General features: G+C 45.3%; 4 protein-coding genes across 5 annotated transcripts in view; 1 reads left to right on the forward strand and 3 right to left on the reverse strand.

The window, feature by feature from the left end:
* Positions 1-5933, reverse strand: part of LOC149331758 (protein toll-like) — a 7254-nt gene extending 1321 nt beyond the window's left edge. Inside the window, exons 1-5 of the mRNA XM_089557407.1 lie at positions 5890-5933; positions 4568-4800; positions 1493-2058; positions 1069-1207; positions 665-992 (exon numbers count right to left, since the gene is read on the reverse strand). Of these exons, the coding sequence (XP_089413533.1) occupies positions 665-992; positions 1069-1207; positions 1493-2058; positions 4568-4800; positions 5890-5933 (1310 nt within the window). The remainder of the gene's footprint in view (positions 1-664; positions 993-1068; positions 1208-1492; positions 2059-4567; positions 4801-5889) is intronic.
* A 16570-nt stretch (positions 5934-22503) lies between these two features.
* Positions 22504-29676, reverse strand: LOC149331759 (uncharacterized). Of its 2 annotated transcripts, none has more exons than XM_089556851.1 (6): positions 29559-29676; positions 29035-29116; positions 28601-28732; positions 26206-26302; positions 24153-24385; positions 22504-23517 (listed from the first exon to the last, which is right to left on the reverse strand). In XM_089556851.1, exons 3-6 carry the CDS (start codon positions 28706-28708, stop codon positions 23089-23091), a joined length of 867 nt encoding a protein of 288 aa, XP_089412977.1. In that variant the 5' UTR covers positions 28709-28732; positions 29035-29116; positions 29559-29676; the 3' UTR covers positions 22504-23088. The 2 variants fall into 2 exon arrangements, with proteins under 2 accessions (XP_089412977.1, XP_089412978.1); XM_089556852.1 differs by having other exon boundaries at positions 29595-29675.
* A 4721-nt stretch (positions 29677-34397) lies between these two features.
* Positions 34398-48479, reverse strand: LOC149331760 (uncharacterized). The gene is made up of 5 exons (XM_089556853.1): positions 48355-48479; positions 47976-48053; positions 43618-43714; positions 35993-36222; positions 34398-35274 (listed from the first exon to the last, which is right to left on the reverse strand). The coding sequence occupies exons 2-5, from the start codon at positions 48027-48029 to the stop codon at positions 34885-34887; spliced, it is 771 nt and encodes a 256-aa protein (XP_089412979.1). The 5' UTR covers positions 48030-48053; positions 48355-48479; the 3' UTR covers positions 34398-34884.
* Positions 48480-57966: 9487 nt separating this feature from the next.
* LOC149331761 (uncharacterized) lies at positions 57967-62404 on the forward strand. The gene is made up of 4 exons (XM_089555562.1): positions 57967-57997; positions 58314-58365; positions 60622-60812; positions 61519-62404. The coding sequence occupies exons 2-4, from the start codon at positions 58338-58340 to the stop codon at positions 62038-62040; spliced, it is 741 nt and encodes a 246-aa protein (XP_089411688.1). The 5' UTR covers positions 57967-57997; positions 58314-58337; the 3' UTR covers positions 62041-62404.
* Positions 62405-70986: the final 8582 nt, after the last annotated feature.

Here is a 70986-nt window from a genome sequence, read left to right on the forward strand (position 1 = left end):
GCAAATTTAGCATTGAACAATCGAGTCTCGTAAATCTGGATTTCTTTTTGTCATTTTAAAATTTTACAAGAATTATTATGGGAGCGCAAGAAAAGACGAAGAGCAGCAGAAGACTCACGCTTTTATAGTTGGGCTAGCGAAACCTGAGTTTCCTCGAACTTAACTTTTTTTGTGGTATGTCGAAATGTAAAAATTTCAGGGGGCACTTTGACTGTCTAACGTGCGTAGAGGCGAAAGCCGTTCCCGCGCCACTTCGACTACCTCTGTTGTTGATTAATGACTAATTACAAATTTATACCTAGTTACAAATTAATACCAACCACTAAATAGTGAGTAATTACTAATTATTACTAATTAAGGATTAATTACTACGCAATGTACTTTATGACCAAGACATGAGTATTCATGGCTACGACATACTACACCCCCGATGATGTCATCAGCTTGATTGAGAGCTGTAGTGTGATAGCACTAGGCTAACGATTAAGTAAAATTTCAAATTGTTCCTTACAATTGTCTCTTACAAACCGAAAAACAAATTCCCGCTACAAAATTGCTGCAATCCCGGCTAAGAACATGGTAATCAGGCAGTTGAGTCCATCCGCAGCGCTCAGTTTCCGCCATGTGTATACGGACCTATACCCATTAAATGGGGCATTCTCACTTTGTGACGAGCAACAACGTTCGCCTGGAGCAGGCGACAGCGTCGCGGATGATGTCCTGCAGAAGGAATCCGCCCTTGAAGTTCCGCTCGTAGGTGCAGTACGAGATGCCGACAGCCTCTAGTCCCGGAAGGAGTTGCTCGTGAACCCACGCTGCGTCCTTACTGCTGAACGAGAGGAACACGTCGAACAGCTTATCTGCGTCCACGTCCCCCTCTGCGTTGCAGTGGAGCCAGCGGCAGACACCTCGCATGTGCAGCCACAACTTGAGCTGCCGTTCACCGTGCAGGTAGGCAACCGAGACAGCTAGAATGACCACCACCACCACCCCTGTGGGCGAGAGAAGAAAGTGAACACGCTGTACCCATGATCTAAAACTACATAGTGGGCAACCACCGGCACGCACCGAAGAAGGACAGGAGGTACGTGATGTACGCCGGAGAAGATATAGCACAAAGTTGGTTTGGTCCCAAGGTCATGAGCGCCCTCTGCGAAACGTGTGAGTTGAAGCTTTCTGCGCATATGATGTGTTTGGCGTCCCTAATCTGTCGGAGAGAATGGAAGTAGAGCCAACAGAGTCAAGCAAATAATCATACAAGGAAGTTAGGGTAGCCATTCAACAGAATAAAAAAACGAGTAACTTAGAATGGCGGAAAGCACAATTGGAAAGATCCTTTCTCCAATGATTTCTCTGGACTGTCTATGACGATGCACTCTAAACACGAATACACCTATATGGGAGTAAAAATGGTGTAAGCTCTTTTTAAAGGTTGTGTGCTAGAGGAAGACTCTGCTCCCTTTTTACATCTTTCTATTTAGAGTGTACTTACCACATTGACGTGAGCTTCCATCCATTGCCTAAACGAATAATCGTAGCAGTCACACTGGAACGGATTGCTGGAGAGCCACAATGAAGTCAGATTGAATTGATGAACAAGTGCATGCGGCAGTTTCTTCAGCCTGTTGCTCCTAAGATCGATAGAGCGCACTTTGTCAGGCAGGGCAGTCAGATTCAGGCTCGAAATCCGATTATTCGCTAACAAGAGCACTTCCAAATCTGGCGCGCCTTTTTTGATACGTTCGTCGAGCTCTTCGAGCATGTTGTCGCGCAAATCCAACTCGGTGGTGTTTAGAGGAAACAAAGCAGGCGCTCGGTTCAGTGTCGCAGACGAGCAGTTCACGGCAATGGCTAGGTTTCCAAACACTTCTCGGCAGGTGCAGCTGCAAGCCGGATCACAGCCGTCCTTCCACGTGACCAAGTTCTCCTCTGTCAGACTGCGGAGAGAGTTTCTTTGGAGCCAGTGCGGGTTCGCGCATTCCGGGTTCCCTATTAAGCGCACATCGCTGTCTTCCCGAAGAAGCCAGGCCAGCCTGCAGTCACACAGCAAAGGGTTGCCTATCGGGAAAGATGTTGGAAACAGCATATCGTAAGAAAACAGGTGCGAAGAAACTTCCAGGTGCAAGCAATACCAAATTTCTTTGTTTATTGCGTGCAAGGAACGATATCTGAGACAAATATGCTTCTGAAGAACTTCACTCATTTTAAGCAGTTCATTCTTTGCACTTCTTTTACAGAAGACACCGGTCTCTATGCCTAAGTAAAAAGCGAGTCGCTTTTTATTGTGTGCTGGGCATGCCTTGTTTATTTCTTGTCTCTCTTTGGCGGGATCGATAAGCCTGAAAACACTTTACAAGTTGTCGGATGGTAGGATACCCAAACATTTTCAAAAGGGACGACAATATGCCTGTAAGACTGTGGGTATTTGTGGCAACTTCTTCCCTGTATCTTGTGCAGTGTTTTGCCTGATGTGTCGTTAGTCAAAAGGTAGGGAATCAGATAAAGCTTATATTTGTTCCCTCTTCACTTTCGTTTTTAAGATCAAACAAGAGTGTCACTCAGGATCTGTGCCACTCTAGGAAAGAGTTTAATGCTGCGCTAGGCGTCGGGTTGAATGAGCGACATGCAGGCCCAGCTGGAGCTTTGGAAACGGATTTGCTGCAGCAAGGTAGAGATACAAGTCTCACAAATGGGGTAGGCAGGAAATAACATGGCCACTAGGCTTTCATTGTAAACGCACTGCCATCGGTTGATTAAGATTATTGGTATGTAATTTTCATTAGGTGGGAAATTTACATCAACAATAGTCTATGTTCTAAAGAAACGAGAGGGAATCAGTTGGAACTCTCTGTATAAAGCTGTGGGTTGTAATCTACAGAGTTTGGGTGATGAAAAAATTGGAGGCTTATCAATGTTAAGCCCAGTGGATGCGAAGCATGTTAAGCAGCTGCCTCAGTGTGGATGGGGCTAAGTAACGGAGACGTGGTTTTAGGTTATTAACGTCCTTAGCGTTTGGAGGCATCTTAACCGCATACACGCCCGGCGCAAAGACGCTGGCGCGGTTGCGGGCACAGAGACTGACGCGACGGCGGGCGCGCGCCGCTTCATCCCTGGCGTGACGTCACATATCACGTGACGCAGCGATGGTGGCGCCGCCGCTGCGTCGCGCGCGACGGCGCCAGCCGAAGCGTGGAGGCCTCCGCCGGGCGACGTCCGACGGCGAGATATGAGGCCCCATCTGCAGCCGGTGTGACGTCATCACGTGACGTCACATCATGTGATCTCACTTCAAGGTCAATGGTGGCCACCGCCGGGCGTCGCGCGAAGGCCCGAAACCTACGTTAATATGCTTCGCATAAAATATCTAGTTTCTGTGCTCTTTTCAGTGAACGTATTAGGCGCACTCTGTATCTCTACGCTTTTCTGAATTTCAATATGACTAGGTCCCTACTTACCACTTTCCTGAGCACTTTTGCATCCTGTGCAATGGCCGGACGGACGCACATTGTTAAGTTTATTTAAATTTTATTTGCAAGATGGGGCTGTTGCACGCGCGGAGCCTGTTTTGTTTGCGGGAGAGGTCTTTCCGACTCCGAAATGATTGCTTTCTGCGAATTTTACTGCTTTTCCTCCCCTACCGTTCTGATAATATTTGAGAGATTTCTACTCAAATTCCCGCCTTTCTGCCTATTTCGTGCCTTCACATTGGAGTCTCCCATCAAAAAAATCTGTTAGATATTTATTCTGCTCCGTGATAGAATGACGACTTCATATAACTTGGCGTCCATTCATAAGCTTTCTTTATTTTTCTTGATCTAGCCAGCTTTAATTGTTTATTGAGCCAGATTACGATGACTCACACCTTTGCTTATATCCGGGAGAAGTCTGGGATATTAGCAGCTAAGAGTTTAGTGATTCTTACCGAACTCCCTGCACCATCCAGCCAACAGCAGTTTCAGCTGTTACAGTTTGTTCCATCGCCGTCGAGCCCCGCGTTCTAATTTCTCTCCTCTAATCCTGCCTGTCCCTATCTTTTCTCTAACCACTCCTACAAAAATTTTCTTAGACAGTGTACTGAGTGTCCATAGACTTCCGTCTATAAAGTCAATAGACTCTCTGTAGACAAACCTTGGCGAACAGTCAATAGGCAATACAAATGCTATAGACAGTCTAAAGACAATCTATAGATCTATGGCCATGTACTATTAGTACACTTTTGTCTGTAGACAGTCTGTATACTATGAATAGAAAAAAAGAAATATCTATAGGAAGGCAAGAGTCTATAAGAAGTTTATAGACTGTTTATAGACCATTTTTGTAAAGGCAATTTTAGTTGCGCTCGGCTAAGCACAGCTATATTAGGCCTAGCTTAATGCTGCTATGCTCATTATTAAAGATTTAATCTCAATCAAAGAAATAACCCTGAAATGTTAATGAGCTCCTGTATTCCCAAGCTTTGCCAGCACGGTCAGGATTTGTGCCCACGATAGCTGGATTGTTTGAAGTTGTGCACATTCAAGCGCTTCACAAATCTTGAAAGAGGTAGTGAAATGTAATATGAGCTTACGGTCCACGGTCACCTCTGGTGTAGCTATCATGCGACGTGGAAAATCGCTTCGACGAAGCAGTTTAATCCGATTTCCTGTGAGTCCGAGGCTCCTCAGGTGCACTGCTCCAGTGAAGGCCCCTTCCACGTTGCTGATGTTGTTTCCGACTAGAGAGATGAACCCGAGGAAAGTAGTGCGTCCGAATTCGCCGCTTTCCAAGTATTGTATTCGATTGTAGGAGGCATGAATGTATCTTAGATTTGGGAGGTGTCTGAGAGAGCCGTTGAGAGAAAGCAATTGGTTGCCACGTATACAAAGCACGTTCAGAGCCACAAGACCCCGGAAGGTATTTCTTCCAACCCACTGAATATTGTTTTCGTCCAAACTTATATACAAAAGGTGCGTATTATCTTTGAAGTTATCATCAGGAACATGACTGATAAGATTGCCATTAACAGAGAGAGTTCTTAAAGTACTAATTCCATCAAATACGTTAGCAATACTGGTGATGCGATTAAAAGATAGTTTTAGTGTCTTGATTCGGTGTGTGTTCGTGAACGTTCCTATCACACTGAACAATTTGTTTCCCGATAGCTTTAGAAATTCTAATTTGGAATCGGTGCCAAAAGCAGACCCGTTTAGGTAACTTATATTGTTTTGGCTAAGGTCCAGACGACGCAGTCCAGGAAGGCTTTTGAAAGCTCCGGGCTTTATGTCGCTTATTTGGTTCTCGCTTAAGCGGATCACTTCGATCAATGCACTCGTCGATGCGAACGCAGGTATACTGGCTATCCTGTTGTTTGACAGGTTGATTTCTTTCATGTAAAGCGCATTCGATTTCGCAAGCCCATTGATGTCCGTTATCGTGTTGTACCGGAGGTCGACTGTCTGAAAAAGACGTACAATGACAACAATCAGAATGGTATCCGACCAAAAACAACTGCACAATATTTGGAAGGGCAGCGATAAAAAGTGGAGTTAAGTCGGGTGAATCGTATTGGATATAACATCAAAAGAAAATTGGCAAGGTTATATTACCAACGGTGCAGATAATGCAGAACACTGGAATTCTTGTGAAAACTTTTGCTGGCGGAGTAAACCTCCTCTCGAGCCTCTTGTTATTTTTTTATTGCCATAGGCAACATAATGTTATTGGTAAAATATAGTGTAGATGCTTCATATCGCCCCCTCAATTACTAGCCGAATTTAATAATCTATAAATTGTCTGGAAGCTGAAATTAGAAGTTTTATATCGTCAAGAGTTCATTGCCTGCGGATGTGTGTATTTTTTTCCTGTATTGAGGGCACGCCGGCAGAGTTACTTCGCGGGAATGTTCCTCACTTTTGTGCCTGCCGGTGACTGCCCGTGTCTGCTTTAGCGCCCATTAGTGGGATGGTATGTACGAATCATAATATGCAGGAAACAAATGGAAAGTACATATGCGACATTAAGTGAATCCCGCACATACTGATTGGAAGATAAGAACGTCTAGGTGCACAGAAAGTAACTGACTGATTTATTTTTGTGCTTGGTGTGTCTTTTCTGAAATGCTTCGCTCAGCCTAATTATGGCCATGACAAGAAAGCCGATATTGCCCAAGTTATGAAGAAATAAAGAAAAATATCGTTACCTGCACATTAACCCGGTTTATAAATCGGCGGCCCGAACCCATTATAAAAATGTTCTAGAGCAGCGAAAGCTTCACAAGTTAGTACGTCTCGATATGGCAACATTGGGCATTTAGTGTACAGGGTGCAGCCAGTACGAGATTAGTTTAAACCCAAATGAAGGCTTCGAACCAACTACAAGGCCTGTGGACCGCTTACAGTGTTTAATAGAAGTTTGCGTAACGTATATATTAATGCGAAAGCCTTACTAGTCCTTACTAGTCCAATTCCGAGAAAAGCCAGTGGCATGAGTGTGTGTTAAAGTATATGCAGCTGTTAAAATATAGCTAGGTTTAGTTTACTGCCCCCCAAAATCTAAAATTCCTACCGAATGGCGTCAGGCACCAATAACATTTTCTAGCATATTTATAGAAGGAAGTCTTAACGAAAAAAATTCTCCGCCAGCACTACCTCCGTGTTCGACTTAAGAGCGGTTGCTTCAAGAGTTTACATCGGTGTGCTAAGTCACTCAGGGGATGAGCTGCAAAACATGATCAATGTGTTAGACAGGCAGGGCAGAACGGTGGGGCTAAATATTAACATGCAGAAAAGCAAAGTAATATTCAACAGTCTAGCAAGAGAACAGCAGTTCGCAATTGGTGGTGTGGTGCTAGAAGTAGTAAGAGAATATGTCTATTTAGGGCAGGTAGTGACAGCTAATCCGGATCATGAGAGGGAAATAACTAGAAGAATAAGAATGAGGTGGAGCGCATATGGCAGGTTCTATCAGATAATGAATGACAGTTTACCGATATCCCTCAAGAGAAATGTATACAACAGCTGTATCTTATCGGTACTCACCTATGTGGCAGAAACGTGGAGGCTAACAAAGAGGGTTCAGCTTAAGTTAAGGACAACGCAGAGAGCTATGGAAAGGAAAATGATAGATGTAACGCTAAGAGATCGGAAGCGGGCGGAGTGGGTGAGAGAACAAACGCGGGTTAATGACATCCTAGTCGAAATCAAGAGGAAGAAATGGGCTTGGGCAGGGCATGAAATGCGAAGGCGAGATAACCGCTGGTCCTTAAGGGTAACAAAGTGGATTCCAAGAGAAGGGAAGCGTAGCAGGGGGCGCCAGAAAGTTAGGTGGGCGGATGAGATAACGAAGTTTGCGGGGATACAGTGGCCGCAACTGGCGACGGATAGGGTTAATTGGAGAGACATGGGAAAGGCCTTTGCCCTGCAGTGAGCGTAGTCAGGCTGATGATGATGATGATGATATTCAGCAAGCGCAGAGAAGCCAAAATGCAAACATCCGCGCATGTTTCCTTTCCGGAAACATGCCAATACACAAGCAGCGCCATCTGCCTCGTGTATTGTGCTCTAGTATTGCCATTTACAGCCACCTTTACTATACGTGGTATATTTGCTCGTCATATCAGTTAATAAGTTTTATAAATATGTGCATAATAACAAGACAAATCGTTTGATACCATCCGGAACCCCCTGCGACAAATGGTTCGGCCGTAACGGCCGTCTGAAGGTCTTTGGAATGCAATGTTTGGAGTGCAACGATCGTCGTTGTACATAGTTATCCTCAGGAACATGCCAATCATTTGACACCATTTGGGACATTCTGCGTCAAATAGGTGGCCTCCAAATTTGATGCAAATGATTGTCCCTGGGGGGAAGGAAGGAAAGAGACTTTAATGGATAATGGAGAGGTCTGCCTGGTTAAAGTGGGGGGTCCCACTTTGATGACCGCTGTACTTACACATACCTATATTATAACGGATCGAAAGTATAGGTATCAATTGAGGAGCTACGCCCGTGGTTGCTATGTGATATAATGTGGTCACGTGATTACTGTTTTGGTCAATTTGACCTTCATTGTAGACAGACGCGTCCTTGCCAGACGCACGTAGTAAGAGCTAAACCTGTTAAAGCTTTCAGCAATGCAGCCGGCCTGCACTAAGATAACTTCTAGCAAAAAATATCCTGACGAGAAAAGGGACCTGAATTTGGAACGGGCATCGAACTTAATTGTTAAACGATGGAATAAACATATATTGTACTATTACTTTCTAGTAGGATGTTATTATACCGCGTTTGTTCCCTCACCCACTCTGGCCGCTTCCGGTCTCTTAATGTTACACCCTTCGTTTTTCTTTCCATAGCTCGCTGCATTGTCGTTAACTTGAGCAGAACCCTTTTTGTTGGCCTCCACGTTTCTGCACCTTAGGCGAGCCCCGGTAAGATGCAAGTGTTGTATACTTTTCTTTTGAGGGATATTGTTAAATTGCCACTCATGATATGAGAAAACCTGCCATATGCGCTCCAGCCCATTCTTATTATTCTAGTTATTACCCTCTCATGTTCCGGATGAGCTGTCAATTCTTGCCCTAACTAGACCTGCCCAAAGCAGACATTGTATTTTCACATAAGGCTCTTCTACACCCTGATTCCACAATGTCTGCATGAATGCTGAGGTTTCCACAGAGTTAAATGCTTTCCCGTAATCAATGAAGGCTATAGATAGGGGCTGGTTATATTCAGCGCATATCTCTATCACCTGGTTGATAGTGTGAATGTGGTATATTGTGGAATATCCTTTAAGAAAGCCTGCCCGATCATTTAATTGATTGAGGTCTAAGGTTGCCCTGATTCTATTAGCGATTACCTTAGTAAATACCCTATATGCAACGGAAAGTAAGCTGATCGGTCTGTAATGTTTGAAGCCTTTGACATATCGTTTCTTATGAATTAAGATAATGTTAGTATTCTTCCAAGATACTGCTAGGCTCGAGGTCATAAAGCATTGCGTATACAGGCTGGCTGGAGTTTCTAGCAAAATCTCCCCTTCTTCCTTCAACAGTTCCGCTGTTACCTGATCGTCACCAGCTGCTTTCTCTTTTCTATTGATCCTAAGGCTTTCTTCACTTTCTCTTTCGTTACTGACGGGATGACTCATTGGTGTGCTCTACTGCCTCTCTCATTAACGCTCTAGTTACACTGGCTACTGCATAGATTTATGTAGAATTCTTCGGCTACCTTATCTATCTTACCCATTATGCTAATGACACCACCCTCTTTTCCTCTTAACGCATGCATCTGGTTTTTACCTACGCCTAGTTTCCTCTCCGCCGCTCTTGGACTACATCCGTTCTTAAGAGCATACTCGATTCTCTCCATATTAAACTTCCTTATGTCGGCTACCTGGTGCTTATTGATTAACTTCGATAGCTCTGTCTATTCTGTCTGTACAGATAGACGCCCCCCCCCCCCCCCTTTCGGCGTTTCTTAATCAGATCTTTCGTCTCCTGAGATAGCTTGCCGGTATCCTGCCGAACCATCCTACCGCCTACTTCTACGGTGCGCTCGCAAGGCGACTCAGGCTGTGAGGGACGCCGTAGTGAAGGGCTCCGGAAATTTTGACCACCTGGGGTTCTTTAACGTGCACTGACATCGCACAGTACAAAGGCATCTTGAATTTCGAAATTCGACAGCCGCGGCCGGGATCGAGCCCGCGTCTTTCGGGTCAGCAGCCGAGCGCCAGAACCACAGAGCCACCGCGGCGCCGAAACAGAATTTCGCTAACGCTCAATTATAAATGTAAGACGTGAGTTCCGTGGTCGCGATGTTCATTGGAGCTATTGGGGAATACTGATGTACTGCCTTTGCCACAAGTATGCTTTCTTCTCAGCTGTGCAGTGCAGCATTTAGGCCCCACCAAAAGACCAAAACATCACGACAAAAGGCGACCACAAGGGGTCTGTGTCACAAGTGCTTGAGAAACTAACCCCGTTAACTGTTTAGTTTCGGCAAAGACGCGTCGATGGAGGCGAAACACAAAAGGCGCCCGTGTGCTGTGCGATGTCAGCGCTTGTTAAATATCCCCCGGCGGTCGAAATTATTCCGGAGCCCTCCACTGCGCCACCTCTTCCTTCCTTTCTTTCAGTCCCTCCTTTATCCCTTCCCTTACGGCGTGGTTGAGGTGTCTACCAAAATATGTGCGGCAGATACTGTGCCATTTCCTTTCCCCATAACCAATTTTCAATTTTCAAAGACGTCATAATGAAATCTCTGCGCTTGACGGTGTATTCAGAGATTTCGAGCTTGCTACCAGGTAGATGTACCGAAGGGAAGGCAATAGAATAGGCGCTGTCGCATAGTGATCGTTCATCTTGAGGTAAATCCATAGACTAAAATGACTGGCAATCTTGACACTGTACTCATTTTAGGCTTAACTATATAATGCAGAAAAGCTCTATGGCGATGCTCACCTCAAGGTAGCGCAGGTCATCGAAAAGGCCGTTTACTGGCGTGAAGAGGTTTTGAGCTAAGCGAATTTCTTTGAGATAACTTGTTTTCTTGAACAGAAGAGGCGGCAGGTGCTGAATCTTGTTGTGCGACAACTTCAGGATCTCCAGCTTGGGTACTGAGGACAGATATTCTTCATTCACCTCTTCAATGCCGTTGTATTGTAAGTCGAGCTTATGTAGCGAGGGGAATGAGAGCGATCCTTGTAGAACCTTGAAGTGATTTCTTTGCACCGTCAGAGAACGCAAGCTCTTTGCGGCGCTCAAATCCCTCGCAAGAGAGTTTAGCATGGTTTTATACAAGTACATGCTGTTCAGATAAGTTTTGGAACCGAGGGCTGTTTCTTCAATGGCGCGCATGGGGCAATCGTTGACACTGATATGCAATATCGTACGATTGGAAACCCACTTAGCCGGTAGCTCCGTGAATAGGACGTTTGAAAATATAAGTTTTCTGATAGTGGCACCTTCCAACATGGCCATGTCGGCATCAATTTCTTGGGCGTTTAAAACGCCGTTGCAGTTCACGATAGCTCCTGCCAATGAGACGGTGCAGGAGCAACGCCGGAGTAACGGACAGGTGCTGTTCGTTCTCCACTGCCATGGTCGCCAAGCAGACCCAACAATGCACAGAGTCGCGACAATACACAGAAGCGCATTCGCACGGAAATAACGCATTGCTAACGACTGAAGGCTCCTTTTGGTTTTGGGGTACGTATTTGTTTTAGGCTTTTTACTTGTAGGAGACCCAGTAAGAGACCGAGGGTCAAAAAAGGTGTACTTTGGGAGGAGGAGAGAAGAAAACACAGCTGAAACTGTACTTTAGGCGTTGATAAACATGCAACCGGCCGTTTTTCGAGAAGTCCTTTCAAGCTTGCACCACGGAAACAAGGACAACGGGAGCAGTGGCGATCAGTATCTTCACAGCCTGTAGTCCTATTGGGTATACACTGGACGGAAGACGGAGCGAGCAACAGAACACGAGAGCGCAAGCATCGAGCATTCGCACTGACAAAAGTCCCCTGTGACGGGAGTCGTTGCTGTGAACGTACGTGTTGGCGACGCAGCTGTTAGATTGATCACGTGTCCACAATATACGGAGGTTCTTCTCGGCCAGCACTGTCCACACAATGATCGTTGCATGACAAAAAAATGCCCCAAAACGATCACACATAGGTTAACCGTTCGGACTAGGTCAACTTCTCGGTTGAATGGCGCACACGGACTCGGAAAAAACTGTTCTGGGATCCGCCTTCTCAACGCTGACATCTGAAACGCGGCGACGAGACGGATGCAAGACAAAGCGAGGAGATACGTCTAAGACTCTTGGCGGGTATGCAGCGCAAGATTAACCGAGGAGAGGAAGAGTGCGGGGCTGTTTGAGATCGTGTCGACACGCAACATTGTGTCGGAAGGAAGTTGCTTTGAACTCGAAGGAAATCCTTCATCCTCTGCTTGCTTCAGTGTCGATTGCAACGCTTCCGAAAATGACGTATACGCAACAGCTCACCAGATCCACCGCCCTTGTGTAAGAAGAGGAGCTCTCAGGTTTCCTGGCACAGATATGGCTGTTGTTGCCAAACTATACAGAGAATCTAAACAGCTGACTTTTTCACGTTAAGAATTTTTCGAGAAGCACTGACTGCCAGTTTTCAGAGGAAATGTTCCGATTATAGCGCCAGAGTAAACAAGTAAAATGAAAAATAAATTAGCTTGCTCGTGCGAACATGGCGTGCACAAATGCCGCCCATTTTATTGGTCGTAAGGGGAAGTCGTGCGTATGTTTCCGAATCGCTCTCCAAAAGAAACACACTTTCGATGGGTTATCCGGTAGTTTACTTTTTTCATGCATATATGATTCTTTTTACTTACCTTTGACAGGCGGTTACCTGAATGACAATAGCGAAATATGTGCGAAGAAACGCAGTCACCAACAATCAGAGAGTGTGCAAGCTGGCAGCGTAAGGCTCCTGCGGAAGCATATACACTTGTTTGGTAAAATTTTTCTTCATCAACATGAAGATCAGGGATCGGTTTCAGAACAATGTAGACAAGGAAGCTGTAATAGTCGGAAAGCGCATATTCCAGTGGTTTGAAGAAATGAGAAGTAGTACAGTTAGAAGACAATTCTCGTACTGCGTAAACCAGGGTTTCATACTTCCGCCTTTTTGGTTTGTTTGTTCCTAAATAAACGACGAATATAAATGTCCGTTCATTATTTTCTCCTTTTGTGTCCCGCCTGTACTGCTAACTTTCTAATGGTCCTCTTATCAGAGAAAATCAAAACTGTCATAATGTTATAGCTGGGGATAGTCTAACTCATACTTATTCGTACTCATCCTCAAAAGGGCTTATTTATTTATTTGTGACGCTGAGTGTGCCGCGCGGCATAAGACGTGGTGTTAGTCACGAAAGGTAGAATAAGTTACAGAAATGCATGAAGCCCGGTTGCGTGTAAATAGTCGCATAAGCTTCGGGCGTAAATGTTTTTAGTTACCCACACGTTCAAACTAGAGTCATTGTTTGCAGACAGTCCTGCCTCTTGAAGAACTCGAGCGCGCACCAGTGAAGTTCCGGGACATGTCCACAGTAGGTGGTGGACATTGGTGTCGGAAGCGGGTGCCTCGCAGTGAGGGCATTTTTGCGGCGCAGGAATCTTGTCACTTTTCCACTGGTTGCGAACAGCAGGCGTTAGGGCCACTCCGACACGCAGCCGCCTGAGAGAGACCTCCTCCACCCGTGATAGGTTGGGGGGAAGGGGGTAGGTACACGGGGGAATAAGAGCACGTGTACGCTGCCTGATGGAGGCTGAAGATGTTAGATGTGTCAGAAGTGGATCTGGTGGCAAAGAGGCAGGTGGAGTTTGTGGAGTGTCAGTCTCACGAGATATGTCAGGTGCGATGCTGTGGACATCTGTGCGAGCTTGAACCCACTGAATGCGTATAGGCACCGGGTAAGATTTACAAGCAGCATGTATGGCCTGGGAAACCCGAAGGGTACCGCGGACTTTCTTTAGATGCTTCACGGCTTCTTGGGAATGGGTACATAGGTGCACCTGGTTATAAGGAGGGTCGTCAGGTAAAGCTGTTATGGCATTTAATATTGCTTGCAGTTCCAAAGAAAGAAATGATGAAGTGTCAGTAGAGTAGGTTTGTCGGCCATAGAGTTGAGGGTGTGTCGGGCTTATAAAAGCAGTTGATCCTCCTGTTGGGGTTATGGCGACCTCTGTGTAAAGAGTGCAGCTGTCATGTTGCGTAGAAAAACCTTGTGGTAACGGCGGTGAGAAGAACTCCGACTTCTTATGACGGACAGGCTTGTTTGATGTGATGTGACAGTAGTCCCATGGAGGTTGTTGAGGTGCGAACATCGGACGAAGAGAAACTTTCCGCGCTCTATTTGTTTGTCTCTGGGTAATTAAATCTTCTAGTGTGTTCAAAAGGGCTTGTGCGACTTAATTAGGGAAGAAGGAATGCAAAGCGCTAAGCCGATGACAGCGTCACTAATAAGAGAGTTAAACAGGCGAAGAATTTTGTAGAGATCCCTATAGTAGCTAAAAATTTCAGCATACTAATGACGATGACACTGGTGCGCAAAACGCGAAAATAACGTCCGTTACGAAAGAGGGAAGTTAGTATAGCCTTACATGCAGTGCAAAGCAACCGCCGATTTGTTGAAGGGAAGATGGGCATGTCGTGCTAGAACGATTTGCCACCCTGTAACAAAGTTCCTCACGGCCCCAAGCTTGCGGGAACCTTGGAAAAACACTTGCAAAATCTTAATCCATGAATAGAGGGATCTGAAGGACTTCAAGAATTACAGGCCTATAAGCTTGGCCTCTGTTATTTAGAAGGCATTTACTAAGGTAATTAGTTATCAAATTAGATCAGCTTTACACTTAAGACAATGAAATGACCAAGCAGAGGTTTTTGAGAATGTAAGAAATCCATATCATCTATCACCACATAGAAAAATGCACAGAATTTAGCCAAATTCTGTATTTATCATTCAACGATTGCAAGAAAGTGCTTGATTCAGGCGAAGCTACAGCAGTGATGCAAGAATTTCGTAACCGGGTCTAGAACAGGCGTATATCAAAGTCATGGAAAGTATGTAACTGTTTCAGTACGAACATAGCACTTGACCGAGAAAGCGATAAACTACCAATAAGGAAAGGAGCCATTTTTTGCTGCTACTATTTACCGTGCGTTTACAGGAGATATACTGACAGCTAACTAGGAATGAGTTGGGGATAATAATGGAGAATACCTTCGTAATTTCCGATTCTCTGATGGCATCGCCTTGTTGAGTAAGTTATTTCTTTATTTACCTCCAGGGCCAGATACATTACGGAGGGGCACTGGTAAATATACAGAAGTGGTGAGGAAAAAGTACTGTTGCTTGCATGAATGCTAAAAAGCACCTGAATATATATGGTAGCTGATGCTTCGCGGAACAGCTCATAATTATAATGCCAACAACGTTTGCGAATAGGTGATTCTCGTCGTGCGAGGTTCGCGGCAGGAATGATTGGGAGAAGCGTTTAGTGTTCCATGGCACTATTCCGGCTTTGTGAAGGCTACGATTGTGAGGGCGGGATACGCAAATGGGCTAGGGGGGGGGGGGGGGGGAGCGCTTTGACGGAGGCCAAACGTAAAAGGTGCCAGTGTGCTGTGCGATGTTAGTGCACTTTAAAGATCCTCTAATGATAGAAATTATTCCGGAGCCCTCCACTACGGTGCCTCTTTCATAGCTCCACGCGGCCCCGACTTTACGGCTAAGCTTAAGCTACTCATAACAGCAAGAGTTGTTCAAAAGTGAGATGCTGCTGCCAAAACAGTGCGGGGAGATATCGGACTTATGCCCGCTGCACTGAGACTGCCTCTCACAAAAAGCGCCCGAATGAGGGAAGAACACCAGGCTCAAACATTATGCCTGAACAGTTCATGATGTGTGGCTAGGATGGACGAAACCCTGAAACCCAAATGCTGCCGCCAAAGTGGTGAGTGCAGATACGACTTAAGCGCAATGCGCCGAAGCTCCCTTTCACAGCTGCCCCGCCGCGGTGGCTCAGCGGCTACGGCGCGGGTTCGATCTCGGGTTCGATAAGACGCGGGTTCGATCTCGGCCGCGGCTGTCGAATTTCGATGCAGGCGAAATTCTAGAGGCTCGTGTACTATGCGATATCAGTGCACGTTACAGAAACCGACGTGTTGTTGTTGTTGTGACTGGGAGAAGGATGAAAAGGAAATTGCACGGGCCTGCCTACTGGCTCGAGCCGAGCCACCACCGCTGCCGCGTGCAGGAGCCGAATCGTCCCAAGAAGCATTGCCCTCATTCGGAACCCGGAGCGATGCATTGAAATATAGTGCATCCACTCAAAATACTCATCCACATCGCGGATGGTATTTAAAATAAAAGAATACTGCAACGTTTTGTACACTACGCTCGAGTTTCTAAATCATTAGGTTTGGTTTGGCCTATTGTTTTATTGCGGTTTAACGTCCCGAAGCGACTTAGGCTATGAGGGACGCCGTAGTGAAGGGCTCCGGAACAACCCGAGGGGTTCGAAATTTCCGGGTCCCTTCACTACGGCGTCCCTCATAGCCTGAGTCGCTTCGGGACGTTAAACCGCAAAAATTCAGGGGGCACTTTGGCTCTCTAAAGTGCTGCAAGGCGAAAGCGTTTCCTGGCCACTGTTTATTTTTATTTACTTTTTTATTTTTCATATTTTGTTTTTATTTACTTTATTGCTCCTTTTCTTAATTTTATTGTTTTTTATTTTTATTTTCACATCTTATTTTTATTTTGTTTATTTTCTTATTTTTATTTTTATTTTCCTTTTCTTGACTTTACTCCTTTTATTTTTTTTATGAAGCCCATGCATTCACTAGCTGCGTCTTTATTCATGCTGGAACCTTGAGCCTTTTTGAGCAGTGACGCCGGAAGGCGGACGAATCTGCCGACGCGTCTGTCGACACGGCTGCCGACGCATCTGTCGACACTCCTGCCGACGCGTCTGTCGACACGGTCTGTCGACACATCAGTGGCACAAGCAGCAACACCGGGCTCAAGGCTTTCGCCTCACCGCACTTTAGGTCAACAAAGCGCACCCTGAATTTTCTTTTGTACTCGCTGATGCGACCTAATCATCCGTAATGTACTCCAATACACAAGAAAGGAAGAATGATCGCGGTGAAATCCGCTATTTAGGTACCTTTATTGTGTGGATGGCTCGAGGCCGCACAGGGTTAACAGTGGGGGATCGGGGGATGTTGTTGTTGTTGCGACTGAGAAAAGAATGAAAAATGAAATTGCACGGGCCTGCCAACTGGCTCCAGCCGAGCCACCACCGCTGCCACGTGCAGGTGGAGGAGAGTAATATGAGAAGAAAGAGAAAAATGAAAAAATAAAAAGACGCGCGTCGCAGCAACAACCGCGTCCGCCGAAGCGGACGCTGGCTGAAAAAACAGATAAGCGGCCGTAGCCGCGCTTCGTCACCACCTGACACGGGCGCCTTTTGCGTTCCGCCTCCATCGAAACGCGGGCGCCGCGGTCGGGTTCGAACCTGGGTACTCCGACTAGGTAGACGAGCGCCTTAACCACTGCGCCAGCGTAGCATACGGGTAAATAAATTAGTTTTTTCAGGAAAGGAAAATGGCGCAGTATCTGTCTCACATATCTCGGTGGACACCAGAACCGTAAGGGAAGAGAGGAAGCTGGAAGTGAAAGAAGAGAGTGAGAAAGAGGTGCCGTAGTGGAGGTATCCGAAGTAATTTCGAACACCTGGGGATCTGTAACGTGCACTGACATCGCACAGCACGCGGGCGCCTTTTGCGTTCCGCCTCCATCGAAACGCGGCCGCCGCGGTCGGGACGGCTCCTTTTGCGTTTCCCGTGCGCTGTACGATGTCAGTACGCCTTCTGCGTTCTGTCTCCATCGAAAAAGCCTGGTTGTGGATACTCCAGACGACTTTGATGGATTAGAATCGTTGCCGGCGAATATACTCGTTCTTAATGCTGCCACAAAATAATAAAGGACTGTTGTTGTTGTTGTTGTGACTGAGAGAAGGATGAAGAGGAAATTGCACGGGCCTGCTACTGGCTCTAGCCAAGCCACCACCGCTGCCACGTGCATATAGGGGAGAGTTCAAAGATCAGAGGAAAGAGAAAAGGAAAGAAAAGACGCGCGTCGCAGCAACAACTGCGTCCGCCGGAGCGGACGCTGGCTGAAAAAGAAGCGGCCGAAGCCGCGCTCGCCGAAGCGAGAACAGAAGGACTGCTGGATTGCGAGGGCCGTTTATAGTACCTGTTTTATTTATTTTTGCACGAGTGAAATTATATTTATTTGGGCATTACCAGCGCAACGAAAACTAGTAGCACATTTAGTGTTTTGCAAGAGAAAAACAAGGGAAAGCTGGTGTTTGACCTGAGATTTTAAAAATCTGGAAGTATGATGTTCGTTTGCTGGTGGTCGCGTTGTGTGTGTGTGTGTATTTATATATATATATATATATATATAAATATGCTGTTTTACTCTGCGTGAAGCCCCACATAGTAGGTTCTGTCGTGTGCGAAAGCAACAATATATATATATATATATATATATATATATATATATATGCTGGTTTACCCTGCGCGAAACCCACATAGTAGGTTCTGTCGTGTGTGAAAGCAATTATTTCAATGTTATTACGCACCGGCATATATAGGAGACAGCTTTCGCCGTCAGGACAAATCTTTGCACAGGCGCTGATGGCGCGAGCTTTCCAGAGGCGGTTGCGAAGGGCGGCACATGCGGGTACCTGGAACTCACACGCGGCGCCTCGTTATCAACGTCAAACTTCAAGTATGCTTCGTATCTGTACTGGCTTGCAGCACTGACGACTTGACAGCCTGGTGGATCAGTCGTTAGGTGGTGGTGAAAATGTTTGTTTGGAAGGGACAGGAGATATGTTTGGATCAGCCCCTAAGGGACAAGAACTAGTCGAGGGTTTGACGGCATACCGTCTGGTCAGGAATCATGGTGATGAGGATTGCTGGTCACTGGCCAAAGTCAATAAAGATGGAAAGACGTTCCGGGAGCGCTACGGCTTCCTTGTTCACTATGAAGCAATCGGCGCACGGATCCGTCCTTTTGTAGCACTCAGTAGCGTTTTTAATGATTTAGCATAGATAGGATGTAGAGTCCCGTCATTCCTGTTTAGTGTGTTAGACGATGTCTGTATGATAAGCGACTCAAGATTCTGCCGTGCTGATGTGTTCTTTTCTGTTGTCAATATCTTGACTTCATCCCAGTTAATCTCGTGGCCGGATTCTTGCACATGCTCGGCGATGGCGTTAGATGTTACTTTCTGGTTTCGGACGTCGTTCTGGTGCTCTCTCAGACGTCTTCTAAAGTCCTTTGTCTCACCAATATATTCCTCCACAAGAACTAGGTGGAGGTCCTTAGTTTACAACTCCAGTGACGGTGGCCGCCGCCCGGGCGCGCCCGACTAACGCTTGTTGGGCCTGCAAGCCGTGGCAGCCGAGCAGGGTCGCCTCCCAGTCCTCCCGGGTTGGGTTGGGGATGGGGGGAACAGTAGTTAGGACGCTATTGGCAGGTAGCAGCAACTTAACGTGCTCACTTATGTGATATGCCGGGCAGTTAAGCCTACTGAGGCTTTGGCAGGGCTGCCATCTGTATTTTATTTTCTATATGCCCAACAAAGATTGTAATATATTGTATAGCGAAACCGTTATTAACAAAGAAATCACTTTTATTTTTGCATGTCATATGTATTAGTAGTAGTAAAAGACCTTTATTTAGCCACAATTTACACGCCGAGCATGTGGACCGCCTGGGCGACCAGAAGTCGCTGTTCTTCTTCCCCTTCAGCGCCAGCCAGTCGCGCCAGGTGGTGATGGATAGAGAGGATGGGGGGTAGGAACCCGACTGCTGAGCAGCCGGGCAGTAGAAGAGGCAATGGGCCAGGTATATCTATCCATACGGCCTTATTAATGTAGTACTGACATTTGTACCTACATAAACTGTCGCATCGATGTAGGAGCAGTTTTCGTATATGAGGGAAGATTACCGTCATTCTGAGGACTCCATTAGAGTGCATGTTGCATATTTCTTTAGTATTTTTCTCCAAAACTCGGTGCAAAGACTTCCAGGAAAATGCCATTTCATGGGCAAGAATTCTGGCTTGTGCCGCCAGACTGATACGATCTTGTGGGAAACTATTTTGCGGATGCATAGCGTAGTATTACGATTCGTTTTCCTTCTGAAGACATAAAACTACGCAGGAGACAGGACACAGAAAAGATGCAGACAGGACGAGCGTAGACTAACAACTGATTTATTGGACGAAAAACGACCTTCCTTCAAGAGCAACGCATGAGCAACCAAACTTAACGCCCAAAGCAAAAGTACACAATCTTATCAACCCAAAAAGTCAAGTTCCTTTTGATACAGGTGAATTGATGCCTCGCTAATACATTTTTCCGCACCGTATCTAGCAATTTGCCAGGCTTCAAAAATCTCGCGTGCCTTCCTGTCCTTCGCGCAGCCTATAATCTTCGTTTGCTTGAAAAGCGGCGTACAAAATACTTGTTTCTTCTTGTCATTGGTCTTACAAGACTGGCAGTGCCTTGCTCAATGCTGCCCACCGTGCTGGCTCAAAGAGTTATTGTGTTCCTGAAGGCGTTTATTAATGCAGCGCCCCGTCTGCCCTACATATACGGAACCACAGCTGAATGGGATCTCGTAGATAGCTCGCATCTTACAGCCTACAAACTTAGGTCTGTGGTTGACTCCGCACCCTACTTTCTTTTGCAGGTTATTGTTAGTTAATCGGCATAAACGAGACAGTTTACATGGCGCGGAAAAGAACACGCTGACACCAAATTTCCCTCCCACCTTCTTCAAACCGTGCGAAGTCTTGTGCACATAAGGAAGGACTTCAAACTTCCTCCTCTCGCTTTCAGTGAGTTCTTGTTGGTTTTGTTTCAACCATAAGGTTTTCAGCAAAGATTCTGCAACAGCTTTCAGAAGAGAAGGAGGAAAACCCGCAGAGTAAAGCCGGTCTACTTGACTGGAAAAACTACATTTCACCATGTGTGGACATGACTTGACAAGCGAGGACCTTAAACATGAGGTTGCGATTCCCCTTTTTACGAGCTGTGAGTGGCACGAATCATAAGGTAGAAGAGCCTTCTTAGATCTTGGTAAATAGATCTTAGATCGTTTTCCTTCACTCATTGATTTACAGGATCATAGGGGTATAATTTGATCCAGCTGCAAAATTCTCCGCCACAGTCATTCGCAAAGCAAGATATACACCATGAAGCATTAGTTTCGAAATCATTGAGCAAATGTGAGGTTGTATACTCAATGTGCATCATATTGTGAAGTGGTTGTTAAAATCACTACTACGCACTATTCCCGGCATGCAGTGAAATCATTTTATTTTTATCACAAAAAAGACCATAACGGACGACGACGACTACCTGAAACACCTCCACTCGCTAAAAAACACACTAATCACCAAAAATCATCCACAGACAACCCTTAATAATGCGTTCCAACGAGCAACCACTTTGAAACGAGATGTAGTTCTTAAAAAAACGAACAAAAGCTAACAGTCAACGATCTCCTGCACTTATAACGAAATACTCAAACGCGCTTCCAAACATAAACAATATCCTGCGGAAATACCACCCCATTTTAACTGGTAACGACCGTCTCAAGAAAATATTTCCCGACGCACCAAGGGTAACATACAGACGCAACACAAACCTGAAGGACATCCTGGTGCATGCTAGGCTCGGTAAGAAACCACCACCGACAGTAACTTCATGCTCTCGACCTAGATGCAAGACATGCAAACATTTACAAAGAGACACTACGGTTAAAAGTACAGCAAGCGATTTCAGTTTCGATATAAAGACCAGTTTTGACTGCACATCGTCCAATATTATCTACATGCTCCAGTGCTCCTTCTGCCAGAAACAATAGATCGGAGAAACCGGGCAAACAATGAGTGCCAGATTAAACGGGCACAGGGCTGACACAACACGGAATGAACAGAAGGCAGTGTCGACCCATTTTAATCAACGCCATCACAAATTCGATGAACTCAAATTGTTCATTCTTCAGTCAGGCTTCAAATCGACTAGGGACAGAAAATACAGAGAAGCATTCCTAATCCACAAATTTAAAACACTGCAACCAACAGGGATTAACATGCCCAGAGGAAACCTGGAATCTTTCAGGTACATTTCGGGGTTAGCATCATTTTAAATTAACAAATGTCTTGCACGTGGTCAGACCATTTCCTAGAACCTCGCATAAGTATATTATCTTTTCAGGAGGACACAGGGGCGCGATGGGGTGCGCGGGCGTGGAGGTAGACAGGGACAAGCCCTTGTCCCTGTCTGCTTCTATGTCTGTGTCTTTTGTTGCGCCCCTGTGTCCTCCTGAAAAGTTATGAACCAACACGCCCAAATACAAGTACTTCTGAGCATACTGTCGCTCTTTGCACCCTTCCCACGTCATATCTTCCACCACATTTCCGGCCTTCTCACCCTCTCCCTTTGTTCACCTTTTTTTTCTTTTTTTTCTTCCTAAACCCCTACTATCAGTTCTGGGAAACCATGACATTCCTGTTACCCCCTCTGCCCCCACCTTTTGGCTTTCTCTGAACTCGAGCCATTCCCACCCCCCCCCCCCCCCCCCCCCCCCCTTCCTTGCAAATGCTCCTCCTTCCAGTGCCAGCCTATGTTGTTTGCCTCCTCATTTCCCTGTACCACGCTGACTAATCCTCTTATCTGAGTTTTTCAGGTCCTACAGCGCCTCCCCCCCGTCGCAGCCCCTTCAAAGCCTTTGTTCATTACACACACCCCGGATATAAGTTTTTCCACTATTGCAGCTTAACGAATCAAGGTTCGCCTCCCTCCCCTTCCTGACACGCATCCCCTCTCACACCACTTTCCTTCCCCACCCCCGGGGCCTTCCTCCTCGGAGCGAAGGCCCTATCTAATCCCTACCAATGATGAACGCTTTGCCCAGACGAAGACAAGTCCCCTTGTCGAAACGTTGGCTCAAGCAACCTGAGGTTTTCCCCTCCCTTGTTCATTTTGTGATCGCCAAGGACCATCTACCACACCCTCTCTCTACCAATAACGGAAGGAGCAGGATTGAAGGCGGTTAACGATTAACAAGGTTAAAATCCCCTGTGCAGCAGGTAATGGTATGCAACCGTATTTGTGCCACTTCAAAACTTGCTCACATTTTTGTTCATGCGTAAATTTAATTTCTTAGTGCACAAAAACTTAAAAAAGACAATAAACAGCCCAGCTGAGTGATAAAAAACCTTGACGGGCATGGGAAAAGAAAATAACAACAAGAGCACTTATATACCAGTTCCGAGACGCGAACAGTCTTATAACTTCACAACAGCCAAGGGCCAAAATGGGACGCTTTATACAAAAAAATTGTTTCGAAGGCTGCAGTAGCTAATGGTCGCTATATAGTTGTACTAATGCAGCTGCTCACAAAGGAAGGAAGGATATGCGACCACTTGACACGCATATTTTGCTCTGACTGTTGGTAACACGCAGCGCGGTATGTGTTCATTGCCTAATTCGTAGCAATTCTGGCCAGCTTCGGCTAACGGGTTTTGGTGTCAGCTCATCACGCAGCTCGTTCGTGATCGCAGGTACGATGTGGTCCTCTGCCAAAGACTTCTGGATGGCGGCTGTGGCGAACATTTCCGCTTGGGTGTGCTGCGCGCTTTGCGATAGTTCGTCGCCCTCTCTGTCATCTCGACAGTCGACACTTGTTCGTGGAGACGACAGGGATAACGATATCGGCCTTTGATTAATGATAGGATACGCTATACAGCCGTTATCAGTCATCATATGGATATGCTGAATGTGAAATGGAATCTCAAGCAGAATGCTCAGGCCGCGATGTGTAACATTGCATGAGCTGCCGAATCCAATGTCCCACTGAAGAGACGTTATCAGAGGCTTTTTGGACGTCAGCTTAACTTGCACCACCTGCGAAGGATGCGGGTTCGTCAGATAAGTAGCCACGTGTCCTAGTTCTTCAGGCCCGTCTCGAATAGATTGGGTTCTAGCCGCGCTTGTGCGCAGAAGTTTCCAGCTGAGGAGTTACTTTATTAAATCTTTTACAATTGAATAACCTTTACAGTTGATTAACAACGAACGTCTCGGAAATTTATTGTTTTAAACCGTCTAAGTTTTTCTTATCGTGTAATTTTTTTCTCCACTGGTCCTTTTCAAAAAACTACTCAGTGCATTTATGCAAAAGAAACTTCCCTTTTTTATTGAACAAATGTCCCTTGTATACTTTGAGTTCTATCCAAAAGCTGCATCCCCTGAAAAATTTCACATGCGAGAAGTTGCAACTACGAAGGCAATTTGGATGAAGTCAGACAACGACACTTAGTTCTTTCAAACAATTGCTGGCTCTTTGTAGCCCATATAAATTAATTTACCGCTTAATATTGCTATGTCTAAAATGTTGTGTGTAGTCTTGTACACTCACGAAAATTTAATGTCTGGTAAGCAGGAACTCTTATGATGAAATGCAAAGCCACTGGCGGGAAAACTGTTTCATGTTTGCAGATCTATACATAAGTAATTACGCATCACGGAGAGGCAAAGCGTACCAGAGATTTGAGTAATACTTCGCCCTCGGAGACGGCACGGAGCAGTCGTTTACGCCGAAGCCAGTTTAGACCAGCAACCATGTAATGCTGAGAGTATGGGCCCCAATTTTCAGGCTTCAGGTGGGAGGCGTAGATGGATGGCATATCGCGTAGTTTTGCGTCCAAGATCTTTTCCAGGCGATTTTCGACCTCTGTCAGAACGCTGTCTATTCTTTTTTTTCGCCATATGCGCCCTGAAAGCAAAATAGCGTGAGTAAACAAGTCGTCATAGTGCATTCAAGCGAATTAACTGGTGACGAACAAATTAAAATGAGTAAAAGTTTAGTTTGTTGAGTTTAGTTTATGAGGTTTAACGTCCCAAAGCGACTAAGGCTATGGGGACGCCGTAGTGGAGGGCTCCGGAAATTTCGACCACCTGGGGTTCCTTAACGTGCACTGACATCGCACAGTAAAATGGCTGAAGGCTGAAGGCCTCTAAAATGGCTGAAGGTTTAGCATTGCTAAGCACGAAGTATGGTGTGAAAGCACGGTGGGCCATCCAAAGTCTAGGGGTGGCCCAAACCAGTTGTGAGTGTGCCCCAGGCCTTTTCCGAATGTCGGCAAGAGGGCCTCCACGGGCCCTCTTTCACTTCTCTCGCCTTCACCCTGCCATTCACTCTCGCAGGCTTGGAAGATCATCCCGACTGATGTCCGGTCCAGAAGCAAGTAATCTTAATGCTAGACCATTACACTTAACATCACACGACTCCTCGCCCGTCAGTCACAAAAGTCCTTAATTGGCCGGGAAGGCGATGACGTCACTACCTGCCCACTGCTGCAAGTGGGAACCCTCCTACCGGGCCGCCAGCAACATGCCCTGAGTTGCTGGGGGCCATACATCACATTACGGCTCGTTCTAACGTGTACTCCTGTGCGCAAGTGCACTTCTATACAGTTTAAGCCTAACCACAGGATCGAAGCATACATCGATTCACCTCTGCAGAACGGCATTTGTGTAAATACTTGACATTGTGCCTTAAACACTGCAGTGCTTTTCGCACTTAAAATGCAAACAATGGAGCAATGGTCACCGCCGTGGACATTTGTGTAGCTAATTTTCATGTGCATGCTGCCATCAAAATGAAAGACGTCATATATCACGTCATATGGTATTACGTGATAGCATTAATACGTCTCTTCACCGACCTTGGGTGCTATCTGCGTATTACTTCTCCGAAGCGGACACTGTTCTTTTTTTCACCATCACCTAGTGCTTAACCTTTACCTGGTAGTACGCGGCGCGATATCACTAGAGACCCTCCCGTAAATGCTCCTTCTCTGTCGCCTAGGTTCGCTCTACAGGCTCATATCTGCGTGATCAGCTCTACACTTATAGATCGAGGGGATTCATCAAACAGCACTGGTGCAGTGATCCGCCGGTTAAGTGATCCGCCACTGCACCGAGAGGTGGCTATTAAGGCGAAAGCCTTTATTGGCTCATACTTTCGTCCGTTAACAAAGCCTGACACACGTGTTTAAAACTCTGGAACTAAAAGGTAGAACAAAACCAATGGTTTCTTCTGATAGACGAGGAAAAAACAAACCTAGAAGCCAAGTTGATAACTGTATATTAATTAGTTAATTAATTATAGGCAATAATGGCGAAATTGCGTCGAAATAGCTCGGACGTCGATATAGCCAAGGGAACGGTGTGACGTCACATCCACCAGTTGTCGTCATCCCACAGTGAAAACTATCACAGAATGGTCAGGTAAACGTCGAATTTGCGTCAAATTAGATGGTAAAATGTGTAATTGAGCGTAATTAACACTTAAGATCCCCGCAAGATGTATAATTTGGGATCGATATAGCCACGGGAAAATAATAAATGCGACGGCTGGTCCTTTAGTTTTTTGCTTTTCGAAATAGTCGGGCATGTGTTTACTGTAGTCCACCAGTGACTGCTACGACTGTCCTTCTTCCAGGCAGTGCTCGAAGTCAGTAGAAACCGAAAGAGATTTCAGGTTTTGTGATCTATGCCATCTTAAACAGCCACTCAACGGGACGTTCTCACATCTGGATCCCGGCCTCTTGGTCAATGGTAAGTCCACACTCATAGATGTCGTCACCTCTGTCGGCGTTAAATTCATATCCATGGATTCCGGCCCCACCTGCAAATAGTGGCATTTCATACTCGCTTTAATTTCTTCCAAAGTCTCAGTCATCACACTTTTAATTCACACCATAACCATGCTACTAGTGTGAACTTGGTCACATGAATCGTTGTCGCCGCCGACGATTTTTTTTCCAATGCAGGAATGAATTCATTGTCTACAATTGCTCGCTCTTTGGCCGCAAGTCTTGTCAGCCTGGTTTCCGTATAAAGGTGCACTTCTAGGAGATGCATAAGATCACGAAGTAGGGCATAAAAGAGCTTTCCTGTTTCCTGTGCTAATTGACAATATCGTCAGTTTCAACTCGTCCAGCTATTCAGGGTTTTAAATTGTCGCCTAGAGTTTAGACGTCGTGATGGTTGACACTCATGACATCCCCAAAGGAAATAAAGGGTTAGGGCCTCGGGGGCTTGAGAAGGCTTGGGGGCCTAAAGAAAATAACCGGCCCCAAAGATCCGGTCGCGTACACTGGGGACATTTAGAATATTTAGAATAGGGGCTTCCTCTAAACAGTGGCCACAGGCTGTTCATTGACTGCAGCGCTGTTACAGCCGAGGCGGGTAATGATAAGAAATACAAATAAACACATGAAAGTATTTTTGTTTGATATAGCTGGTCACTTTTCGGCAGCCCAGTCGCATACAATAACCGAATTGAACGCGACAGAAAAAGAACGCTTTTGAAGATTTTTTTTGTTTTGTTTGCAACATGCTGCACCATTTCGGCCCGCACACACAGTGGTAACTCTCGCAAATTTTTTTTTTCATTTCGTTCACGTCCGCATAAATAAAATTTACCGCATGAATGATAAGAACAGAACTCCACCCAATGACGTTTCTTTGAGACCACTTTTTGAACCAAAATCATTTAAGCTATTTGAATCTCCTGCGCATTCTGACGTCAGGCGACGCGCGCGTTAAGAATATCAGATCTGTAAACATGGAAGCAATCTGAAATTCTTGCGCGTTTCATTGCTAAAATTTTGTGGTGGGGGCATCTTCAGTCAAAGCGAAAGCTTAGTGCGCCTTTCGTTTGCCGTGAACGCGAGAGACAGAGTGACCGCAATGACGAATCGGAGGTTAAGCTAGTAGGGCCGCCATGACTGGCGCCGCCAGTAAAAACGTGCCTGAACGTGGAGGGGCGTTGGGGAGCGCGCTGCTTCGGCAGATAATGGTTGGCGAGGTGCAGAGTACATGATGCAAAAACACCCCAGCTAGTCTGACCGAGGTACACATTACCACACGACAATGGTATTCTATAAACTGCACCCTTTCTACATTTAATGAAAAGCGACATGTCCTCAGTTGTGCAGGCCGTCCGGTTACTGTGGACAGCAGCCTATAATTTCCTCTCCAAAAGGGGACAGAATCAAGCCGGTTTCACGGGCGCTGAGAATACAACCCCAACATCGTACCTCTTGGCCAAGTTCTCCAGTACATGGGAGAATCTGTGAGCGAAGGACATGACAGCCAGCCTGCGGAGTTCTCTACCGTCGCGACACCGTCTCCTGGTCCCTGACTTCATTCACCGGATTAATTTTTCTCCTGCCCTAGAAATGACGCGTTCTTTGATTATCTACGGCGTGCCGAAGGGAGCTGCGCCTCGTAAAAAATGACTCTTGATTGGAGAAGCGACTGGCAGAAACCGGGAAATACATGCATGTTATCCGCGTACCCCGTGAGTGCAAGCAACACAAGGTTGTCTTTATCTTCCAGCGTCTTACTCCCTTCAGCGCCTAGTTTGCACAGCTTTCCAACGGCCACCGATGTCGAAAATTATCTCCCGCGCTGCTATCGCTACGGGGCACCCGATCTCTTGCCGCCGTCTAAAGCTAAACAGAGGATCCAGTTGCATCGTGGCTTTGTAACGGCATCTAGGAGTGACCACCCTGCCCCGTCTTCCTGGACAGAGAGCATTGTGAATCAAGCTCACACCACACTGAAGAAAATGCGTGCTGCACGCTGAAACAATTCGCAACATATTGTTGCAAGTCAAAAAGACTCAACGTTCGCTGAATTTTCACACGCAATCAGCTCTACTCATTCGATGTCATGCTATGTATAGATATGTATATTTCTGCAAACATGTGCATTTATGCACAGGTATGACTTTGAGGTAACAGTGTACTCGGCCTCATTAAAAGGTAACTATTTTCCCTTCACCTTTGTACTGAATACCCAGCCTGAAGCAGTAGCGTTATATCAAAATGGGAAGTTAATTGTTAAGCTATACGAGCGCTTTATATTTCGAACTATATAAGAAAGTCGTTTTGCGTATGCAGGCGTGTTAACGTACCTTTGATGTCCCAATCGCAATCAAAGTCACACCCGCCACAGTCAAGGCCACCACAATCATAGCCACCACAGTACCAGCTACCACAGTCACAGTTGCCCCAGCCGCCATGGGATGATTCTAGATGGCTATATTCTGCGAAAACAAAACAGAAATATAGAAGCGTAAGAAGGTCTAAATGCGTTAACTTATTACTAAAACTTCAGTCATTCCGTCACCTTTGGTTATGCATTACGATAAAAAGAACGTTGCCTAACGCGAACACAATTCCTAGATGACCCACTGCCGCTCAGTCAAAGAATTTGACTATCGGAGAAACACGGAGCACCCATCAATCGATCGAAGTACTAACAAAGAATACGCACTGCTTGCACTTCGGATTTTGTCAAAACTACGCAACTTAGTTTGCTGATAGAGAAAGGCCTTTCGATACCTACCGCTTGCAACGGCAGTTGTGCACAATGGCAGAAACCGGAAGCTGGCGGACACTTATACTCCGTTTCTTCATCGGCTGCAATTCTGTGAAAGGTACGAAAGTAGTCCATATGAAAAAATAAGGAGAGACGTGTTACTCCGCGCTCGTCTTCTGGCCGAGTGGTCAAAGGCAAGACAAAGCGACAGTGCTACTTCAGCAGCAAGCGCGCATTTGTTTAGGATCACGACAAATGAATCATTGAACAGGCCTGGAGGCATACCATTTATTGTGTTAGGCTGACCATAAGGAACGCGGTACTTTTTGATCGCGGATGTAGCCACAGCAAAGGAGAGCGCTAGCTTTTAAAGCGTTGTACCATATGTATTGAGCGGAGTACAGTATGACCGGAAGTGAGCAGCAGGATATGGGGCAGCAAGCGTTCAGGAAGCTCTCACCACAGCTAATGCTAGCGTTGAGGTGCAGCATTAACACATGCGCGGAAAATCGGAAAATTTTCGGCCTTAGTCAACATTCAAAGACTCCAACCTTGATATATGCCTGAACAGGTGGAAGCTTTCGTACCGCTCACTGTCCGTATACCTCCATTTCCGGCCGCGGAGAGACTCGTCGTCTGCTGAGCAGATATCGCGCTGCGCATGCCGCCTCGATGCCTCTCAGCCGGCACCGGAGGTGAGAGCCGTAATTTGTTGGTTCGTCTGGCCAATCAGAGAGAGGTTTCATGACATCATGCCGCCGACAGAAATGCCTGGGTAGGGTACGGGCAGCTAAGATTACAGGTGTAGGACGATGGGCAGGACCGTCGCAGGCGTTCCCTTCGATTGCGAGTGCAGAGGCGTGCTTTGATTTGTTGTCTAACGTTCTTTTTATACTTACTGATGCAAAACAAAATGCGTTTATGTGTTGACATGAGCAATAAATGCTTTGTCCCTGGCTGCGACAGGGGGTCCTGCAAATATCAGGTATCGCTTTTCAATGCTAGCAAAGGCGGAACTTGCCTGGAAGAGTTGTGAAAGGCTATTTGCCGTAGCGAACGTAGAGCCTTTCAACAGTGGTTGCGTCAGCCGAAGTAGATTAGCTGAAACATGCTAGAAAGCCTGACTTGTACGACCTCACCACCGCTGAAGTGCTTTCATCGCGATGAATTTAGATGCGCTAAGTACAAAGTGGACCAAACAGAACACCTTCGTTGCAATTTCGTTGCATTGAGAATACAACAATTCAGAAAAAAAAAATATTTGGGACTAGCAAATCACGCAGCTTGAGAAAGCTAGCTAAGCTGGCAGCTGAGATGGCAAATGTGCCAGATGATCTGGGTTCAAACAGGCGTCCTTCAAGTGATCGAAGGAGGGCCCATCCTGCGCGGGTTTTACGTAGAGTGGGCTAAATCAAAACTGTTCAGGTGAAGAGAAGCTTTGCCAAAAGAGAACCGAGAGCATTAGCTCGTTTACAGCTGATACGACCGAAGGTTGCTAACAAAACGTGCGTCTGCCAAAGAGACCAACTGTATTCGGTGGTGGTTGCGTTTGTGTGTTTCGCTTCTATCTTTTCTATATTTGAAGTTTTGTTTTAAGCATTCAAGTAGACGTATTTCGGACTCCTTACCCGAGATCAGCAACCTCCTTATTACCTTTGACATTATCTTCTTAGGATAAAATTAAGAAACGTCGACTACAAGGTTCCTTGTCGTTATTACATAGCGTCTAGAATTCACAAAGCGATTATACACTCTTCAAAGTGTGCCATAACACGATACACGGGGTAGCAAGCTGGATAAAAGCATATATGTTCGCGCCTATGTAGGCTTTTATTGAGCCGATGCTCTTGCACCCCTCTGAATGCATGTTACCCAGTGCCCGCCGGAGTGTTTTCAAAAGATCCTCTTATATCAAGAGTGCTTCTCCTGAAGTTAAAGCTTGCAGTTGAATGCAGTTATAGGATGAGAAGGTAGCTGCTGGCGGAATCAAATAAGCGGTCACTCATGCCGTTTCGAGTCGAATTAGAGTCTGGAAATTGTGAAAAAATATGAAGCGTCTTCCCTCGTAACGAGCACGAGTGGTTTCAAGCGAGCTAGAGCTGCTTATTGCGGCCGCCCCGTGCGTAAAAGTCGCACTAACTGGCCACGCCATCAGCCGCTTTGAACTCCTGTTATTTAAGACGTTTTCTTCCGCACGTGAGCCATTGCTGCCCCTTACACGCCAGCCCTCGTGAGATAAGCCATGAGATTATCTTGTTTTTCTTATCACGAAACTTCCGCCGTTGTTGCTTCTAGGCCTAGCGCACGCCGCTAAAGCTGAGTTGCCAATCTCAACCAGATAGCATCACGTAACCGGCGCCCACCGTTATATTTGCAGGAAGATGTCCATTAAGATTTGACCAAATGTTTAGGGGAATCCCCCAAGGTGGAGTAGATTTGTAATAAGGGAGTAGTTACTCATTGACGTCCACCCGAGCGCAGCCATACGGCTACAAAGGAAAGCTACACAGCTTTCTCAGAAACTTCGTAGTTAAAGAAAAATTCGTCCTGGTCCGAGGTTCGAACCCGGGACCACCGCTTCACCGGAGCAGTCGCTCTACCAACTGAGCTAACCGGGACGGCAAGCTTATGGTAGGGCGGCATTTGCTATTAGCGAACCTAACCTGCAAAAGTTCTGTGGAATTTGATATTGAAATTATAGAGGCTAGACTTATACATTGACATGTGCGGAAAAGGAAACAGCATCGCTTAGATTTGTAGCATGATTAACTGGAACACTTGACGGGAGTGTACGCATCATGACGACGATCACAAGGCATGATACAAGAAGCACAGCTCATAACACGTTCCCCGGTTGATTCAGCTTCTCTGTCTTTTACATAAACGCTTGATGCAGCTGCATAAAGCCACTTCGTGCTTACTTAAACCATGGAATTTATAACATTGTGGTGTTATTATGTATATAACCTTGATCATAGGGGACATTGCACGAATATTATGTATGCTATAATGTGATACCGGTTGAAATCAGTCCAATCTTGAGAACCAGATGAACATGTCCTTTGGACGGCAGATTTTTGAAAGTAATAAATTTTCTTAAGTTTATTTGCGTACTGTCCCCAAGTCTGGAGTAGAGGACGTGTTGCAGGTCATGCCCACGACATAGCCATCAGCAACAGATGATATCGGGATTGGCAATTTAGTGAGAAACTTTGAGAGTATAAAAGAATTATTGCTTTATAACATCAAAGAAACGCCCATTAGAGTTGAAATCCTGATAGCTTGATATCTAGTATACAAGACCAATGCACAAAAATGTATCAGGAGGGCTCATAGCAAGTATACACTGGTCAAGCCGCCGCGGTGGCTGAGTGGTTATGGCGCTCTGATGCTGGCCCGAAAGACAAGGGTTCGATCCCGGCCACGGCGGACGCATTTCTATGAAGGCGAAATGCTAGAGGCCCATGTACTGTGCGATGTCCGTGCACGGTAAAGAACCCCAGGAAGCCGAATGTTCCGGAGCCCTTCACTACGGCGTCCCTCATAGCCACAGGAGCTTGGGGAGTTAAACCCCATAAGTAAAATAAAACACTGATCCAAATACTAAAATCTCCAGCGAGCATTATAAAAAATAGCCCATTTGGTCATGACGTCGATGTGCAGGAAACGCAATTGTTAAGCACGGCTCAGAGAGGTTTTTGTAATGAAAGGGGCAGTACTACAAACCAACTCGTACCTTATCAATTTATTTAGTATCTAATAAAATAAAAATTATAACTTACTACTTTGTCGGCCTAGGGACAGCCTTCGATACGTAAAATAAACCACCAGATATTACCGCACAAACTTGATAACTACATTGATCGATTTACAGTTTCCGTGCTGACTTCTGCATTGACCTGCGTAGGTTCAGTAGTTTCCTCAGAGACTGGAAATTTTGTTGCTTTTGCTGGATTTAGTTGAATCAGTTTACTGGAGGTAACTGAAGTCGGCATAAAAATTTATCCTGCTCTAGGATACTTTAATGATGAATGTACAATTTGCGATTAAAATGAGCTTGAAAAATTGGGTTCGGTATTTGCAAGATGTAGCAATTGAACTTGTGCGCTCGTATGACAGCGAAATCATTTTTAACGCAGAAATTAGTTTTATTATTCTATGGCTTATGGGCATCTATGGAGCTATTAGCATACTGACATTGTACCTTTTAGTGTGCCGAGTCGACGTATGAGCAGTCTTGAGGGAAGGTATATGAACCGTTATTGCCGACTGATAAACGGGTCTTCGTCTGTATTATTATATTGCATTCGAAGTATCCCATTAGGTTGCATCTTTCATCTCTCTTTAGCATTAGTCTTCGAAAGCAAGTGCAAAGAATTTTAGGGAAGTGTCACAGCACGGGCAAGAATTCTGGCCTGTGCGGCCAGAAAGATGCGATCTGGTCGGAAACTGCTTTGTAGAAAGACGCGATTCTCTTCCTTCACTTCTTAATCCTCAGGATCATATCGGTATGATTATGGTCCTGTTGGAAACTTCTCCACCACAATCGTCGGCAAAACAAAGTTTTTAGGTTGAGGGCTTAGCCAGCATAAGAACGACGTCCGTAAGTTTGACACTGAGCGCTGCGCTGTCACAAAACAAACAGTGTCGCTACAAAGGATTTTCATAATTCAAAAGCCTACAACCAACAACTTCGTGGCTAGTCATACATACACAACACAGTTAGAGAGGCTAAGAAATCTCAATGTTTCATACGCGGCGCCGACATGTCAAGCTGCCACAACTCTTAGAAGCGCATTCCCTCCACCCTGCCAACCGGTGTTGTGCGTATAGGCGCGGCCATAAGTAAACGGAGTACGCTATTGCGTTCGAAGTGCAATCACGCTTTCTCCATCGGCAACGAAGAAGCGTTGTCTGTCTACAAGAAAGCCCACCAACCTCCGCTACCAGCATGCGCGCACCACTGCTGGAAATTTCAATTAGGTGACGCGTGAAAAATATTCGAAGACAGTTGCGTGCTCCGTTTACTTTTGTCCCCGCCTGTACTTGGCTCGTAGTTCCTCCACTCTCAGGTGACACCAAAGGTGACCATGATTTCCCAGAGCTTTGGCAGAGTTCCCTCTTCCCCCTCTATTGTCATCCTTGAAAAGGAGTCCAAAACGGCCCCGGGACGCGTCGTAGATATTCACGATTAGAAAAATTGTACCAAATCCTGCCGTCCTATTCCCTTAGAGAAGGACTCTTCGTCTCTGGAGCTTCAAAATCAGCGAGCTAAGGTGAGAGCGGTATGCTCAATGCGTATGACATTGCGAAGCGCTTGCTATAAACAGTATTACGCGCTATTGCCGGCATGTAGTACAATTACTTTATTTTCATCATAAAAAAGACAGACATAGAGGGAGCAAGAACGAAGGCGGCTGAGGCTCGACAAGGTTCACATCCCCTGTACGGCGGACAACGGCATGCGACAGTATTTGTGGCACTCCAGAACTTGCAATCATAATTTCCCACGCATAATTTAACTGTGAAGCACACAGAAGCTAATAAAAGACAATAATCAGCCCAGCGCAGCGACGCAAACATCTTGACGGGCATGGAAAAAGAAAAGAACAATAAGAGCACTTATAAACCAGTTCCCAGACGCGAACAGTCTTATAACTTCACAACAGCCAAGGGCCAAAATGGGACGCTTTATACAAAAAAATTATTTGAAAGGCTGCAGTAGCTAATGGTCGCTATACAATGGTACTAATGCAGCTGCTCACAAAGGAAGGAAGGTATGCGACCACTTGACACACATATTTTGCTCTCACTGCTGGTAACACGCAGCGCGGTGTGTGTTCATTGTCTCCTTATGGAAATTCTCGCCTGCTTCAGCTAGAGTTTTGGTGTCAGCTCATCACGCAGCTTGTTCGTGATCGCAGGTACGATGTGGTCCTCTGCCAAAGACTTCTGGATGGCGGCTGTGGCGAACATTTCCGCTTGGGTGTGCTGCGCGCTTTGCGATAGTTCGTCGCCCTCTCTGTCATCTCGGCAGTCGACAGTGGTTCGTGGAGACGAAAGTGAGAACGTTATAGGCATTTGACTAATGATAGGATACGCTATACAGCCGTTATCAGTCATCATATGGATATCCTGAATGTGAAATGGGATCTCAAGCAGAATGCTCAGGCCGTGATGTGTAACATTGCATGAGCTGCCGAATCCAATGTCCCATTGAAGAGATGTTACCAGAGGCTTTTCGGACGTCAGGTTAACTTGCACCACCTGCGAAGAATGCGGGTCCATCAAACAGTTAATCACATGTCCCTATTTTACAGGCCCGTCTAGAATATATTGGGTTCTAGCGGCGCTTGCCTGCAGAAGTTTCCGGTTGAGCTGTTACTTGAATAACTCTCTTAAAGAGATATAAGCGTGAAAACAGGTAAGCTTAAAGCGGCGACTTAGTAGCACCGCATGGGTGCGGTGTTAACTCAGCCTACTCTTAGCGATAATTCCCGTTCATTCTAAACAATCGAGAAGGTGTTCGGAAATTTCTAGTTTTAAGACATCTACCGAGTTTTTTTAGCACTTATTTTTTTCTTCCACTGTTTCTGTTCAAAAACCTACAGTCCGTTTATTGGCGCAAAAGAAATTTAATGTTTTATATAACGAAAGTCCCGTTGTATATTTCGAGTACTGTCCAAAAGCTGCGTAAATTCACGTGCGACAGTCTGCAACAACAAAAGCACTTTGGGTGAAGTCAGACAACGACACTCAGTTCATTCAAACACTTGCCGGCTCTTTGTAGCCCATATAAATTGCCTTACTGCTGCATATCGATATGGCTGAAATGTTGTCTGCAGGCTTGTGCCCTCACTAAAATTTAATATCTCGTAAGCAAAAATCCAGATGCACAAATACAATGAACCACTGGTGCGAGACATGTTTTCTGTTTGTAGATTTGTACACAACTAATAACGCATCACGTGCAGGCAAAACGTACCACAGATTCCATTAATATTTCGTCCTGGGAGGCACCACGGAGCGGTCCATTTCGCCGAAGCCAGTTGAGACCAGCAACCATGTAAGGCTGAGAGTACGGGCCCTGATTTTCAGGCTTCAGTCGGGAGGCGTACATGGGTAGCATATCGTAGAGTTTTGCGTCCAGGTTCTTTTCCAGGCGGTTTTCGACCGCTGTCGGAACGCTGTCTCTTCTTTGACGCAGTATGCGCCCTGAAATTAAAACAGCCCGAGTAAACAAATCGTCATAGTGCATTGAAGCGGATTAACTGCTGACGAACAAATTAAGATAAGTAAAAAAATGGCTGAAGGCTTAGCATTGCTAAGCACGAAATATTCTACGAAATCACATTGGGCCACCCAAATTTTAGGAGTGGGCCAAACCCGTTCTGAGTTTGCCCCAGGCCATTTCCGAACATGGGTAAAGCAGGCGCCGCACTGGCCCTCTCTTATTTCCCTCTTCTTTACCCTGCAGTTCACTCCCACAGGCTTCGAGCATCATCGCCACCGATGCCCAGTCCAGAAGCGGCTCACCGTTAGAGCCCGACCATCAGACTTAACATGACACGATTACTCCTCCGTCAGTCCCAAAAGTTCCTGATTGGATGGGAGGGTGATGACGTCACTGCCTGCCCCACACTGCAAGTGGCAACCTTGCCGCAGTAGCATGTCGCCATTAAAATCATTAAATTCAATCATTACAGCACCAGCTATACAACTGCTAATGCTTTAAGTTTGCTTTAAGTAGTGCTTTAACGACGCAGCACGGCTCGTCGTAAGGTGTATTCCGGTGCACAAGTGCAATTTATACAGGCAAGCCTAACCACAGGAGCGAAGCATGCATCACTTCACCTTTGCGGAACGGCACTTGTGTAAACAGCGAAAGCACGAACGAACAAAAATGAGAGCACATGCTAGAGGCGTACACTGGGAGACTAAGCATGTGAAGGTCTTAACATAGCAGTAGAACTTATTTTTTCATTTCGAACTCAAGTATACTATATTACCCCTAGCATTTTGCGCTAGAACCCCTAGAACATTCCACGTGCAAGTGCGTTTACCTAAACATGAGATGCTTCCGGTCACCAAGCTATTTATACCAGACTTTAAAACGCGAAATTAGTAATAAAAAGTGTTTTCTTCATGAACTGGCTAACACTGAGCCAAGTTGCAAAGTACACTAGTACACTTCTCTGGATCAAAGGCCGTGGCTATCTTCTCATCTGGTCACCGGAACTTCAGTCATGCTATCGCCATCACGGACAGCCAATATATTCCCTTCGCACATCGGCGCACCCTTCAGTGGGCTCGGCAGCACATCTACGATGGGCATCACTAACCTGCCTCGCTTCTTCGCTGTGCAGTGCCTTGGCATCTGGTGGCTTCAGTCCCTGGGCTCCTTCGGCGGGCAGGTCTCCGGTCCTGCCCTTGTGACAGGTGCGCTACCAAGCGTTCCGCCTGGCCCGTGGTCGATGCCCCGTTGCGTCGCTCGTTCCGAGCCTGTGGACTACGACTTCAACTTCACGCCCAAGCCATCGATGTACCCGGAGAAACTGCGTCTCTCGGAAGCCGCTGCATCATTTGACGGCTGCGCATCCCAGTGTGCGCAACCCCACCTCCCTTCTCTGGATCAAAGGCCGTGGCTATCTTCTCATCTGGTCACCGGAACTTCAGTCATGCTATCGCCATCACGGACAGCCAATATATTCCCTTCGCACATCGGCGCACCCTTCAGTGGGCTCGGCAGCACATCTACGATGGGCATCACTAACCTGCCTCGCTTCTTCGCTGTGCAGGTAACGAATTGTTATTGCCTCTATGCTAAGCGTACTAGCAACCGTTGTCTATTCGTGCTGCCGGGCCCACGCAGCTCTTGTCTCATTATGTACGACTGTGCCTGCATGCTATTGAAGTTACTGTTATTAGCTGGTGAAGTAGAGACTAATCCTGGACCTCCTCATGATGATTTTGCCCAACTGCTAGAAGGGATACGTGAAATCAAGTCCGGGCAGGCAGCTATGCTTGGAGAATTGAAAACCATTCGCTCCACTTTAACCGAACATGAATTAACTTTTAATGAACTGAAAACGCGACTGACGAAAATTGAAACCGATTGCGCGTGCTTCTCTGATGTCAAAAATGAAGTAGAGAGCATCAGGGCAACGACTAAGGAGTGTAAGGATTTCGTCTTGACATTGTCTGCCCGGATTGACGAAGCGGAAAACAGGTCACGTCGATGTAATTTGATATTTTACGGTCTGGAAGACAAAGGCAAGGAATCATGGGATGTTTCCGAGAAACATGTCATCGACCTTTGTGCGGAGCAGCTGGAAGAATCTGTTGAACCACGAAATATTGAGCGCGCTCATCGGTTAGGTGGCTTTCAAAACGGCAAGACTAGGCCAATAATTGTTAAGTTTGCTCATTTCAAGGATAAGCAGCGCATAATCTCTGCAAGTGGCAAGCTGAAAAACAGTCGCTTCAGTATTGCTGAGGATTTCTCGCCCCGAACACGACTTGCTCGTAAACGCCTCGTCGAATTCGGCCTTAGTCTAAATCTCAGCACAAAATTTAAACTGCGATACGACAGGCTGCTCGTGGGAAACAAGATTTACGTGTTTGACCATGATTCCGACAAAGTTATTGAACTAACAAAATAGCAACCAGTCACAACAAAGCGCAAAACCAGCCATCATGACCCATATCCTTTATCAGTTTTGTTAGCCAATATTCGAAGTGTCATCCCTAAACGAGATCGCTTATGCAGCCTAATTTCTTCGTCTTCTTCCAATATCGTTTTACTAACAGAAACGTGGCTTAGTTCAAACATTCGTGACTCTGAGATTCTGCCTTCACTATCAGGTTTTGACGTTTTTCGCAAAGACAGAGATGACAGCATGCGCGGTGGTGGTGTCCTTATAGCCACGAAATCGGAACTGCGTTGTTCCCGCTTAGCTATCTCATCCCCGCTTGAAATGATTTGGCTCATTTGCACTGAAATTTTTCCAAACGTCATCTTTGGTGTCTGCTACCGCCCGCCCAGTTATGATAGTTCCTTTGTACCTCTCTTCCATGACGCGTTGAGCACCATCACCACCACACACCAAAACACTCCTATCATGCTCTTTGGCGATTTCAACTTTCCGTCAATAAACTGGTCTGATACAGCGTCCATGCTAACCAAATGTACACTACCAAGCGAATTCCTAAACACGTGCCTTACGTTCGGTTTAACACAGTTAGTTACCACTCCTACGCGTGTAACAGATCACTCCGCCAACATTTTGGACCTTGTTCTAACGACTCATCCAGATAATTTTTCCTCCATAACTTGTATGCATGGCCTGAGTGATCATTTGGCAGTTCACACTACCTTCTCTTGCAGCATGAATAATCACAAAAGAATTAAAAAGACAATTACACTTTATGATAAAGGCAATTACGTAAGCATAAATCGCGACTTAACAGCCTTCTTAGATAAGTTTACACCTGGGTTTCCTTCTCGCTCCGTCGAATCAAACTGGATACTTTTCAAATCGGAATTTCAGCGTCTCTTAAAGCTATATATACCAACAATAGAAATAACCGAGCGGGCTGGTTCCCCATGGTTTAACGTATCGCTAAAACGACTAAATAACAAGAAAAAACGCTTATTTCGAAAGGCTAAGCTCACTAACTCTCCCCTAGCATGGACGAAGTATTACAGCGCCGAAAAACACTACAACACTCAAACAGCGCAAGCAAAACGTACCTTCTTCTCCAACACTTTACCATCAATGCTACAAAATAACCCCAAGCGATTTTGGAAAACCATCATGCCTCATGAACCTTCTGTCATTACGCTCTGTGATAATTCCGGATTTCCGATTAATGATTCTGATGTGGCGAGTGTCCTTAACTCTGCGTTTTCTTCTGTGTTCACCAATGAGCCTGCCGATAACCTTCCCGATATCCCATTTTTGGATCATCCAGTCATGGAAAGCATATCATTTGAACCTCAAGGCATTGCAAAAATTATTGAGTCGCTAACCAATACTTCGTCCTCAGGTATCGACGCCATAAATTCAAAAGTTCTGAAGAATACTAAAGATATTAGCAGTGTGATCTTGTCGCTCATTTTTCAGCAATCGCTATCATCAGGATCTTTACCACGTGACTGGCGTATCGGCAAAATCATTCCAGTGTTCAAAAAAGGTAACCGTTCATCCCCGTTAAATTATCGCCCGATTTCACTCACCTGCGTTTGCTGCAAAATCATGGAGCATATTTTGTACTCGCATGTTGCTGCCTTTTTAACTTCTGTAAATTTCTTCCATCCTAATCAACATGGATTCCTTAAAGGTCGCTCATGTGAGACACAGCTTGCCCTTTTCCTACACAATTTACACTCGTACTTAGACCGTAATATTCATTGTGACGCTGTGTTCCTTGATTTCGAAAAGGCGTTCGATAAAGTTTCTCATGGTCGCTTAATACACAAACTCTCCCGTCTGAATCTGCACCCCTTCATCGTTAATTGGATTCGTGCCTTTTTAACTGACCGTCATCAGTTCGTATTTGCTAATAGTCACTCATCATCTCTTTCACCTGTGAAGTCTGGCGTCCCACAGGGAAGTGTACTAGGTCCCCTTCTTTTCCTAATATATATTAATGATCTTCCACTTAGTCTTTCTTCCAACGCCCGACTGTTTGCTGATGATTGTGTCATATATCGCCCCATAACAAATTCTTCAGATATCGTCACTCTTCAAGAAGACCTTTCAAAAGTGCAACATTGGTGTAACACGTGGCTCATGTCTCTTAATATTTCAAAGACCTCACTGATTTCTTTTCACCGTCGCCCCAACTTCATCGCGCCAGTGTACACTATTAATAACTGCCCAATTTCTTCCGTCAGTCATTACAAATACTTAGGCGTCCATATCTCTCGTGATCTAACTTGGACTCTCCATATCACCAACATAACTAACTCCGCAAACAGTGTCCTTGGGTATCTTCGGCGCAACCTTGCTCTAGCACCAATTTCTCTCAAATCGCTCGCTTACAAGACTTTCGTCAGACCTAAACTTGAATATGCTAACTCTGTCTGGGATCCCCATCAGACTAACCTAATTAATACCATTGAGTCTGTTCAGAATAGTGCCGCGAGGTTCATCTCATCTGACTACTCCTATCATACCAGCATCTCAGGTCTGAAATCACGATTGCAATTGCCTACACTAGTCACCCGTCGGAACACAGCACGTCTTTGCTTATTTCATAAATTCTTCCACAACTTTACAGAAGCTAACCAATTCATTCCACGTGTCCATCGCATTTCCCGCCATAACCACCCGAACGCTGTTTACCCTGAACGTGCCCATACCACCACATTCCAGCAATCATTTTTCTTAAAGACTGCCCGTGACTGGAATAACCTCCCTGCTGAAGTGGCCACCATCATGATTCACCGACTTTTCAAGACCACCATCGAGGAAGCCCATTCATCAATGTAATATTTGTCCATTTCTTATTAATGTATAATATTTTTGTTTTGCCGTGTTATCCCCACCCCTCATGTAATGTCCCGAAAGGGACCTTTGAGGAATAATAAATAAATACACTAGGCAAGAAACGTCGATCAGTGTCATATTAAAATATAGAGAACAACATGCCGCTTTCAATTAAAAGCTAGAAAAAGTACTACCACGTCTGCTAAATGCCCTTTTAAGAATATTGTCCGAAGATTCGCCTCGTACAAGAAACTGTTAGCATACTTTTTACTGACTCTCCATTGCGTTTCTAAAGCAAATTATATGTGTTATTTCGTTTGTTTATTTCATGTACGTCATTTTATCCTTCTTACAGAAGTACCTGTCGTGATCGTGTGCAATATTGTTTATTACATACGAACTGAAAGTTACTTGACGAACTGTTTTGCTGCCAAATTTAGCGGCTGGATGTTAATGCCATGTCAAGGTGTCCAAAAGGCAGCTTTTGCTGTGGGCATCCTGTCACCATATGTATTTTTGTGGTGAAAGAAGCATTATTATTATTATTATTATTATTATTATTATTATTATTATTATTATTATTATTATTATTATTATTATTATTATTATTATTATTATTATTATTATTAAGTTTTTGATGTCGTGTAGTTTCGTAGAAAAGCACACCTTTTGCTTGCGCCCTCTTAATACGTATTCACAGAAGGCAGCGGTACTCACGTGCTTTTTGATAGCCTGTCAGATTTTCTGCATGAAACTCTTAAGCAAAACCAGATCGCATATGCTCTCTTCTTGGATTTAGCCAAGGCTTTTGATTCCGTTTGTAGGAGAACGCTGTGTCCCTGCTGCAGTTCGATACTGCAGAATCCATGGCATGGTTCTAAGAAAACCAGAGAAATGTGAATGCTTCCAAGACATGGCTGGTATTGTTGAGGGTTCGACGAAAGCCCGTCTGGCGAGGGAAATTTAGCTTATGAACAAACACTCGCTAATGTCATACAAGAAAAACAAACATAAAAGCATTGAAGTTTGCATAAACGTCAATGCTTTTATGTTTGTTTTTCTTGTATGACTTTGGCGAGTGTTTGTTGATATGCTACAAGGCTGGTATGTTTTCATAATGTATGTTTTTATAGCGGTAATGGGTACCTTGGTTGAGTGACCTGGAGTCCTCTCTGCGTATTACTTCGGCGAAGCGGATACTGTCTTTTCTTTTAGCTTCACATGATGCTTGACGTTGCCTTGAGAGTACGATGAAATATTATTAGAGATCCCTCCCGGAAGTACTCCTTCTCTATCGCCTAGATTCCGCATGCGTGCTCATATCTGCGAAATTTAAATTCATAGATCGAGGGTAGTCATCAAACAACACTGGCGCAATGATCCACCGGTTAAGCGATGCGCCACTGCACCGGCAGGTGGATGTTTCAAACCCAGCCACCAGGTGGGGCTTGTGACAAGTTGCTCTTAATGAGTAACATCGCGGTCTATATATAATTTAACTCCTACGTGTCGCGGTGGGCAGTTTGCTTCAAATCCGGCACGCAGGTTGCAGCCTGCTACGGTGGGTACGTTGTGATGACGTCACAGGGTCACGTGACATAGGGATAGGTGGGGCACGGGGTTTTCCGCTCACGACAGCGCCGGCGATGGCGTTGTCGAATTTTCTGTAGAACACGGCTGCTGGACATCTTTCATGTCCACACGATCGCTCTACTCTTTCCACTTATCATAAAAAGTTTTTAGCTCATTAGAAAGATAGCTCTGTTCACTTTTTAATGGTATGCGTTGTTAATAGCAAGGAATGTTGGTACGAATGAAAAGAGAGAAAAATAATGCACAAATGAATACTTTGTTCAACTTCCTACTTGCACCAAGATTTTTGAAAACAGTACTGCATGAAATAAAAAAAAAGGCGGTTTCGATGGAATAATAAAAGCGACTGGTGCTCTTTCAGCTCTTCGCCCTTCGAAGTGATCGGGTATGTGTTTACGGTTCTCCCCCGCTGACTGCTACGACTGTGCTTCCAGGCAGTGATCGATGTTAGTTCAAACCAAAAGGGGCCAGGGTTTTTGCCAACTATGCCAGCTTAAACAGCCACTTAAGGGGACGTTCTCACCCACGAATTTCTGCTCCTCTGTCACCGGTGAGTCCCTACCCATGGATGTAGTCACCTCTCTCCGTTTTAAGTTCACAGCCAGGGATTCCGTCCCGATCTGCAAATAACGACATTTCGTACTCACCTTAATTGCTTGCACAGTTTAAATCATCACACTGTGAGCACGCACCATAACCACATCGCTAAATTGTTAACTTCGTCGCATGAATCGTAATCGTGGCCTGCGAATTTTTTGAATGCAGGAATGAATTTACGGCGCACAGTGTCACCGCTCATTGCCCGGGAGTTTTCTCGGCATGGTTTCCGTCCAAATTACCTGCATTAGTTCACGACGTACTGCTTAAAAGAGCTTTAAAAGTCTCGTTTGTTGTTTTCTTTTTGTGTTCAGTCACAATATCGTCGATTTCAAGTGGGCTAACTGCTCAGGGTATTAAATTGTCGCCCACAATAAAGATGTAATGGTAGACACTCAGGGCATCTCAAAGGAAGTTAGAGAGATTTAGAATAGCGGGCCACAAGGCTTCGGGGCCCGAAAGAAGTAGCAGGCCACAAAGATACCCTTACAAAAATGCTTCTTGAGACAGTGTTGAAGTTCTCATGAGCAGACTCAACATGCCATGTTGAATTTTTGTTGTGACAAGGATGGGCTAGTGTTGGTGAATTGTTGAGGCCGAGTTGAAACTCATTGGAAAAGTGGCCACTGTGCTAGAGTTGAGCATTCTCAATGAAATTTCTGCTTTGCGTTCATGTTGAATTCATGTTGGAATTACGGGAGTGAATCAACACGCCATTCTGAATCTTTGCTGAGGTAAAAAAGCAAAAAATCCTGGGAATGCATTCGTATTGCGCCAGATGGACCGACTACCAATGCAATTTTCGGCGGTATATTCATATTGCTGCGATTTCTCCTTAACGTGAAGCCATCACCCCCTGTGACGTAGCGCTCCACACATACGCATATAAATATATATATACATACACATTCATACATATACATACACATCCTACACATCCATCAGATAAAGAGCATGGGACAGTACTGCACACGAAGCTATAGAAAGAACTGACAGAGTTCATCTTGATCTTTAATGCAACCTCGGCTTCGCCCTTATATAGTCCTACTCAGGGGTGTCCGGACCTGCGCAGGTTATGGCCTGCCGATCAGCAAAGTTATGTCAGTTATTACTCTTAATATTTATTTATTTTATGTGTAGTAGAAGTAATGAAGCTCATAGGCAACGGTCTATTATTTGAGGACCTTGATTTATTCGTAAACAACTTAATTAAAGCATTAATTAAGCGCCCTTTTTTATGAGAGCACATACGAATCCTCCAAAGTAGGTATGCCTGAATGAGCATAGTGCACTTTTTTCTATGCAAGAAAATGACTTTGAGCGGTTTATGAGAGTTTTAACGGGTGCTGCATGCGTTCTTAATATGTGTAATGTGATCAGGTTCTGTTTACACGATGGATGTCGAAATGATTTCATTTAGTTAGGCTTAGAAACGGCTGCCTTGAGATGATTCAACTTAAATCCAACAGAAATTGCTCAACAGTAAATCTCTTGACTACGCTCAACAAAAATTCCGTGTAGCAGGTGTTGAGTAGGCTCAACATACATTGAGTTCATGTTGGTTTCCAGTTGATTCAACAGGAGCTCAACAAGGCGTCAACTGAAGCTCAAAAGTCCTTTTTGTAAGGGTAGTCTTGAGAACATTACACTAATAGAGCGTCATTACGGCCGAGGAGATAAATGATAAAAAATAAAAATAAGAACATGAATGTGTTTTTCTTCATATATCTGGTCGCATTTCGGTAGCACTAAAGTTGCACGTGATAACCGAAAGGAATGCAAAATACAAGGAACTCTTTTACCTTTTTTTGGATTGTTTGCAATGTGCAGTGCCATTTCGGCCGGAACACGCAGTGCTAACTTTGGCAAATGTAAGTATTTTTCGTTTCATTTACGTCCGGATCAATAAAAATTACTGCATGAGTAACAAAAAAAAACTTCCCCAATGTCAATTCTTTGAGGTCGCTTTTTAGACCAGAATCGTTTACCTGTTCGAACCTTTCGAGCTCTCTGACGTCCGACGGCGCGCGCCCTAACCTAGCAGCTATGTAAACGCGGAAGTCATCATCGTCATAAGCTTGACTACGTCCACTGCAGGGCAAAGGCCTCTCCCATGTTTCTCCAATTAACCCTGTCTTTCGCCAGTTGCGGCCACCGTATCCCCGCAAACTTCCTAATCTCATCCGCCCACCTAACTTTCTGCCGCCCCCTGCTATGTTTGCCTTCTCTTGGAATCCACTCTGTTACCCATAAGGATTATCTTGCGTACACATTACATGCCCTGCCCCAAGCCCACTTCTTCCTGTTGATTTCGACGAGGATGTCATTAACCCGCGTTTGTTCTCTCACCCACTCCGCCCGCTTCCGATCTCTTAACGTTGCACCTACCATTTTTCTTTCTACAGATCGCTGCGTTTCCTTAACTTAAGCGGAATCCTTTTTGTTAGCCTCCACGTTTCTGCCCCATAGGTGAGTACCGGCACACGGAAGTAATCTGAAAATTTGGGACGCTTTATCGCTGAAATTTTGTTGTGTTAACATGTTCAGACAAAGCGAAAGCTTCGTTCACCATTCGTTTGCCGTGAAGGTAAGAGACTGAGTGGCGGCAAGGACGAATCGGTGGTGAAGCTAGACGCCTCGCCATGACGGGCGCCGCCATGTTGCCTGAACAAAATTTTGGCAGAAATTGTTGGAGAGGTTAAAAATGCATGATGAAAAAAGAGCGCAAACTAACAGGACACACGCGAGGAAAAGTCACCAGATGTGCAACTTAAATTTTAACGAAAAGGGGAATGTATAAGTACAGGCGACCACCGCAAACAGCGAATGACGCATGGTGAGAAGGTGAAACCCATTAGAAAAGCGGATAACTACAGTGAGTTATTAGTCAGGAGTTGAAAGTAGCCGGCTATCTATGCAGCGAAATTCTTTGTCTGGCAAGGCCACTCAAGACTGATTGGCAAACCGGTTAACCTTTTTCGTAACGAAAGAGGCTTCTATCACATCAAGCGTCACCTCGTCCTGATGTCGGAACTGGATGCGGTGCTTGGAAAGTGTGGCGCGCATTTAGAGTTTCGACAGGGTACTGTGTATCGTGAAGAGCGCACGGGCCATGCCTGGTGCCACCGCTCGTCATGGTTGCGAGGATTAAGGAAGACCCCTTGTTTGTCCCCCCCCCGCCCCCCCTCCCCCACCAACTCTTCGAGATATAAAAGCACTGAGCTAACTGCAATAAACGCCTTTTATTCGCTGACCCATCTCGGTTGATACATATGGGAGACGACCACGAGAGTCTCTGCCTAGTAAATCGGCGCGCTTGGAATAACGCACGTTCAAGCACCGGCCATTGTGACCGAGGTACACATTATTGCATAAAAATGGAATTGTTTAAGCTACACCCTTTCTACTTTTTTATGAAAGGCAACATGTGCTTAGTTGCGAATGCACTCCGGTTCCCTCGGACTTTTTTCTCACTGAGGCTACAACTATGGGGCCCGATGTGAACATTCGTTGGGGTCAAGCCTGACTAAAAATTGTGCTTCATTTTATTGCGCACGGCGTGGTGAAGGTAGCCTTGCCTTTGCAAAATATGGCCCTTAATAAGGGATGTGAGCGGCCGTAACCGATAACTGCGTGCACGTCATACGCGTACTCCGTGAGTGCAAATAACACAATGCTGTCCCTATCTGCTGGTGTCTTACACCCTCGAACGCCATGTTTGAGCAGCTTTCCACGGCTAACGTCGTCAAAAATTATCTTACATGTTGCTATCGCTACGGGCCATCCCCGGGACTCACAGCCGTCTATAATTGTAGACAGGGGACTATGTTGCATCGTGGCACTATAACGGCAATGTCCCAGTCCAGTTGGGCAGAGAGCATTGAAAATTAAGCTCGCACCATACTGAAGAAAACCTGCGTTGCTCGATCAAACAGTTCCCGAGAAAAATGCTCAGAAGCCAAAACACCCCAATAATTCTGTCATGTTCTATAATTTTCACGCGCAATCAGCTCTGTTCGTTCCATGTCGTGCTATTTATACAGATATATATTTCTACAAACATGTGAATTTAAGCACAGGTATGACTTTGAGGCAACAGTGTACTCGGTCTCATTAAAAATAATTATTTCACCCTCACCTTCTTACTGAATACCAAGCAGGAAGCAGTAGCGCTATTTCAAGATAGGAAGTTACGTGCTAAGCTATACGAGCTCTTTACATTTCGAGCTTTTTTACTGAGTGCCATAACAAAGTCATTTCGCATATGCAGGCGTGTTAACTTACCACTGAAGTCGCAATAACCGTCAAAGTTACAGCCGCCACAGCCAAAGCCGCCATCGGATGACTGTTGATGACAAAACTCTGCGAAAAAAGTGAAAATATTGAAGCGTAAGAACAAGTGTGTAAAGGCGTTAACATATTACTAAACCCTTGCTATCTCCTTGGTTATACATTACAATATAAACCATTTTTCCTAACGCGAACACTTACTTAAATACTACAATTTGGCGCTCAGTGAACGATTTTTGAATTTCGTGGAAAACAGGTGCACCCATCAGTCTCTCGAACTAATAGAAAAGAATGGGCACTGCGCGTGCTTCGGTATTTGTCAAAGCTTCAGAACATGGTGGCGGAAGAAGGGCTCGGGAGACCTACCACTTACAGCTGGGCCCAGTGGCACAAGCAGGAAGCTAGCGGACAAAAGTGAGCGGCAGTTATATATGTACAGTGGAAGAAAAAGAGGTGCTCCGACGGATCGGCGCCAGTGTGGCAAGAGCGACCACTTATGCTCCGTTTCATTTTCGAGGTGCAACGCTGTGAAAGGTATGAAAGTAGTCCGCCTGATGGGAGGCGTGTTACTGAGCGCTTGTTTACTGGCCGAGTGGTCCAAGACGCGACAAAGCGACAGCGTGTCGTCAGTGATAATCGCGCATTTGATCAAGATCATGACAAATGAATCATGGAATAAACATGCAGGCAAAACATTTATTGCGTTTTGCTCACCGCAAGTAACGCACTACTTTTTGATCGCGGATGTAGGCAGCGTGAACAAGAGAGCCAGCTTAGACAGCGTTACACCTCATGTATGAAACAGAATAAAATGTGACCGGAAGTTAGTACTGCCGATAGGGTCACGGCAAGCGTTCAGCAGGCTCTCTCTACCGATAATGCTAGCGTTGCTATGGGAAAGCGGTACACGCGGCAAGAACTGCAGCCTCAAACAACATTCAAAGACTCCAACCTTTATATATACCTGTTTTCTTTCTTTAACAGATTCATTCCGAGGAGGTGGAAGCTTTCGTACCGCTCACTGTCCAGATTATCGAACGCAGAGATAAGTGTTTGCTGGGCAGATAAAGGAAGTCAGTCACTCGCCGCCTCGATGCCTCTAAGCAGGCTACGGCGGCGCGAACTGGGATTGGTTTGCTCTTTTTGGCCAATCAGAGAGCCGTTTCATGACATCATGCCGCCAATAGCGATGCCGGCACTTAAGCTTAGAGGTGTAAGAGGATGAGTTGGACCATCCCACGCGTTTCCTTGGAATTGGAGTACAATTGTGGAATTATATTAGCTGCCTTTCCTTGTGCACTCGCTCATGAAAAAATTCACACTTATTTGTCGATATGTTCAAGAAGTGGTTTTCACCTGGCTGTAAATATCAGGTCTCGCAAAGAAGTGCTCGCAGAGAAGGAATTCGCCTCAAGGAGTGCCGAAAGGTCCTTTCCCTCAGCGACAGTGTTCTCCTGACTATGAGTACGAAGAGCATTTTGTCAGTGGTTACATCAGTCGAAGTATATTTGCGAAAACATGCTGCAGAGACTACCTCGTACAACCTCACCCCCGCTTGAATGCTTGCATCGGGTTGAATTTGCATATGCTGACCACAACTTGAATCAAAGAGTACATTTTCTAAATTTCGTTGTAACGAGGGTATAATCATTCAGCAATAAAAAACGAGCTGTAGTCATCAGTAGGGGATCTTAACAAAGCTCAAGAAGCCGGCAGATGAGACGGCAAATATTAAAGGTGATATGGGTTCAAACAGGCGACCTGCAAGTCATCGAAGGAGGGCCCATCTCGCGCGGGTTGTATGAGGCTTCAAACTGTGATCAGAGCGCTGTAAAGCAAAATTGTTCAGCTGCGGAGAAGCATTGGAGAAAGAGAAGCGAGAGCATTAGCTCGTTGATAGCTGATACGACCCAAGCTTGCTACACAAACAGGCGTCTGCCAAAAATACCAAACATATTGGGTGCTGGTTGTGTTTCTGTTTTTTCTCCATATTTGAAGTCTCGTTGTACACATTCAGGTCTACAGATGTCGTATTCCTTACCCCAGATGAGCAACCTCCTTATTATCTTCGATATTATTTTCTTGGGATAAAAATAAGAAACATCAACTACAAGGTTACCTCTGGTTACTAAATCGCGTGTAGAATTCACAAACCGATTATGCACTATTCAAAGTGTGCCGTAACACGATACACGTGGAGATAAGTGAATTAAACCATATGTGTTGGCGCCTATGTAGGCTTTTATTGACTTGGTGATCTTTCACCCCTCTGAATGCATGTTACAGAGTGCGCCCGAGTGTTTTCAATAAACAGTCTTATATCGACAGTGTTTCTGCTAAACTTAAAGCTTACAGTTGAATGCAGTTATGTGCTGAGAAGACAGTTGCTAGCGCCACCAAATGAGCGGTAACTCATGCGGTCCGGGGTCGAAATATATCCGGGAATGTGCGAAGAAGTATAAACGGACTTCCCTCCAAACAATCACAGTCCTTTAAAGCGGGCATGCATCATATGTGCATCGAAATCAAGCGCCCCCCATGCTTGGCGCGCCCTTGGAAGCGGCAGGCAAATGAGTGACAGAAAAGTGGTCAAGTAGTATTGGGGAAAAAACTCTCCAGGACGCGTTTCCAACGAACGTCTGCTTTCACTCCTCCACATTGGAGCGCGTGAGTCCGACTATCACTTCCGCAAGTTTAGTTTTTATCTACTGCCTAATACCGGAACTATCGGCATTTGTTCCTGGCTATTCGTCCTGGAGAGTTTTGTCCCGTTTAGTACAACTTTTGTCCCCATTAGTACAAGTTTTACCGACCCGTCGCTAAGAGTCACACTAACTGGCCTCGCCTCCCGCCGCTGTTCGAACACCTGTTATATGAGACTTTTTTCCGCACATGAGCCATTTCTCCCCCTTGCACACTAGCCACTCGTGAGATAAGCCATGCGGTTATCTTGTTATTCTTGTCACGAAACTTCCCCCTTTCTTTCATCTAGAGCGAGCGTCCGCCGCTAAAGTTACCAATGTCAGCCAGGTAGCATCAAGAGCCCGGCGCACACAGTTACATTTGAAGCAAGATGTTCACTAAGATTTCCTGTTATATAATGACTTCCAGCGTACCTGACATGCAAAATTTCTGTGGAATTCGGTACTGAAATATAACAGGGTGACTTGTACAGGGAGATTGCGGAGCTTGCTGTTTGCTTAAAAGGAAATAGCATTGCTCAAACTTACGGTATGACTATTTGGAGCACTTCTCGGTAGTGTACGCATCATGTCTGTAATCACAAGGCATTATACATGAACCACAGCTCATAACACGTTCCTTGGTTGATTAAACTTATCTGCCTTGTACATAAACACGTACATAAATTCTGGCGTGTGATTAACCCCAAAGCGGATGACATGATAACCTTGATTGACAGCTCTTCCAATGTTATTCCAGCTAACGAATGTGCGTCTGTATTTAACGAAGTTTTCCTGCGCAACTTTTCTTCAACTACCAATATTACGCTCCAATCTACGCACAAAAATGTTTATCCAGCAATGTTTCCCATAACCATTGAAGCAGAAGGCGTCGAATCAATAATTTAATCTCTAAAACCATCTTCCGCTCCTGGGCACGATTTAATCAACGCGAAATTTCTGAAAAACACGAGCTGTTATTCTTCCATTTTTCTAACAAAGATATTCCAGCAGTCGCTCGAAAAAAGTTCTTTGCCGGCTGAATGGAAGGTAGGGAAGGTGATCCCACTCCATAAATCAGGTGACAAGCATTGTCCTTTTAACTACCGGCCTATCTCGCTCACTTGCATCCCATGTAAAATTCCAGAACTTGTCCTTGCCTCAAATCTAGCTAGCTTTCTCGAATCTAATTCATTTTTCTCACCATCGCAACATGGCTTCCGCAAGACTTATTCATGTGAAACACAACTAGTATCATTCACGCATCAGCTAAACGTCATCCTTGACCGCTGTTCACTTGCCGACTGTATATCTTTAGATTTCTCGAAAGCATTTGATAAAGTATGCCATAACCTTATAATGTTTAAGTTACAACATTGATCCGAAACTGCTTGCTTGGATCGAATGCTTTCTTTTTAACCGTTCGCAATTTGTTTCTGCTAATGACTCAACCTCGCAGCCAAGTAAAGTACAGTCCGGCGTACCTCACCTCAAGGGTCGGTACTTGGTCCTCTACTTTTTTTAATTTACATTAATGATCTACCCTCTTGTGTTTCCTCTAACATTCATTTATTCGCAGATGATTGCGTCATCTACAGGGAAATAATTTGCGACGATGACATATCTTCTCTTCAAGCAGACCTTAACGCTATCTGTAATTGGTGCCAATCATGGTCAATGGAATTAAACATCAAAAAATGTAAATTTCTGCGTGTGTCAAGAACTTCCGGCCAGCTACCTTCCTATCACCTTAATAATGTCTCTCTAGATCCTGTTTCTTCTTACAAATATCTTGGTATCCATATTACTAGCAACCTCACTTGGTCCATTCACACTTCATACGTAATTAATAATGCTAATCGCATGCTGGGATATCTAAAACGTAATTTCTCTAAGGCACCTTCTTCCCTAAAACTACTTCTATATAAGACACTGGTCCGCTCAAAGCTAGAGTATGCTGCAGCAGTGTGGGATCCCTTTCAACAAAACCTAATTCACTCATTAGAAATGGTACAGAATAATTCTGCTCGTTTTATTGTATGTAATTATAACCGAACTGCCAGCATCTCTGCAATGAAATTAAATCTCAGCCTGCCATCTTTAGCATCTCGCCGTAAAGCCCTTAGACTCTCACTTTTTCACAAGATATTTTATCATCCTTCACTTCGCCACGAACTGATCTCCCCTCCCCAATACATTTCATCAAGGCTAGATCACAATAACAAAGTCGGAATTCCATTTTGCAAAACCAATGCCATGTTTCAGTCATTTCTTCCGCGCACAGCTGCTGAGTGGAATCACCTTCCTGCCTCTACCGCTACCATTACTGACAACCAACGCTTCAAAACAGCATTAGAAAACTTTGTATAAGTAGGAGCATCATCTTTTTTTTTAAATTCTATATTCTTGTTGTTTTTTTGTACGAGCGTTTTGTTTGTTTGTTTTTCACTGTATTGCTGCGCTGTATTTTGTGTACTATATACTATTAACCAGCACACCAAGAACCCAACAGCTAATAATGTATAACTAGGAGCAATCATTTTTGTAATATTAATTAGTTTGCTGCACTGTACTTTTTTTTTCTGAAATTTTTGTAACCACTCCCCTCTATAATGCCTCTGGCCCTGAGGGTACACGAAATAAATAAATAAATAAATGCAGCTGCATAAAGCCAGCTCCTGCATTCTTAAACCATGGAATTGACCACATTGTGATGTTATTACATGTATACCCAAGGCCATAGGGCCCATTTGTGCGAATGTTATTAATGTTATAATGTGATACTCAATAAAATCAGTACAATATTGAGAACCAGATGAACATGTTCTTTGTACTGCACTGTGGTTTTCGCGGGTCCCGGCAAGTAAGAAGCGATACGAAGGCTGCGTAGTACTTTATTGGGCAACAGCTGAGATGCGTTCTCCCGCGGCGCTCATGCAGGTGCTCGCTTTTGTAGAGCCACGTCTGACGTCACTTGGCGTGTCATCACGCGTTTCACTCGGTCCACACGAAACGCCGGCACGCGTCTCATTCGCCTCGCACAGAACGCCGGCACGCGTCTCTTTCGGCTCGCACAGAACGCCGGCACGCATCATGCACATTTTCGGACATATCAAATTTTCCTAAGCTTATCTGCCTACTGCCCCGAGTCCGGAGTACGGGTCGTTTTGCAGTCCATGCCCACGACAAAGCCATTAGAAACAGATGGTATCAGGATTACCGATTTAGTGAGAAACTTTGAGAGTATAAAAGAATTATTTCTGTATAACATAAATGAAGCACACATTAGCGTTGAAATCCTGACCGACTTGAAATTGATTTGGTAATACCAATATACAAAAATTGATATAGAAGGGTTCACGGCAACTATACCCTGATGAAGCCGCCTGGTGGCTCAGTGGTTGTGGCGCTCGGCCGCTGACCCGAAGGACGGGGGTGCGATCCCGGACGCGGCGGTCGCATTTCGATGGAGGCGAATTCATAAATGCCCTTGTACTATGCGCGATGTCTGTGCACGTTAAAGAACCCCAGGTGGTCGAAATTTTCGGAGCCCTTCACTTTTCACTACGGCGTCCCTCGTAGCCTCAGTAGCTATGGGACTCTAAATCCAAAAGTAAATATACAGTGATCGCAATACTGATTTCTCTAACACTCAATATAAAAAAAATAGCCCGTTTGACGCCGTTGTGCATGCACACAAATGTTAACCACAGTTTAGTTCTTCAATCTACTCAGGCTTCAACGATTTGGTATCCAATGAAATCAATAATTACAACTTAGTACATACCCTCTTTGCCGCCCTAAAAACAGCGTTTGATACGTACAGTAAACCAGAATGTATGACGGCACATACTTGAAAACTACATTTATCAGTGTACTGTTTCCATGCTGTCTTGTGCATTGGCCTGAATAAGTTTCAGTAGTTTCGTAAGCAGTTGAGTATTTTGATACTTTTGATGGCATCAGTAGAGACTTGGTTGAAGCAGTTTACTGAGGGTAAATAAGGTCAGCTTAAAAATTTATTCTGCGCTAGGATGTTTTAATTATGGAGATATAATTTGCTCTTTAAACGTGTTTTAAAAATTGGGTTCGGTATTTGCAAGTTGTAGCAATTTAACTTGTGCACTCATTGGATAGCCGAGCCATTTTAACGAAGAAATTAGTTTAATTTTTGCACGACTCACGGATATCTATGGGCCTATATAGATACTGGCTCTTAAAACTTTTATACCGTCACTCGATATATGAGCAGTTCTGGCACAGGTGGGGGAGAAATATCAACCGTTATCACCGAGGAATAAACATCTTTTTGTGTGAGTATCAACATAATGCGTTCTGCGGATTCGATTTGGAAGCATGCTTCATTTTTCCCCAGCGTTATTCTTCGAAAGTTGGTGAAAAGATTTCTAAGGAAGTGGCCCAGGATGGTCCAAAATTCTGGCCTCTGCTGCCAGTATGATACGATCTTGTCGGAAACGGTTTTGTTGAAAGAATTCGTAGATATTAGGATTAGTTTTTCTTTGCTCCTTAATTTACAGGATCATAGGGGTATGATTTCTATCATGCTTTGAAGTTTAAAAAGACAAGCTTTAAACGGGATTGAACCCTCGTCTTTTGGGTCAGCAGCCTAGTGCCACAACTACTGATCCACCATGGCAGCTTGATCAGTGTATAGTCGCCACGAATCCTTCTAGAAGCATTTCGTGTATTGGTCTTGCCAAAATAGTTTTCAAGTCGTTCAGGATTTAAACTCTAAGGAGTGTTTCGTTGATGTTAAAAAGCAATAACTCTTTTATACTGTCAAAGCTTCTCACTAAATCATCAATCCTGATACCATCTGCTTCTGATAACATTGTCATGGGCATGGCTTGCAAGACGTCCCGTACTCCCGACTCAGGGACAATAGGCAGATAATCTGAATCAACGTAGGAAGGTGTTATGAGCTGTGATTCATGTATCAAGCGTCGTGTTGCAGGCATGATGCTTACGCTCCCGTGAAGTGGTCCCGTTAGACATGCTGTAAATCTAGGAGATGCTCTTTGCTTTTCCACATATGTCCCTGTACAAGCCAACCTCTTAAATTTCAGTGTCAAATTCCACAGAAATTTTGCAGGTTAGGTACGCTGACAGTCAGTATATAATAGCAAATCCTAATGAACGTCTTGCTGGAAATGTAACGGCGGGCGCCTGCTACTTCATGCTTTCTGGCAACTTTAGCAGAGGAGGCTAGCTGCAGATGAAACAACGGCGGCAGTTTCGTGACAAGAATAACAAGATGGCGTCAGGGCTTATCTCACTTGTGGCTGGCGTGTGAGGGCAATGGCTCATGTGTGGGAAAAAAACCCTGTTGATATACGAGTGTTGAAAACACTCTTGCGGTACTGCGTAACGTGCATTCAGAGGTGTGCAAGAGCACCACATCAATAAAAGCCTACACAGGCTCCAACATATATGTTTGATCCAGTTTGCTGACCTGTGTATCGTGTTACGGCAAATGTTAATGGGTTTAATAATCGACTTGTGAATTGTACACGTAATTTAACAACGAGAGGAAACGTTGTAGTCGTTGTTTCTTATTTTTTGTCTTAAAAAATAATGTACAAAATTAAAAGCAGGTCGACGATCTCGTTTTAAACCGACATCTGTCTGCCAGAACTCTTAAAACGAAGCTCAAATACAGAAAAGACAGAAGTAAAACCTAGAAACACAACGAGCACCACATATTTTTGGTTCCTTTAGTAGACGAACGTTTACTGTGTAGAAAGCTTGGGTTGAATCAGCTATGAACGAGTTCATTCAGTAGGTTTCTTTTTCTAAATCTGGAACGCAGTTAAACGGTTTAGCTTTATCGCGCGCCGCGGCAAATTCGAGGCCTCGTACAAACTGCGGGAGGTGGGCTCTCCTTCGATTACTTGGAGGACTGCGGATGGAACCTAGTTCATCTTTCACATTTCAGGCATCAGCTTCCAGCTTCGCGAGATAATTTTATCTGGTCACAGATAATTTTGTTTGCTGAATGGTTATATCCTCATTGCAACGAAATTCAGGAGACGTACTGTTAGATCCACTTTGTGCTCAGCCCATGCAAATTCAACCTGATGCAAGCATTCCAGCGGTGGTGAGGTTGTACACGTAAGTCTCTGCAGCATGTTTTCGCAAATATACTTCGGCTGACGTAACCACTATCGTAATGCTCTTCGTGCTCTTAGTCAGGAGAACACAGTCGCTAAAAGAAAGTGCCTTTCGCCACTCTTGTAGGAAAATTTCGTCTTTACGAGCACTGAAAACCGAGACCTGCTATTTACAAGACGCCGCTATCACAGCCAGGTGCAAGCCACTTCTTGAACATATCAACACATAAGTGCACATTTTTTCACCGGTGAATGCGCAAGAAGGGCAGCTAAGCAAAGTTCCAAAGTGCACTCGCAATCGAAGGGAACGCGTACAGCGTCCTGCCCGTCGTCGAACAGCTGTAAGCTTAGCTGCTTCTCCCCTACTCAGGCATTGCTATCGGCGGCATGATGTCGCGAAGCGACTCTCTAATTGGTTAGATAAAGGAACAAATCATGGTTTGCGCCTTCGGAGCCTGTATAGAGGCAGCGAGGCGGGAAGCGGCGCACTTTATTTGCTCAGCAGACGATATTCGTCTCCGCGATCGAAAATGGAAGTATTTTGACAGTGAGCGCTATGAAGGGTTCTAACTTCTAAGAATGAACCGGTAAAATAAAGAAAACAGGCATATCTAGGCTGGAGTTTTGAATGTTTACTGAGGCCACAATTTTCACCGCTTGCGCCCCTGCTCCGTAGCAACGCTAGCATGATCGGTAGAGAGGTCCTGCTGAACGCTTGCCGTGACCCTATCTGCAGTACTAACTCCCGGTCACATTGTACTCTGTTTCATACATGAGGTGCAACGCTGTCGAAGATAGCGCTCCTCTTTGCGCTGCCTACATTCGCGACCAAAAAGTAGCGTGCTCCTTGTGGTGAGCAAAACGTAATAAGCTGCTTGCTGCAGGTTTATTCCATGACTAATTTGTCATGGTCTTGATCAAATGAGCGCTTATCATTGACGACACGCTTTCGCTTTGTCTTGCATTGGACCCCTCGTCCACAAAACAAGCGCGGAGTAACACGCGTCGCTTTATTTGTTCAAGCGGACTATTTTCGTACCTTTCACAGCGTTGCACCTGATGCATGAAACGCAGTATAAGTGGTCACTCTCTCGCCCCACCGCGGCCCGTCGGAACACCCCTCTTTCTCCCACCGTACATATATAACTGTCGCTCACTTTGGTCTTCTAGCTTCCAGCTTCTGCCATCGTGCCCAGCTGCTGTTGTAAGTGGCAGGTCCCCAAAGGGTCTTTTTCTATCACCTACTAAGTAGCACTGTTTTGACCAAAAACATAGCTCCAGCAGCGCATATTCTTTTTCCTTACTTCGAGCTATAGATGGATGCTTTGCTTTCCCCCGTAAGTCAACTTCGTTGACCGAATGCCAACGTGTATCATTTAGGAACTGAGTTCACGTTAGCCGGAGCTCTTCTCAATGTAATGCATAGAAAAGGCAATGCAATTGGCAAGGGTTTAGTAATAAGTTAATTACGCATTTATGCCTTGTCCTTACGCTATTCTATTGGCGTTTTTTGTTCGCAGACTGTAGTCATCTAGAGTCATCCGATGGCCGCTGAAGAGTCCGACTTGGCTGGTACGTTAATACGCTTTTATATCCGAAACGAGTTTCTTATGGTAGTCTTGGAATAAGTTCGAAATATAAAACGCTGGTATCGCTTCGCACGTTATGTCCTAATTTGAACTAATGCTTCTGCTTCAGGTGGTGTATTCAGTGGAAGGGTGAAGGAAAAATAGTTACCATTTTTTAATAAAGCCGACTACACGGCTGAAATGCATACCTCTGTATAAATACACTTGTTTGTAGAAATACACATCCGTGTAAAGAGCACGACGTCGAATGAGCAGAGCTGTTCGTGCGTGAAAATACAGTGAACATGACAGGATTATTTGTTTCTTTTTCCCCGTAAGCAATACCCTCGAGAATTGTGAAAGCGAGCAATACAGATTTCCTTCAGTGCGATGCGAGCCTAATGCACAATGCTTTCTATCGAGGAAGGCGGGAGCAGGGCGGTCGCTACTGGATGCCGTTACAGTCACACAGTGTAACAATGTCCCCTGTCTAATGTTCATCATCATCATCATCATTATCAGCCTGACTACACCCACTGCAGGGCAAAGGCCTCTCCCATGAGTCTCCAAATAACTCTGTCTTTTGCCAACAAGGGAAGAGCAGTTCGTAGTTGGTAGCGAGGTGCTGGAAGTAGTAAGAGAATATGTCTACTTAGGGCAGGTAGTGACCGCTGATCCGGATCATGAGAGGGAAATAACTAGAAGAATAAGAATGGGGTGGAGCGCATGTGGCAGGTTCTCTCAGATCATGAATGGCATTTTGCCAATATCCGTCAAGAGAAAAGTATACAACAGCTGTATCTTACCGGTACTCACCTATGGGGCAGAAACGTGGAGGCTAACAAAGAGGGTTCAGCTTAAGTTAAGGACAACGCAGCGAGCTATGGAAAGAAAAATGATAGGTGTAACGTTAAGAGATCGAAAGAGGGCGGAGTGGGTGAGAGAACAAAGGCGGGTTAATGATATCCGAGTTGAAATCAAGATGAAGAAATGGGCTTGGGCAAGGCACCTAAGGCGAAGGCAAGATAACCGCTGGTCCTTAAGGGTAACGGAGTGGATTCCAAGAGAAGGCAAATGTAGCAGGGGTCGGCAGAAAGTTAGGTGGGGGGATGAGATAAATAAGTTTGCGGGGATACAGTGTCTAATGTTAGATGGCAGAAAATCACCGATGTGCCCCGTAGCGATAGCAACGCGTGAGATAATTTTTTATATTGTTGGGCGTGCAGAGATGTGCAAACAGGGCGCTGCACGATGTGAGACACTGGCGCGTAAGGACAGGATTGGGTTGCACTCACGAGCCCGCGTTGAACGTGCATGCAGTTTCGAGTTTCGACCGCTAACTTCCCCAATCAAGAGCAATATTTTAGTAAGAGTCACGGTGCTTTTTTCAGGACGGTGCGCCTCTTACTGCAACAGCAATAAAGTTTTTTCCTGAGAGTGTGGTTTTTCCCAAGGACGAAGCCATTCGAGTGCTTGATAATTTATGATTACGGGCAGATTTTTTTGAAATCTCTCAAATGGATCGGTTACACAGAGTGGTAGATTGGTATAGCCGATGGACAGGACACCACCTGAATTGAAATTATAACGTTTCAGTGCAATGATCAAGCGGTTATTGTAAAGTGTGACAACACTTTACACTTTACAAAAGGCTACATCAAAATGCTCCCTGAGTGATTAATTTTTTGCTGCACAGAGAAGAACAACTCTTATATCACAGAGTGCACATGTTGGAAAGATTTCAGATGACAAGCAATGAGAGAAAAGCACCCTTTTTTTACCATGCTGAAAATAGTTCACCGTTTAGCTAAGCGTAAAGACTGAATATTGAATGGTAATTTTCAAGTATCGTATGTAGAGTTTTCTCTTGGGCGTTAAATCATCAGTAACCAAATATTCAGAACCGACAGCAGCAAGAAGCCCTTCCAAAATGGAGTTTAAAAAAAATGCACAGAAATGGTTGGAGTCTTGCGTGAGGTTCGCGTAACCGGTAATGAACAGAACCTTGCGAAAGTTGAACAAACGCAACCAAACGCTATACCCACGGTTGTCTGGTGACACTCCGGGATCCCTCCAAAGCTGCGACCTGTTTTGCACTACCAATTCAACTAATCGTCCTTTGATATTTCTTTTCACGGACTTTGAATTTGTTTGCCAAAAAGTGGCTAATCCGCCTCAATCCACTGCGATGATTTCTTTATACACACTCGTATACTTTCAGCGCGCGTATTTCTTGAAAGAATCAACAACGTTCTTGCAGCGCTCGAAAGCCGCCTGGAAAAGATGCTGGACGCAAAACTCCACGATATGCCATCCTTGTACACCTCGCGACTGGAGCCTGAAAATGAGGGCGGATGCTCGCAGCCTTACACGGTGGCTGGTCTTAGCAGCCTTCGACGAAACGGACCGCTGCGTGTCGTCTCCAAGGAAAAAACGTCACTTCGATCAGCGGTACGTTTGGCTGTTCCATGATGCGTAACTTGATAAGAGAAAATCTGCGAAGGGAAACAGTTTTCTTGTCTGTAGTTCTTTATTTTCTATTTGACTGTTTTGCTTACGAAGTAATAATATTCGATGTACAAGACTATTCAAAACACTTGAACTATAGAAAATTGAAGCGGTAAGGGAGTTTATCTGGGCTACAAAGAGCAGGCTAGTGTAATAATGAACTGTAACATTGACTTCATCTGAAGTGCCTTTGTTGTTGGAACTTGGGAGATGGGAAGGGGACGCAACTTTTGGACACAGTGTTTAACATATAAAGCGGGAAATTCCTAATGCAACAGCATAAAGTTTGTTTTGAGCAAACGTGTTGATTGAAGTTTTCTTAAAGGACCAGTGGACGATTAAAAATTATGTGTGAAGGAAAGCTGCTTAGACGCTGCAAAAAAAAAAACTGTATCTACGCCCTAATTTAGAACGAACCAGTATTATCTCAAAGATATGGATTAGTTAGCAGCGCAGCCATGTGGTGTTACTCTATCACCGCTTGAAAGTTAGCTGTTTGCGTAGTACCAGCTGTGTAAGGCACCTTTACAAGTAACTACCCAGCCGGCAATGTCTGCGTGCAAATGCTGCAAGAATGCAATGTAGGTGAGACCGGACTGAAGAACCGAGACGCGTTGTAAGTTATCTGACGGACCCGCTTTTTTCGCAGGTGGTGCAAGTTCAGCTGACAACCGAACGTCCGCTGATAACATCTCTGCAGTGGGACTTCGGATTCGGCAGTCCATGCGATGTTACACATCACGGCCTGAACATTGTGCTTGAGATTCCATTACACATTAGGCATGTCCATGGGATGACTCATAGCGGCTGTATAATGTCTCCTATGATTAATCAACAGCCTATCAGGTTCTCACTGTCGTCTCCACGGACCACTATCGACGGTCGAGATAAAAGAGAGGGCGACGAACTCTTGACATGCGCGCAGCACACCCAAGCGAAAATGTTCGCCACAGCCGCCATCCAGAAGTCTTTGGAAGCAGACAACATCGTGCGCGCGATCACGAAGGAGCTGCGTGATGAGCTAACACAAAAGGCGTTAGATGAAGCAGGCCCAAATTGCTGTCTAAAAAGCAATGAACACAGACCGCGCTGCACGTTTGCAGCAATCAGACCAAGATTGGCGTGTGGACTATTCGAACCTGGTCCCTTGCCTCCTAACTTGCCTAAATAACTAACTACCGGCGATTAGCTGCTGCAACCTTTTAAACTCTTTTCTCTATCAAGCTTCTCTTTTTTCCCTTGGCTGTAGTGAAGTTAAAAGACTGTTTGCGTCTCGGGTCTGGTTTATATGTGCTCTTATTCTCTTTGTATTCTTTTTCCATGCCCACCATGATGTTCCTGTCGCCCTGGTGGGCTGTTGATTGTCTCTTTAAGCTTTTGTGCACTACGAAATTGAATTTATGCGGGAGAAATGTTACTGCAAGTTTTGAAGTGCCACATATAGTGTCGGATTCCATTGCCTACCGTACGGGCGATGCAAACCTTGTCAAGCGTTAAACACCTTCAATCTTGTTCCTAACACTATTAGCTTTTTAATTACGAAAATAAAATGTTTTTACTACGTACCTGAAATGGCGCGTATTACAGTTTTAACAAGTGTTTCACTATGTCATACGCATTGAGTATACGCCCTTACATTCGGTCAATGATTTTAAACTCAAAGAAAGCGTCCTTATCTAAGAGAGTAGGACGCAGGCTGAGGTGCGATTAAAACAGTCGTTAAGCGCTGCGATATGTTTCGGAGCCGTTTCGGATTCTTGTTCGGGGATGACGATAGAGGGAGAAGACGTAACTTTGCCAAAGCTCTGGGAAATCATGGTCACCTTTGGTGTCACCTGAGAGAGGAGGAACTACGAGCCCAGTACGCACAACACCTGTTGGCAGGATGGACAGCATGCGCTTCGAAGGGTTGCGAAATCTGAACATGTCGCCGTAGCTCAAAAAGCGCAAAGATTTTCCTACACTTGTAAGTGGGTTGTGTATGTATGATTATCCACGAAGCTGCTGGTTGAACAGATAGGGCTCGAAGTCAAAGGCATTTGCAATATGAAAATCCTTTGTGTGGACACTGTTTGCTCTGGGACAGCGAAGCGCTCAGTGTCAAACTTACGGATGTCGTTCTTATGCAGGCTCACCATTAAACCAAAAAAAAAAAATTATTTTGCCGATGAGTGGGACGCAGAAATTCACAGCTGAATAAAAATCATGCTGCTATGATACTGGAAATTATGAAGTGAAGGAAAGCCAACCATAATAGTTACGCAATCTTTCCACAAAACCGTTTCCGACCACCAGATCGCGTCATTCCGGAAGCACAGGCCAGAATTATTCATCATGCGGGAAAAATTACCTAGGAGTAATTGCTCCAACTTTCGAAGAGCAATTCTAAAGGAAAATGAAAAGTGCAACTTAACGGAATCCTTGGAATGCAATATATTGATGCTCACGAAAACATGCTCATCACTCGGAAATAATGGTTAAGATACCTTCTCATGCTATAGCAGTCCACCCGTCGCGGTGGCACAGTGGTTTAAGGCGTTCGTCTACTGAGCCGGAGTACCCGGGTTCGAACCCGACCGCGGCGGCCGCGTTTCGATGGAGGCGAAATGCAAGAGGCGCCCGTGCGCTGTGCGATGTCAGTGCATGTTAAAGATCCCCAGGTTGTCGAAATTATACCGGAGACCTCCACCACGGCACATCTTTCTCTCTTTCTTCTTTCACTCCCACCTTCCTCCCTTCGCTTACGGCGCGGTTCAGGTGTCCGCCGAGATATGTGAGACAGATACTGCGCCATTTCCTTTCCTCAGAAACCAATTTACCAACCAATTTTTACCTATAGCAGAACTGCTCATACCTAGAAGGGAGAATTTGAAAAGTTCGGTCACCGTGGTGGCTGTGTGGTTATGGTGCTTGGCTGCTGACCCGAAAGTCGCGGGTTCAATCCCGTCCGCGGCGGTCGACTTTCTATGGAGGTGAAATTCTAGAAGCCTGTGTACTGTGCCATGTCAGTGCACGAAATGAACCCCAACTGGTCGAATTTCTGGAGCCCTTCACTACGGCGTCCCTCGTATTCTGAGTCACTTTGGCACGTTAAACCCCATAAACCAAAACCAGTCTAAAAGGTTCAAGTAGCAGTATCCTAACACCTCCATAGATGCCCATAAGCCATACATAAAACTAATTTCTTCATTAAAAATGGTTTCGCTATCATACGAGCGCACAAGTTAAATTGCTACAGATTGCAAATAACAAATGCAATTTCTCGAACTCATTTTAATACCAAATTATACATTCATCATTAAAATATTCTTGTGCAAAATAAATTTTCATGCCGACTTTAGTTAACGTCATTAAACTGCTTGAACCAAGTCACTATTAAGGTCAGAAAATGTAGCAAAATACCCAGTGTCTTAGGAAACTACTGACACCTACACAGGCCAATGCTCAAGCCATTATAGAAACTGTACAATGACCAATATAGTTATCTAGTTTGCGCAATAATTTCTAGTGGTTTATTGTAGGTATGAAAGGCTGTCTCTAGGCCGACAAAGTAGTAAGGTATAATTTTTTATTTTTTTGGATACCAAAGCGTTAAGATCCGTGTAGATTTTTTGCACTGTCGCCTGTACAAAATTCTTACTGAATTGTGATTAACATTTGTGTTTCCTGCAGAACGAGGTCTTGAACAAATGGTCTGTTTTTTAAAATGCTTGCTAGAGATTTCTGTTTTGCGATCAGTGTATGTTTTTTGCTTATGAGTTTTAACGTCCCAAAGCGACTGAGGCTATGAGGGGCGCGGTAGTGAAGGGCTCCGTTACTTTCGACCAACTCGGGTTCTTTAACGAGCATGGTCATTGCACAGTACACGGGCCTCCAGAATTTCGCCTCCATCGAAATTCGACCGCCACAGTTGAGATAGAACCCGAGTCTTTCGGGTCAGCAGCTGAGCACCATAACCACGGAACCACCGCGGCGGCTTGATCAGTGTATAGTTGCCATAAACCCTTCCAGATCCATTTCTGTATATTGGTCTTACCATAATAGTTTTCATGCCGGTCAGGGTTTCAACTCTAATGAGCGCTTCTTTGATGTTATAAAAAAAAATTCTTTTAAACTCTCAAAGTTTCTCACTAAATTGCCAATCCTGATACCACCTGTTCCTGGTGACATTGCTGCGGGCACGATCTGCAACACGTCCTGTACTCCCGACTCAGGGACAGCAGACAGATAAGCCGAATCAACCGAGGAACGTGTTAAGAGCTGTGGCTTTTGTATCGAACCTTGTGATAGCAGGCATGATGCGTACACTCCAGTGAAGTGCTCCAGTTGGTCATGCCGTAAATCTGAGTGATCCTGTTTCCTTTTCCGCAAACAGCAATCTCCGCAATCTCCCTGTGCAAGTCACCCTGTTATATTTCAACATCAAATTCCATAGAAATTTTGCAGGTCAGGTACGTTGGTAGTAATTATATAATAGGAAATCTCAATGAACATCTTGCTTCAGATGTTATGGCGGGCGCTGGCTACTTCATGCTATCTGGCAACTTTAGCGGCTAGCTGTAGATGAAACAATGGCCGAAGATTCGTGACAAGAATAACAACAATAAGTTTCGTGACAAGATATCGTCATGGCTTATCTCACGAGTGGCTGGCGTGTAAGTGAGGGCAATGGCTCATGAGCGGAAAAAAGTCTGATATTACTGTTGATATAATAGCGGCGGGAGGCGCGGACAGTTAGTGCGACTCTTGTGGAGGGGCCGGCCACAAGGGACAGCACTTGTACTGAAGCCCTTTTCAGGCGCTAATTTCTGGCGCTGCCAATGATGTGCCTGGCATGGGCGCTCGATGTCGATGCTTATTTGAGGCTCGCCATATTAAAATGATCGGATTGTTTGAAGGGAAGTCCCTTCATACTTTTTCCCACATTCCGGACTATATTTCGACCCTAGACCACATTAGTTACCGCTGGTTTGGTGGCGCTAGCAATTGTCTTCTCATCCTATAACTGCATTTAACTGTAACTTTTAAGTTCAGGAGAAACACTATTGATAGTATTTTACCCGTCGCGGTGGCTCAGTGGTTACGGCGCTCGGCAGCTGAACTTCGATGAAGGCAAAATTCTGGAGGCTCGTGTACTGTGCGATGGCAGTGCACGTTAAGAAATCCAGGTGGTCGAAATTTCCGGATCCCTTCACTTCGGCGTCCCTCATAGCCTGAGTCCCTTTTTGACGTTAAACCCCAATACATGAAATCAAATCAAAATATTGATATTAGAGGATTTATTGAAAACGCTCGGGCGGACACTGTGTTACAAGCTTTCAGATGGGTGCAAGAGCTCCAGATCCATAAAAGACTATATAGGCGGCAACATATATGGATACAGCTATCTGCCTCGTGTATCGTGGGATCGCATTTTTGAGGAGTGTGTAGTCGGTTTGCGAATTCTAAACGCGTTGTAATAAGAAGAGGTGACCTTGTAGTCGATATTTTTTATATTTATCATAAAAAAATGTCAAAGATAATAAGCAGGTTGCTCATGTCGGATAAGCACTGGAACATTCGTCTACTTGAATGCTCACAATAAAACATCAAATAAAATATTAAAGAGAAACACAGACACAATCAGCACCGACTATGCTTGGTTTCTTTGTCAGACGCACGTCTGTGCAGGCAAGATTGGGTCGTACTCAAGCACCCAGGTAATGGGCTCAATATTTGAAATGTATTTCCAATGGCCGGTTCTACAATGTACGAAAGCGAAACCATCCATTTCCAATATTGGACCGATAACCTATGCTTCTTGAGTGTCAGCTACTAACGAGCTGACGCTCTCGGTTCTCTTTTGCCAAAGGTTATCAGCAGCTGAAGAGATTTGCATTGCAGCGCTGTGATGACAGCTTGAAGCATCGTCGAACCCGCGCGAGACGGGCCCTCCTTCGATCAAATGAAGGTCGCGTGTTTGATCCCAGATCTCCTTTCAGATTTCCCATCTCATCTGCCAGCCTCGCGAGCTTTCTCAAGTTGCGCGAGTTGCTACTGACAGATCTTTTTTGTTTGCTGAATGGTCCTATACTTATTGCAACGATGTTTAGGAGATGTACTGTTACACCCACTTTGTGCTGAGCACATTCAAATGCAACATGATGCAAGTATTCCAAGTGGTGAGGTTGTACTCGTAACACTTTGCAGCATGTTTTAGCAGATATACTTCGACTGACGTAACCACTGTCAGGAGAGTACGGTCGCTAACTGAAAGGAGCTTTCGACACACTTTCAGGCGAGTTCCATCTTTACGAGCACGGAAAACCGAGACCTGCATTTTGCAGGACGCTGCTATTGCAGCCTAGTGCAAACATGGCAACACATATGTGTGTGTTCTTTGCATCAGCGAATGCACAACGAAAGGCAGCTAATCAAAATCCGAAAGTGCTCTCGCAGTCGAAGGGGACGGGTGCAGCGGTCCTGGCCGTCGTCGTATTGCTGTAAGCTTAGCAGTCTCTCCTCTACTCAGACATTGCTATCGACGGCATGATGTCATGAAACGGCTCTCTAATTGGCCAGATGGAGCAACAAATCACGGTTCACACCTCCAGAAGAAGCATCGTGGCGGCGAGTGATGTATTTTATCTGCTCAACAGATCACACTTGTCTGCGCGGCCAGAAATGGAAGTACTCGGATAGTGAGCGGTACGAAAGCTTCCATCTGCTCAGAATGAATCGGTTAAATAAGAAAAACAGGCATATATCAAAGCTGTAGTCTTTAAATGTTGACTGAGGAAGCAATTTTCGCCGCTTTTGCCGCTGCTCGATAGTAGTAGTAGTGGATTTATCAAAATAATAATAAAAGGAAGGAAAATATTTTTGCTAGTACCTGCATCTGCCATCGCTATGGGAAGCACTGGAGCTTGGGCAGTGGAAATAAAGCGATAGAAGGCAGACTGGAGGAATGAAATGAAAGAGGTGAAAGGACAGTCAGAAAAGGATAAGGGGAAAGAAACGCAAGCATTATCGGTATAGGCAGCCTGCGGAACGCTTGCTGCCCCTATCGGCGGTACACACTTCCGGTCACATTGTACTGTGCTTCATACTTGAGGTGCAATGCTGCCGAAGCTAGCGCTCTTGCTTGCGCTGTCAACATCCATGACCAAAACATGGGGCGCTAGTTGCGGTGAGCAAAATAGAATAAATGCTTTGCCTGCAGGCTTATTCCATGATCGCACGAGAACTGACGTATGCAGCATGGTATATGGCTCTGAAAATGGTCTTGCAAAGTCGGCGGTGCATCGTCTCTCCCTGAACATTCAGGGATTTCGATAGCTGGACAAGCAGGGGGATGTGATACACTTCGCCCGCGCACAGGACGTCGGCAATCCCTTCCTTCAAGAGTGCAATTTCGATCCGCACACGACATGACCAATGTTTAGAATCGCTTGCGTGCCTGCGAATCATGCCAGCGAATCATGCCTGCGAATCATGCCTGCGTTCTTCTCGATTATCGACTCAGCGTAGTGCGCAGTAGGCGTAGTGTTGAACAGTTCACTCCGCTCAGGCGCGCACTGTACGTACGCGGTAGACGGCCGCACACTGCCGACGATTTCATCTTTAACGGCAGGCGAACGCGGGCATTAGTGGTGTACGCGCCGGAACGACGAAGCGATTCTTCTCATTTCTTTGACCGTCTAGATTGCTATCTCCTAGACGCCTATCCTACTTTTATGGTCGGTGATTTGAATTGTGTACTGGACCCCACGCGTGATGCTAGCGGCCCCGGATAGGGGTCGCCCCTACGCGGTGCGCGTTCCATTCAGGACCTACATATGCAGTTCCGCCTGCGTGACACATGGGTCTCCCTGCATGGCGACAATTTCGGAGCATCGTGGGAAAGGGAGAGTTCGGCTAGTAGGCTCAATAAGTTTTTTTTTTTTCCACCCGAGCTCACGCGACTCGTCACTTTCTGCGATCCACTCGAGTTTCACACTGGCACTCCGCGCATCTCTGACCATCGGCCACTGTCAGTAGTCTTGGATTTCGGCGGGAGCGCCCCACATGTTGGCACGTGGCGAATGAGCGCCAGACTACTTACAGACAGGTCAAGCGTCGCGTTGTTACAGCGTGCGCTCAGGCCCCCGGCCGCGGGAATTGATTCACCAGTGCCGTGGGACGAATGGAAGGGAGAGTGGCGTTCCATCCTTATCGGGGAGGGCCGCCTGCGAAGAGCTCGCATCACTCGCGAGCTCGAAGAGACGCTGGCGCGTATCCGGCTGGCTAGGCGAGGCGCGCCGCTCACGATCGCGATGCGCGACTACCTTCACTTATTGAAAGCGCGCTACGAGACCCTGTTGCGGCTGTCATCGCGTGCGCAAGCCGGGCTGTGCTTCACGGCAGGCCCGTAGCAGACCCCTCGGCGTTACGGCAGGTGCGCGCGGGTGCCTTCGAGGAATAGATTTATGCACACTAAATCCGATTTTTTTAATTGTGTAGTGCAGCGTTGGACTTGGAGCAGCTCGCTCCAGATGCAAAAAAATTAAATTATTTGTCAAGATGCCGATTAATAAATTTTTACAGCGGCTATGCAGATGAGAACGAAAATACCAGCTACTAGTGACCACTTCAACCTCGTCGCCTTCGAGTAGTTCAACTTCCCCCAAGTTTCACTCAGCCGCTCCTCATGATGGGGATGAGGAGGCCTGGGAAATGAAAAGTGTCGTGATCGTCCTCTTCGACATCCACTTGAAATTCTCCCAGCATTCTCCTCGCCCTAGTGAGAGGAAGAGTTGGTTTAAAAATTTTTCTGGTTCCTCAGTGACTTGCTTCTGCCGAGACGATCGGTCGTCGATGGTTTCCTTGAGTAATAGGTTTGTTCAATAACGCCCATTTGGCACACAAATGGTTAATTTTTTCCACCCAGTCTAACGAAATAGCTGCTAAAGAGCAATTTGAAAAGGCAGGAAATGCGCATAGCCTACGAGCACGTGCATCGCGCCTCACCAGGGATTCAGGTGTTCATGGACGTGCGGCCGTGAGCGAGATATAGCAACTGCTTGACCTGAGGTCGTCCTAGATCTTAGGACAACTGAAAAGTGAAGCGCTGAAACCATAGAACGACGGCATCAAGAAAGTCCCGCGGCCAAATTGACTTAGCAGGGAACTAACGCACTTAGGCAAGTATAAATACCGCGAGCGAAAAGAGAGGAGGCCTAAATCCGCCCTCCTTTGTCAGGGTCTTGTCAGGACACCAGTGGGAATGTGAATTTTTACGGTTATTTCCCTATATGGTAAAACACCAACATTTTCCTTGCAGGTGGTTATTTCTGCAATGCTATTGTAGATGGCGCTACAAGTCTCAATGCGAGGCGTGGCCTCCGCGATCGAAGCACGCTTTTGCTCCGCCGGAGCAGATTACGGCGGCTACATGCGAGATGTGCTGTTTTCTAGCAGCTGCCACAGATGGCGCTGTGATCTCAGGGTGGTAGCAGACTCCACGAAATCTCGAAACATGATGATTGCTGCCACAGATGGCGCTGTGATTTCAGAGTGGTAGCAGACCCCACGATATCTCGAAACATGGTGAGTAGTTGCAGCCACAGATGGCACTGTGATCTCCGAGTGGCAGCAGACCCTACGAAATTTCGAAACATGATGAGTAAGAGCTAACACTCTTAAAATAATTTTTTGCCTTCTCATCTATGCATAAAAGGCTCTGTTCCATCGGTTGATTAATTATAGCTCAACCGACATCACCATCTGCAATGCTCGTTCAGCATAGCCGCTTCCAAGAGAACGGATATATAAATTTACGAGCCAGATCTCGTGGCCGGGAATAACGAAGACGAGATTCGATTTCTAGCCAATAAAAATTTTGGCATGCGTCGCGACACCTTACTGTTTCTCTATAAGGCTTATATGAGCCCAATTCTGGAATTCGATTGCGTTTTGTTCTCAGGTAGCGCAAACTACAAGCTGCAACCCTTAGCCTTACTGGAAAGGCGTGCTCTACATCTATGCCTCGGGCTCCCAAAATCATCTTCAAATGCTCTCTTTATCTGGAAGCCCGTATTCCCGATCTATATGGCCGCTTCCAACTACTCACGGTGCGTTTTTTCCTCATGTCCTTTGA

The sequence above is a fragment of the Amblyomma mixtum genome, chromosome 8, assembly GCF_055824585.1.
Source record: "Amblyomma mixtum isolate Tamu chromosome 8, ASM5582458v1, whole genome shotgun sequence".
In the NCBI taxonomy this organism is placed as follows: domain Eukaryota; kingdom Metazoa; phylum Arthropoda; class Arachnida; order Ixodida; family Ixodidae; genus Amblyomma; species Amblyomma mixtum.

Excerpts from the sequence above, each read along its gene's own strand:
- LOC149331761 (XM_089555562.1), top strand. The coding sequence starts at position 58,338 with ATGGCCGCTGAAGAGTCCGACTTGGCTG. Across the intron at positions 58,366-60,621 it reads TGAAGAGTCCGACTTGGCTG|CGCTCGAAAGCCGCCTGGAA; the intron begins GTACGTTAATAC and ends ACGTTCTTGCAG. Across the intron at positions 60,813-61,518 it reads AAACGTCACTTCGATCAGCG|GTGGTGCAAGTTCAGCTGAC; the intron begins GTACGTTTGGCT and ends CTTTTTTCGCAG.
- LOC149331759 (XM_089556851.1), bottom strand. The coding sequence starts at position 28,708 with ATGGCGGCTGGGGCAACTGTGACTGTGGTAGCTGGTACTGTGGTGGCT. Across the intron at positions 26,303-28,600 it reads TTGCGATTGGGACATCAAAG|GTGGGGCCGGAATCCATGGA; the intron begins GTACGTTAACAC and ends CACTATTTGCAG. Across the intron at positions 23,518-24,152 it reads AAGTATTACTCAAATCTCTG|GTGGTGCAAGTTAAGCTGAC; the intron begins GTACGCTTTGCC and ends CATCCTTCGCAG.
- LOC149331760 (XM_089556853.1), bottom strand. The coding sequence starts at position 48,029 with ATGGCGGCTTTGGCTGTGGCGGCTGTAACTTTGACGGTTATTGCGACT. Across the intron at positions 36,223-43,617 it reads AGAGGAGCAGAAATTCGTGG|GGCGCATACTGCGTCAAAGA; the intron begins GTGAGAACGTCC and ends TTTTAATTTCAG. Across the intron at positions 35,275-35,992 it reads AAATATTAATGGAATCTGTG|GTGGTGCAAGTTAACCTGAC; the intron begins GTACGTTTTGCC and ends CATTCTTCGCAG.